The 72,089-nt window shown below is 30.4% G+C and overlaps 2 protein-coding genes and 1 pseudogene across 9 annotated transcripts; 1 reads left to right on the plus strand and 2 right to left on the minus strand.

The window, feature by feature from the left end:
- Window positions 1-25,741: 25,741 nt before the first annotated feature.
- LOC132936007 (uncharacterized) lies at window positions 25,742-47,935 on the plus strand. 8 transcript variants are annotated; one of them, XR_009663381.1, is made up of 6 exons: window positions 35,567-35,717; window positions 45,051-45,203; window positions 46,553-46,876; window positions 46,943-47,158; window positions 47,264-47,300; window positions 47,412-47,433. XR_009663381.1 is itself a non-coding variant. In XM_061002662.1 (4 exons), exons 2-4 carry the CDS (start codon window positions 45,193-45,195, stop codon window positions 47,034-47,036), a joined length of 429 nt encoding a protein of 142 aa, XP_060858645.1. In that variant the 5' UTR covers window positions 25,742-26,557; window positions 45,051-45,192; the 3' UTR covers window positions 47,037-47,935. The 8 variants fall into 8 exon arrangements, 2 of the variants coding, with proteins under 2 accessions (XP_060858645.1, XP_060858644.1); XR_009663378.1 differs by having other exon boundaries at window positions 46,943-47,300; window positions 47,412-47,935; XR_009663377.1 differs by having other exon boundaries at window positions 47,233-47,935.
- Window positions 37,312-38,001, minus strand: LOC132937352 (uncharacterized; annotated as a pseudogene).
- A 12,390-nt stretch (window positions 47,936-60,325) lies between the features above and the next one.
- Window positions 60,326-61,664, minus strand: LOC132937303 (probable cyclin-dependent serine/threonine-protein kinase DDB_G0292550). The gene has a single exon (XM_061004133.1). It carries the CDS (start codon window positions 61,532-61,534, stop codon window positions 60,326-60,328), a length of 1,209 nt encoding a protein of 402 aa, XP_060860116.1. The 5' UTR covers window positions 61,535-61,664.
- Between the last annotated feature and the right edge of the window lie 10,425 nt (window positions 61,665-72,089).

Raw genomic sequence — 72,089 nt, forward strand, 5'->3', positions numbered from 1 at the left:
ATTTTGATGAAAATTGGCTTTACGTAAAAATTTTCATTTTAGATTCTGAGTGAAGCGATTTACAATGATATGCGTTTTAATTTTTTTAAATTTTATAAATTTTGTTTTGTATCCGTCATCATCTTTTAGGACAGTAAAAATGCTTAGATTTTCTTCAACAGTATCTTTTCTGATAGGAAAATGAATACTTTAGGGGTCTAAAATATAAAATAGTTTTTGTGAGCGCAGGGAAAAAGAAAAGAAAAATTAAGAAAAAACTGGAATTTATCGGTTTTCGACAAAATCGATTTTGGTTTTTGATATAACTCATAAACAATTGACCGTAGATACATTCAAATTTCACTAGTTGTTTATATTAGTATTTAATATACACAATACAATTTTCAAAAAATATTGATTTGTTTTGAACTGTTTACGGACATTTTCAGTTTCCAATTTTTTAAATTTTTTTCTATGAATGTCAATAAAATTTTATTTCTTGATAAAAAAACTTGAAAATTCAATACAAAGCTCTTAATATATTGTGACTGTGGCGTTTGTAAAATATTAAAAATCCATATTCACAATTTTTTTTCATAAGCATTTAAAGTTCAAATTTTGAAAAAAAATCATACAACTCACGAAAATGTGCAAATTATTTTGAGTTAAAAATTCCTAAAAATTTTTCTTTTCAAGTCTAAGATTTTCAAATGTAATACAAGACTCTATATAAAGCTCTCTACTTTTATAAAAAATGTGTATAACAAAGTCAAATTAAATTTTGATGAGCGTTTGAAGTTCAAATATTTACAATATTGGATATTCACTCGACTTGTCATGTAGCGTTTTTCTTATTTTGTTGTAATTCAAAAACGAATAACCATAGATTCTTGAAATTTTTATCATATATTTATTTAATCAATTCCTATACTTGATAAATTTTTCAAAATATTTTGACTTGTTTTGAGCTATTTATGTGCAATTTAAAGTTTCAACTTTTTTCTATACATTTCAACAACATTTTTTTGTTAGGCCAAAAATTATCAAAGTTTACTATAAAGCTCCTGGTATATTGCCTAAATAGTAGTGTAAAAATATATAAGCACAATTTTTTTTATAAACATTTAAAGTTCAATTTTTGACAACATTATTATCAAATTTAAAATTTAAAAATGATTTTTTAGTTCAAAATTTATAAAATGTTCAACTTTTATAGCTAAGGATTGAAAACTTACACAAGGTTCCACGTAAGTAGGTTATTCTGTAACCAAAAATCACAAAAATATAAAATGTTCAAATTTGGAGGAAATTACATATAAAGTAACCAATAGTAACGATTTTAGTTATTTTGTTGTAATTTTATAATATTAATTCAACTAATCGGCTACCATATTAATAATAAGTAATAACAATAAAATATAATTTAAAATATCCTCACTGACAAACCATCAACGCTCAGAATCATTTTCCGTACACAATGATATTATATCATTTAAGGTGATTCGATACCGTGGTTTTCTGTTTTTGTCTAACACACGCGTGACATACATATACAATACTATAGTATTTTAAACGTGTTTTTTGCCAAACATTCCAATTGATCTCATGAAGCGATAAGAATTCTATATTCTAATTTCTATCATAATTTAATTTAACTAAATTTTTTTATATGCCTCATAAAATATTGGATGGGTGGGTGGGTAGAATAAAATCTTTGCTCCTTGTGTGAATATCGCCACGCCACATATACGGTCTGTGATTAGACCTGACAGAGCGTCGCAGTTGACTGCCTCCGTCGAACACTACACGCACGGAAACAAATTACTAGTAGGTACATATGGTACCAAAGCTCCGCGAACGGTAACAAGGACTGACGGGTCACAGTTACGTCGACATCAAACGACAGTCGTACGGCGCATATAAACCACAATGCGGTCACAATTACAAGTGCGCGTAAACAATTTGTCGCGCGATCCACAAAAACAAACATTTGGGGAGGTCACACCGGGATACCGATGGAAGCGAGTCGTCCCATTCCGACAGGTTTTTCTTTGATCCATGTGTACCACATAAGTATAATATAACGAATCGATATGAAACAATCGGCATTAAGTCGCGCGACGACTTATTTGCGTTATTCGATGATTTACCGTACTGCCAAAAACAGTCGGTTATTAACAATATGTGGATATGATTGCCGCGACTAAACACATATTTTTTTAACGATTCGTAAGGGCCAGTTACCCCAAAACACGATGATAGTCACGATCTGCCCACGAATGACTGCGGCGACCACCCGTATCGAAGACGGTGGCGCGCTGGTACATGTACCGTAAACGACGGACACTCAACACGTTTAAATATTGCGGGCTAATATATATGTATTGCAACATAACCAACAAACCATAATCGGACATGAACACGAGTCAACGATTGTATAACTGTTGAGTGTTACTAATAATATTCCGCTCCGCTACCGTAGGACGAATTTGCGCCAAAACAGTTTTGGATGCATCGACAAGGTCATGCATAGTGAAATGTAAAGCACGCGAATACTCATCCGCGCTGTTAAGCTTAAACAAACAATTTAAGACGGCCGGATCAAAAGACTTAAATTTATGCCATAGCGAGTCTAGGTCAGCAGCGGAAAAGGAAGACAGGAAAGCTAGGCTATTGTCGGTACAATATTTAATAAACCATGTATATTGTCTATCATTTTTTAGTTCATAATTGAACATGGAAATTTTAAAGATTTTGATCTTATGTATTTTTTATACTCCGGTATAAATAGGAGAGATTATAATAAATTAGTATTCAAGTTTATGGCAGCACTAGTACTTGTTAGTACCATATAATATTAACTGTACTGTACGGTTTTTGCCAGGAGTCAAAAGACACTATAGGGATAAAAAAATCTGTGAATGTTTAAAAACGGTTACCCACAGTTTAATTAAATATTATAACTGCATTTACATATGTTATATTTTAGGTACTAATACTGATACCAAAATGTGTAAATAAATATAATTATTATACTTTCAAGAATAATGGTACCAAAATCTGCTACAGTCAAAATGTAGGTACTTGAGCATTGACGAATCGTATAAAATGACAACAATGTTAATTTTGTAAAAATCTGAATAAACATTAATAGACAATTTTATATCATGATACTCTAAAAAATTTCAATCATAAATTGTAGGATGAGTTATTTCACTGAATTATTAATCAATCTATTAAATTAATTATTAATTTAATAGATTACTAAATAATATATTTTTTGAATTCTTATATTATACTTACATAAGCGTGTCGAATTGAGATGAGTTCATAAATAACTACTCGAATTTAAATAAACTGGTGATCAGTATCTGTGGGTAGGCTGATATTACCTGGCAGATACATGCTGATATATATTTTTTTTATTTATTTAATTTAATTTCATACATACATATGAATACAGGGCTTCTTTGAGAGAACTCGTGTTGGTGCCCAGGAGTTCAAAAATATTGTGACAATAAGATTACAGGTAATTAAATAAAAATATATATAATATACCTATGTTAATAACACTCATTTTAAAAAAAAAATGCCTATGTATCTTTAATATTTTTATCGGCGTTGCAATTAAAACAACTTATGAGAAACCTTGTATTAAATTTTTCAAGCTTTTTGCCACAACTTAAAAAGTTTTTTAAACATTAATAGAAATAAATTAAAAAATTGATAATTTCAACTGTCTATAGGTATCTAATATAGTTCTAAAGGTGACAAAATATTTTGAAAATTTTATCATATTTATCGAAAATCGATTTATTAGAAATTAATAACCAATATCGAAAAAATGTCCACTTATAACGCTTATAAAAAATGAAAGTGAATTTTCGGTAAACTTATTTTTATTATAGGTGGAATATCTTAACTAGGAATTTTGTATTACTTTTCAAATCTTAGAGATAAAAGAACAATTTATTACGAATTTATAAATCAAAATATTATGCAAATTTTCATGACTTACAAATTTCGTCAAAATTCTAACTTTAAATGGTTTTTTAAAATTATATCTTGACAATGAATTTTCGATAATTTTTGAATTGTATAATCACGTGATCAAATTATGAGTTATGAGCAATCTTGTATAAAATGTTTTCAACTATTTGACCAAGCAAAAATATTGACATAACAAGTATAAAAAACTACCTACATAAAATCGAAAACGTCATATTATGACTGAGGTAGCTTTCAAACTACACAAAAAAGAAAACAATGTCAGTTTTGTTTAAAACCAGTGGAAGGTACCTATTAAAATTTATAAAAATGCCCGTTTTTCCTTAATTTATATTTCTTTTTCACGATTATAATTAAAATGTCCTGGGAATTTTCGGATTTTACCTCTCAAAAGTACTAACTCCATAGTCGGAAATTCATTAACATTTCAGGGAGGTTAACATTATTAACATAAATGTGAGTAGGGGGGCTTCAATCCTACACAGCTAATAAAAGAGGGGGCTTGACAGACTTTGGTAGGGGGGATGCTAAACCCCCGGAAGCCCTCCCCACCGGTCACCGCCTATTACTAACTCGGTCTGCTCAGAATTGAAAATTAATTTATTTGTTATAATTGGATGTGAAACACTATTTATTATACTAGCGAGGTATAACATACTTACACACAATAACTACCTCCCAAAACCACCCAACTATGAGGAGCAATATCTCATCAACGGATTAACGAAAAATGAAAATTTGAACGTCATAATTAATAAAAAGAATAGTGAAAAATATTAAAAAATATTAAAAAATATTTAAAAAAAATACAATTCAAGTGTAAATCTACAGTTTTGAAAAAAAAGTCAATATTTTTTCAAATAATGAGTGTTGTTTGATAAAAGAATCACCCTGTATGAGTACAATAATATACTCTATAAACAATTACAACTTCTTATAGGTACATTAAAATATACTTTTTTTCAATACTTATTGTGCTAAAAAGGAGATATTATATAGCTACAATGTCTTTTTTTTAATATTATTTATAATTAATAATATATTATTATTTTTTCTATTTACAATTTAAAAAAGGGTATTAGCTACAATATTATGTTTTATTTTTATTTTAAAAATGTTTAACATTTAATATAATGGTATAAGTAGTATATCCTAAATATCTACCTATTATATACATATATATAAGTGAAATTATAAAATACTCTATAAACAATTAATAATATATTTGTTTTTTTATTAAACATCCTAAAAAAGTTATATTATTAGGTACAATTATATTTATTTTTTTTCAATGAATACAATTTTATATTACAACAAATATATTATATCATACTGCACATTTTTTTTATTATAGTATCAACCCTAATGGACAATATTGGGACATTTCAAAAGTACCAAATATTTGTAATAATATCAATTTAAATTTAAAACTCAAATGCTTATAAAAGGTTTGATCATGCTTGTTAATAGAACAATAGAAAAAAATGTTATATCAACAATCATTGAATAATACTTAAAAATCGTATTATTTAAAATTTTATATATTATACAGAAAAATATCATATAAACATTTTAAGTATACGATTTATAAAATAATACTTTGTTGGCCAACTGACAATATAAAAACTTAAAAGAAATAATATTTTAATCAAAAAATTGGGAAAATAAAACATTTATTTAATCATATCAATACAAACAGAATCTTAATAAATCTTGATTCTCAATTTTGATTCGGGCAGTACGCATTCAAGCAATTAGTGTAAAATATAAACATTAAACAATTAACAGTTGAGGTTCACGATCGGGATATAATTAATAATCCACCGTTTATCCCAAATGTTATTCGTGATTTATTATTCTATTTTTTAATATTAATATTTACTGACCTTGAAGATATGTTACCAGAAATCAAAATTGAGAATCACGCGCATCTGTGAACAAATAAAAAAAAATATAAATATTTTTTGGAAAAAATTTGTACCTTTCGTTTGTATTTCACGGCGATTCTCAATTATGTCGGAATGGGTTCTTATAAAACAGCTGTTGCTAGTTTAATACCCAATACGCGTAATCGTGTTCCCCTTTAGTAGTGTGTTACTGCCATATTTTTACGCACTGGATAATAAAGCTTGGATCTTAATTGAATGGAAATTATTGAATTCCTAACTTAATTTATTGACTAATTTTTATTTGGGTGATAAATAACAAAGAGTAATTTTATAATCCTTTGAGAAACATTTTACAAAAATTAATGAATATTTTTAAGTGATCCTTTAACGATCAAATTTTATTTGGGTAAACCAGAGTTAAACCATGGTTTAAAACATTTAATTGATAGGTACATACCCATATCAAATATCAATAAAAAAAATTTCATATACCTATTATTTCGCCTTTTATAATATATAAGATTAAAATTATAAAAAAAAAAATGCCTAACATATTTTATTAAGATTGAAACTTTTTGTTAATCATTTATAATACATATAAATCAATACTTATACTATAATAATATGTTAATCTTATACATGGGTTTCAAAACGGAAAAAAAAATCATCTTTATAAGAATTTGATCAATTAAAATATTAAATACCTAAATAGTTAATGCAAATTATAACAAATATTTTTATTTGGGTAAACCAGAGTTAAACCATGGTTTAAAACATTTATGAGAAATAGTTATATTCCTACCATAAATTATTAGTAATAAAATAACAAAAAACAATTGATTTATATAATATACTATATATAATATATTTAGTAAATTATGGTAGTAATATATGGTGTATTATATATGTTTAAAATAAATATTTCACATATATTAATAATAATAATAATATTTACACTTAAAAATTAACATTACAAGTTGATAAGTTGATTTATTGATTACAATATATAGCCTGTAAAATAGGGGAGGTAAATAAAGAAATAATAAATAAAATTATTTATAAAAATATAGTAAAATAGTATAAAATGAAAGATAAAAATGCATATGCTTGGAATTATATATACCTATTTAATATTGTATTTTGTAATAATTAGTAACAAAATAATATGAATACAATAGTTAATAGAATAATAAATATTATAATTATGTAGTAATCAATGTGATAATTTGTTGACAAAATAATAGTATAAAATGATAGAAAAAAATCATATGCTTATATTAATTACTAACAAAATAATATGAGAAAGTCAATGAAATAATAAATATTACAATTATGTGGCATTCAATGTTATAATTTGACAACAAAAAAATTGTGTTTTTGTTCGATAGCCGATTTTAAAAGCACCGTTTCATCTTCACTCACAAACAGCTTTGACGTACACGACTTTAATGTACATCGCCATTTCACACCCGCTTGTGTAATGCGATCTTTATAAAAAGTATAATTATTTAAAACTAACAAAACCTTGCCCTTTTCACTATGCACTCGCGTATAATATTTTCCATCGTGTTGACAACGTCAATGCTTTTCGTCTACTAAAATGTACATATTATCAAAGACGTATCATATAATAATTTGTAACATCCATAAAAATACTAATTAAGATAGATTTAATCAATTATAATAACTAGCGTATTCCGATAAAGCCTACTATAACTGTCGTTACTCGTTACCCACGTGATAAATCAGCTATGCACTTACGCGCGACTAAATTTGGTAAATCCTTGCTTTGCTATGAGGAGAACAAATATGTATGAATATACTGTATTACTAATGCCTAATATCTAGTAATAAAAATTACTTTAATCACAATAAACTTTTAAAATATACTTATAAAAAATTATAGACTGATAGATGATCTTAGAATTATTTTTCGTATGCCTACAATGTACAATTTTCGTAATCTTAGATCTATACTCGATAAAATACAATTAAGAATAATTTATATCTCACTCGTTCAATCAGTTATTACGTATGGTGTTGAGAGTTGGGGTTGTGCTTATGATACTCATTTAAATAAATTAAAAACAACTATGAATAAACTAATTAAATTTATATTAAAGTTGCCTAGCTACACAAGTACTGATACTATATATAAGGAATTAAAAGTATTTAATTTTGATGAGCTGTTTAAAAAAAGCGTATTATTACTCATATAATATAAGCATAGGAATTTTGTACCAATAAGCAACCATAATGTAAATACTAGATTTAAGAAAAATATAAATATTAATATTCCTAGATGTTATAAATCTTTTGGTATTATATTATTATACTGCTATTACTTTTTGTAAAGACTTAATGATTAATATTAATATCTTGAATAATTGTAATCAATTTAAATATACCATATTAACACTACTCTAAGTTCTAATGTATAATTATTAAATCCATGCATTGTTTTCATTTATTATTATTATAAAACTATTTTTTTTTCTCTCTTTCTCTCTCAAATTAACCTATTGTTTTCTGTTTTAGTCTATTTATAATTATGTTTAATATTTAAATTTCTATATTAAGAACTCATCACCATCTACACAAGCACAGCTTATAAATTATAGAAGGTGAGCAGACGATACCTATTATAATTATATTTTCAAGTGTATTAATTGTTTTGTTTGCAAATAAATTCTAATTCTAATTCTAACTACTTATCGTATACAGACACAAAAAAAAAATCAATAAATAAAAAATAAAAATAAAAGAAAAGAAACAACAAAAGAAAAATTAAAGAAAAACGGGATTTTTTACGCAAAATCTGTTTTTGCGAGAATCGATTTTCGTTTTTGGTGCAACTCTAAAACAAATGACCGTAGGTACATGAAATGTTGACTGAATGTTTATATTAGCATTTTCTATACACCATAACATTTTGAAAATATATTGACTCTTTTTGAGCTGTTTACGGAAATGTCAGTTTTTAATTTTTTAGTTATTTTTTCTATAAATAACAATTTAATTTTATTTACAGTGTAAAAAAGCGTGAAAATTTAATGCAAGGCTCCTAAAATAATGTTACAATAGCAGTTGAAAAATATTAAAAATATATAGGTACAAATTTTTTTTATAAGCATTTAAAGTTAAAATTTTGACAAAATTTATCAAATTTAATATTTAATAATTATTTTGTAGTTGAAAACTTATAAAATGTTCAACTTTTATAGCTAAATATTGAAAATTTAAAACAAGGTTCCACGTAAATTATATTAATTTTACTAGCTCAAAGTGAAACTCGGGGTCCGTTGGACTCGCTGAGAGTGGGTACCGATTTTGGAGAAAATGTAGTTAGAATTATAAAAGTCGCAAAGGTTGTAAGATGAAAGTTTAGGATTTGTGTTAAGGATTAATGATTAGGATTAGAGATTTGCCGCTTTGGCGGGAATGTTTAAGAGTTTGAGCGTCACGAACGTTGTAAATGGATAGGCTGGATACGATCTCCAGGATCACCTCCCGTTTGTCCGCTGCTTTTGGTTGTTAAAATTGTTAAAAAGTGTAGAGTTGATAGGTTTATTTGATTGTCTAGGTATCAGTCATAAAATCACATAGGTAGGCGGACAATATGCGAAGCGGATATCATCAGGTATGCAATACATTTTCAGTGGATTGCCGACAACGTTGGTAGCGTAGGTAACTGAAGAATGGAAAATATAGTTAATTAAAGATTTATGTCTATGGTTTAAATTTTGTTCAGTGATTATTTCGTCATCACCTACCGTTTTTAAAAATACTGTGCAAGTGTTAACTGTACATCACCACTTATCCTCACCCGGACTTAGAGGCCGATTAGTTTTCCGAAATTTAAATTTTTCAGTTATTTTCATGCTTTTTTCGCGCTGCGAAACGAATTGTTCGGCCATCGTGACTTCACTGATTAAACTGAATACGACATGTACTAAGTAGCCCCATGCCGGATGTAGTGATTGATAAGCCATCAGTAGATGCCGTATAACTGCAATAACTATTCAATAACGTGTTGGTATTTTTAGACAACAATATAATTTCTGTGATATAATTGCAAAAGTACACAATCATAGTGACATTAATAATTCAAAAGTTTTATATATTTTACAAACGGCGCACAGCTTAAGTTGTAAGTACCTTTTAACATGGATAAAAATTTGGGCGCAGTTTACATAATACCTTTTTAATATGGATAAAAAATTTGGGCGCAGTTAGACCCGACGTCAAGCGGCTTTAAGTGAAGAGAACACAACATTTGAAATAATTTACGAAAAATAAAACAAATATAATAAGTATTTATTGTATGGTATAATATAATAATGACAATTTAGAGAAAATAATATGTGTTAAATTCCTAATAATTTAAATAACATATAGGTATATAAATATAATATATAATATACAGCCATATAATGTAATATTAATCAATAAATATTAACATGCATATTATAATATTATGTATATGAAAAAAAACGTGAAAACAAAATCGAATAATAAATAAATAAATAGAAAAACATTGTACAAATGTATGAAAATAAATTATATTTAAGAGGACATCGCACCCGCACGTGTTCTATCCGCTTCTACACCTACGACATAACAAATGTTCGTTCGCTAGTTTCGAACCGTTACGGACCCGTTAGTCGATTTTTCGAGTTTCGGGTGCTGGAGTCCACTGACCCTGGCACCCGCAAACGGAAAATGGATTTTGGGCGGTTATACTTAAGTTACAAATTCCAAATTTGTGGTTACGAATTATTACGAACTGGTTACTAATTTGTGGAACCATTTTTGTAACAAAATGTTAAGTTTGCGGTGCCAGGGTCTAATATAAAATTTTAATGAAAATGTCATGTAAGATTTATTTTAGAGTTGCACCAAAAACCAAAATTAATTGTGTCGAAAATCGGTTTTATCAAAAACAGTTTTTACGAGAAATTCTCGTTTTTCCTTAATTTTAGATTCTGAGCGGAGCGATGAATATATTGATTAAACAATGATGTGGGTTTTTTATTTTGTGTGTCTGTCACCACCATTTGGGGCAGTAAAACTGCTTCGATTTTCTTCAACAGTATCTTGTTCGATGGGAATGTGAATCTAGTTGGTGCACTCGCGAGGTTAAAATTCAAAATTCCCAATAGTGTTCGGAAACTATAAATTGTAAATACATGAAAATATCACTGAATGTTTATATTTTCATTTTCTATACACTATACAATTTTGAAAATATTTAAACTCTTTTTGAGCTATAAATGGACAATTTCAATTTTCCATTTTTAGAGTTTTTTCATATAAATATCAATAAAAAATCTTTTAGTTTGGCCAAAAAGCGTGAAGATTTGATACAAGGATTCTGATATATTGTTACAATAGAAGTTGAAAAATATTAAAAATACATAGGCACAAATTTTTTTTATAAGCAATTAAACTTCAATTTTTGACGAAATGTATCAAATTGAAAATGTACAGTATGTTAAACTTTTATAGCTGTCCAAGCCAACGAATAAAATATTCATAATTATTATATTACCTCGTACCACCACTCCGCCACCGACCGGCATACCTACGACATATTAATTTTATTGTCTAATTGAATTATTATATTATTATATTTACCTGCTGTACTATATTATTGTTATCTATTACGTAAAACGGCACGGCCGCCGACGACGAGCCGGTCCATGTATAATTACCACAGCCGCCTAAGCTGGCAGTCCGTTAATTACCGTTAACGCAAAAGCAGCGCAAATCGTTATTTTTATTATATTATGCGTTGCAGGCGCGAATCACCTTGTAAGTTGTAATATCAAATGATATTGTTCATATATCGTGATCTGGCTCGAACAGCCGGTTATTTTATTATTGGTTTAGATAATATTAAATTAAATTGTTAGCGCCGGCTCTAATAGCCGTTTGCATATTATTATTACTATTTGTCTAGATACACCGCGTCGTTATTTCACATAATACTATTATATTATAATGTCACGAGTGCGATTTATTTAATTCATATTTTGTACTGTTATATTATTATTATTTAGCCACAAGCGCTGTATCTAGCTATTGCCATTTAAATATTATTGTCTGGCTCAAATAGCCAGTTATTTTATTACTGTTAACCCATTATTGTTGTGCACCTATCATAAAATTATTATACAGGCACAGGTGGTAGCGGCTGGCCAGCAAAGCACCGACAATCTGTGAGTTTTTACATATTATATATTATTATTATTCATTGTTTTTTATATTGTCGGTACAAGAGTGCCGTGTTGTTTATATTCTATATACATATGATTGTGTTGCTGTCCATATTATAATTTTGCTACCAATAATACAACAGGACTTATTTCTCAAAACCGTGTTATTTCTTATTATTATTTTAATTGTAGCACACACACCTATATACACACATTTACACACCTACCACACTCTAGCACTCACAGGATTTGCTCGGCGACCCTGTCCACTTTCTGTTGAGTGCTATACATAAATACACATCATAACACAGGTCGGTCGGTGTGTACAGAGTGCGTGCGAAGCATCTGGTGACCGGGCACCACGGACTATTTTTGTACGTACCCGGCCCAATCAGTCGAGAAAGAAATTGTTAAATTTTGTTTAACGTCATCTCGAAAATGGTCCACGGTTAGACGCCATTAAATAACGTCCGAAAACAACAATTCGGAATGACCATGTAATGTGTTTACAATGCCTTTGAACAGAAAAAATAATTCAATATCTTCAGGTCGCCCACCAATTATAAGCTTTGTATCGGAATCTGAACGAACCCAAAGACGGAAAATGCAGGCATTACTTAGTTCCTCGTGTGTGATTTCACCAGAAATTGTATGCGCCGTGAAAAATAAATTGATGCAGACGTTATACGATTTGCTCCTCTCCCAATTGGTATATATTTTTGTATGATACAAAATATTGTAGACGTATATTAATTTACTAAAATTTAACATATTATTCAAATTTCAAGGTAAACTATCAGAAGAAGCTCAAGAAAGTCGAAATAAAGAGTATAAGATGTACAGGGAGCATCATGCGAGAAAAAAATTCTATATTGAATACGAATGAAGATTTGATGCATACTTTGTTGTTTACGTCCGATCCATATATTATATCATCCTTGAGAAATGTTTCCAAAAAATATGTACAGGAATATTCAGAGGACGTTAAGAAATTATTAATAATATAATTGATTTAAATCAATTCCTATCGGATATTGACTTATCTGCTTGAAATACATTTTCTTAATAAGTTATTTATGTATAAATAACAAATAAAATTTGGGGCAAATTTTTTTTTTTTTATTTGTTGTTGACAACATGTACTAAAACATTTTTGCATTTAATATTACGTAAAACTGCGTAATTTTTAATTATGTTCTTAAATAACCAAAAAACCAATGGAAACCTTGTGTTTTTCGTGTTAAATTTCGTATTACTCTTGATTAAAAAAAATATATTATTTTTCGGACGGTATCATATTAAGAACAAAATAATAAGTGTGAACTGTAAAAGTATGGACTTTAAATAAATTATTTAGAGTGAAAAAAATTACTTAGAGCGTAAAAATTGGAAATAATCGATAAAAATATATATATATCTCTAATCAAACAATTCCATCACATTCAGTAATCAAATGAATCACTTCCTTTTTTTTTTAAATTACCATCAAAATACTATAACAAAAATAAATAAACTCCAAAATGTAGCATTTTTTAGTTTTTAGAAATAGTACTTTTGGCCAGCTAAAAATGGATTTCAGACCACTGTGCAGCGTAGAGATTTGTCTCCAATTATTAGACTGGACAAAACAAAAATAAAATTGTAACTAATTTTCAAGCCCCCCCCACCATTGAAAATCCTACGTACGCCACTGATGTATACTATTTGCTATTCACACTATATTATAATATAATACCAATAATATGTCAAGCAGTCGCCCAACTACCCACCCACCCCAAAATCATGTGTATCCATCGATACACATGAGGTATAGGATAGCCGCCACTGCTGGCCGGATCGCGCATGACATATGTGTTGGCGATCGTCGTTACTATTATTTTCATGTACATGGTGCTTGTGGTAATAGTGTCGAAATATCTTAACACTTTTCTTGTGTCGTGTTCACTGTTCAGATGAGTGATCGGACGATATTATTGTCCCGCGGGCGATTGACACTTATAAATAATTATAATACACGTATATTATAGTGGTGTGCGTGCGTTATACTCTGGCACTACCGTAGGTACATTATAATAAATTGTGTTACGATTATTGCGTAATCTGCTCCATAGCGGTCGGGTATCGTTATTAGTTATTATTATTGTAAATCCATGGTGTGCTAAAATTCTCATACTGTCAAATCTTTTTTATTATATTATTATTTAATGTGAATTATTATTACTGTCGACATTCACATAATATACGTATCTGAGACCGGTCCGTTAGGGAATTTATAATAAGAGGTCTGTAAAAACAGTATTGCCGTATGTATGTACCTATTATAATTTATATTTGATTGTCGTCATATGTAAAAATATATCTTATATTATCCTTATCCGAAGTGTGTGATCTATTATTCATATTATTAAATACACTTAACCTTAGAGACGAGTAAACGTTGTGGTGTATAGTAGGTATATCAAATCTAATATGTATCAGGATACAAAAATAAATATATGTAATATAATATGTAAACTTAAATTCATCAAACAATTTGAAAATGTTTTAATTAATAGTTATATAAAAAACTGTAATAAACACTAATAATATGAAATAAATATTTATTCTTATGAATGTGTAATTTTTTCTTACTTTTTGTTTGCTGTTTTAATTTTATAGTGGGCCATAGTATTATTAGTATTTATTACAGTTTTTTATATAACTATTAATTAAAACATTTTCAAATTGTTTGATGAATTTAAGTTTACATATTATATTACATATATTTATTTTTGTATCCTGATACATATTAGATTTGATATACCTACTATACACCACAACGTTTACTCGTCTCTAAGGTTAAGTGTATTTAATAATATGAATAATAGATCACACACTTCGGATAAGGATAATATAAGATATATTTTTACATATGACGACAATCAAATATAAATTATAATAGGTACATACATACGGCAATACTGTTTTTACAGACCTCTTATTATAAATTCCCTAACGGACCGGTCTCAGATACGTATATTATGTGAATGTCGACAGTAATAATAATTCACATTAAATAATAATATAATAAAAAAGATTTGACAGTATGAGAATTTTAGCACACCATGGATTTACAATAATAATAACTAATAACGATACCCGACCGCTATGGAGCAGATTACGCAATAATCGTAACACAATTTATTATAATGTACCTACGGTAGTGCCAGAGTATAACGCACGCACACCACTATAATATACGTGTATTATAATTATTTATAAGTGTCAATCGCCCGCGGGACAATAATATCGTCCGATCACTCATCTGAACAGTGAACACGACACAAGAAAAGTGTTAAGATATTTCGACACTATTACCACAAGCACCATGTACATGAAAATAATAGTAACGACGATCGCCAACACATATGTCATGCGCGATCCGGCCAGCAGTGGCGGCTATCCTATACCTCATGTGTATCGATGGATACACATGATTTTGGGGTGGGTGGGTAGTTGGGCGACTGCTTGACATATTATTGGTATTATATTATAATATAGTGTGAATAGCAAATAGTATACATCAGTGGCGTACGTAGGATTTTCAATGGTGGGGGGGGCTTGAAAATTAGTTACAATTTTATTTTTGTTTTGTCCAGTCTAATAATTGGAGACAAATCTCTACGCTGCACAGTGGTCTGAAATCCATTTTTAGCTGGCCAAAAGTACTATTTCTAAAAACTAAAAAATGCTACATTTTGGAGTTTATTTATTTTTGTTATAGTATTTTGATGGTAATTTAAAAAAAAAAGGAAGTGATTCATTTGATTACTGAATGTGATGGAATTGTTTGATTAGAGATATATATATATTTTTATCGATTATTTCCAATTTTTACGCTCTAAGTAATTTTTTTCACTCTAAATAATTTATTTAAAGTCCATACTTTTACAGTTCACACTTATTATTTTGTTCTTAATATGATACCGTCCGAAAAATAATATATTTTTTTTAATCAAGAGTAATACGAAATTTAACACGAAAAACACAAGGTTTCCATTGGTTTTTTGGTTATTTAAGAACATAATTAAAAATTACGCAGTTTTACGTAATATTAAATGCAAAAATGTTTTAGTACATGTTGTCAACAACAAATAAAAAAAAAAAAATTTGCCCCAAATTTTATTTGTTATTTATACATAAATAACTTATTAAGAAAATGTATTTCAAGCAGATAAGTCAATATCCGATAGGAATTGATTTAAATCAATTATATTATTAATAATTTCTTAACGTCCTCTGAATATTCCTGTACATATTTTTTGGAAACATTTCTCAAGGATGATATAATATATGGATCGGACGTAAACAACAAAGTATGCATCAAATCTTCATTCGTATTCAATATAGAATTTTTTTCTCGCATGATGCTCCCTGTACATCTTATACTCTTTATTTCGACTTTCTTGAGCTTCTTCTGATAGTTTACCTTGAAATTTGAATAATATGTTAAATTTTAGTAAATTAATATACGTCTACAATATTTTGTATCATACAAAAATATATACCAATTGGGAGAGGAGCAAATCGTATAACGTCTGCATCAATTTATTTTTCACGGCGCATACAATTTCTGGTGAAATCACACACGAGGAACTAAGTAATGCCTGCATTTTCCGTCTTTGGGTTCGTTCAGATTCCGATACAAAGCTTATAATTGGTGGGCGACCTGAAGATATTGAATTATTTTTTCTGTTCAAAGGCATTGTAAACACATTACATGGTCATTCCGAATTGTTGTTTTCGGACGTTATTTAATGGCGTCTAACCGTGGACCATTTTCGAGATGACGTTAAACAAAATTTAACAATTTCTTTCTCGACTGATTGGGCCGGGTACGTACAAAAATAGTCCGTGGTGCCCGGTCACCAGATGCTTCGCACGCACTCTGTACACACCGACCGACCTGTGTTATGATGTGTATTTATGTATAGCACTCAACAGAAAGTGGACAGGGTCGCCGAGCAAATCCTGTGAGTGCTAGAGTGTGGTAGGTGTGTAAATGTGTGTATATAGGTGTGTGTGCTACAATTAAAATAATAATAAGAAATAACACGGTTTTGAGAAATAAGTCCTGTTGTATTATTGGTAGCAAAATTATAATATGGACAGCAACACAATCATATGTATATAGAATATAAACAACACGGCACTCTTGTACCGACAATATAAAAAACAATGAATAATAATAATATATAATATGTAAAAACTCACAGATTGTCGGTGCTTTGCTGGCCAGCCGCTACCACCTGTGCCTGTATAATAATTTTATGATAGGTGCACAACAATAATGGGTTAACAGTAATAAAATAACTGGCTATTTGAGCCAGACAATAATATTTAAATGGCAATAGCTAGATACAGCGCTTGTGGCTAAATAATAATAATATAACAGTACAAAATATGAATTAAATAAATCGCACTCGTGACATTATAATATAATAGTATTATGTGAAATAACGACGCGGTGTATCTAGACAAATAGTAATAATAATATGCAAACGGCTATTAGAGCCGGCGCTAACAATTTAATTTAATATTATCTAAACCAATAATAAAATAACCGGCTGTTCGAGCCAGATCACGATATATGAACAATATCATTTGATATTACAACTTACAAGGTGATTCGCGCCTGCAACGCATAATATAATAAAAATAACGATTTGCGCTGCTTTTGCGTTAACGGTAATTAACGGACTGCCAGCTTAGGCGGCTGTGGTAATTATACATGGACCGGCTCGTCGTCGGCGGCCGTGCCGTTTTACGTAATAGAAAACAATAATATAGTACAGCAGGTAAATATAATAATCAGGGCTTGCAAACGTTATAATAACGTTATGATTATAACGTTATATTTGACAAATAACGATTGAAATTTGTAAACGTAATTATAACGGAAAACGATAATCAAAAATAATTAAATACCGCAAAACAAAACATAACGATTAACAATATATATAATATATCATTAAACAAAAAATATCGCAAAACGTAATTTATAGAATATCATTACGAAAAATAACGCAAAACAAAATTATTTGAAAATTTAAAATCCATTTATTTAAAGGTATTTAAGGTATATTGGTTTCGTAGAAATATATTTTATTTCATGCTATTTATTTTTGTCTTAGAAAAAAATCTAAGAATTGATTATATTATATTCCGTATCTGGGACATTACCTACCCGCATTTTTTTGGAGTTATTGATAACTTTTAAACTGAATTGTCAATAGCTAATACCTAGTATAATAATAATAATAATTATTATTATTATTATTAATAATGATTAATAATGCCCCGATAATTGCGCTGTAGAAGTATAGAGTATAGACTTATTTTGTATTCACTATTCACTCTGTACTTTGTCTACTCTGTAGTCTGTACTACTGCGATCCTCTTAGTATACTGTTATTAAAACATCCGTTTTATTTATATTACCTAGCTAAATATTAAAACAAAAACGCTATCATGGGTAGTATCATATATATACTTGAATACATTACTATTTACTTACATATTGGTGTTAGTATTTATTCCATTATTTGTGTATATAGTAATAGGAATACTATAATATTATAGTCTATACTCAATATTTCTATAATTTATTAGGCAATTGTAGCAAGGTATAAATACATTTCAGGTAATGTATTTCATGTACATTTCAGGTATATGTCAAACTAATCAGTGCAAATGTGTAAAACATAAATTACTGTCTAATTTTAAATGATATTTACATAATTTGAAATGTTGTAAAAATGACTATATAATTCTAACACTTATAAAACTATAAATAAATAATAATGATTGATGATCAAATAGGTATAAATGTATAATACATTTAAAACATTAAAACAATAATAATTAATGGTTTTATTTTTGCTATTATAGGTAATATAATGTGTAGTGATTTTATATAATTCCTAGGTAATTTATTAAATTAAAATATTAAATAATAATTGGTATAGTATAGGTACCAACGTAATTATATAAAATACCTAGGTGTTTGGTACATAGAATACCATTTATACCAATATTGAATATTAATAAAATAATAAATTATAATTTTCTGGTAACGATGTTGAAAAAAATTAAGTTGTAAATTATTTACTGGATTGTTGGAAAATGTTGGGTAAAATAACGTTTTTATTCTTAATAATGATAAATTCAAAACTTGGATAACGTTTTAATTCTGAATAACAATAAACGCAAAAATTGTGTAACGTTTTAATTCTGAATAACGATAAACGCAAAAATTGTGTAACGTTTTAATTCTGAATAACGATAAACGAAAAAATTGTGTAACGTTTTAATTGTAAATAACGTAAAACGGAATTTTTTTTTCAAATGCAAGCCCTGATAATAATATAATAATTCAATTAGACAATAAAATTAATATGTCGTGTGTATGCCGGTCGGTGGCGGAGTGGTGGTACGAGGTGATATAATAATTAAGAATATTTTATTCGTTGGCTTGGACATCGACCATATTGATTTGATGTAATCAACACTCCAATCGAACCCACTGTATTTGTTTAGTAAAAAATGTAATAGTGCTTTCTTTGAAGCTACACTAATAATTAATTGCATTGATCTTTGTTAAGTTACGAATTTAAATTTGTGGACTGTATGGAATTTTATTAGTATAAGAATATAATATACTCGGTTTATTTTGAAGTAGGTAAAATATTTTTATTTAAGCGGTGATTGGCAGTTGAACGCATACTGACACTAGACTTCTTATACTATTATATTATTACATAGTGCTCGCTATCGCGAGCGAATCGTTTACAAATTATTGGAGATAAAATATACGCGTCAACAATCCTCTTTCTCGAATAACTTCGATTAGATCCCGATTGTAAGTTTCTCTTAGGGAAGTCACATTAACTAAACAAAGTACAGATATATATGTTACAAATGTTGGGAAAATATTACAATACAATTATTTAATTATTGATGTGCATAAAAAGATCAACATTTTTCTTAGAAAATTAAAATATGATAAAATACCTAACTTATTGGCATTGTAGGTATATCAGGTAATACAAGTTAAACAATATTAAATTTAAAAAATAACTTATCGATTTGATCATCCGTCATTTCAAATGCAAGTGTAGGGAAAAATAAATGTATAAAAATCAAACTAAAGCGAAAATTATGCTCGTGCATGCGAACGTTTATAAATGAAAAAACAAATAACACGTTCAGTTTAAAAGTATTATTTTATTAGTCTTATAATATAATCTTATCGAAATCGTACCTTAATACCATTATTTTCCGGTTGATAATGGATAAGACGATAAAGTATACAGTAACTTTTCTGTTAGGAAAGTGAATGTAGTTGGTACTTTGGGGGATAAAAAGTAAAAATTTTCCAGTAGTTTTCAAAAGCGACGTGAAAAACAAAAGAAAAATTAAAGAAAAACGGGATTTTTTACGCAAAATCTGTTTTTGAGAAAATCGATTTTGGTTTTTGGTACAACTCTAAAACAAATAATCGTAGGTACATGAAATTTTAACTGAATGTTTATATTAGCATTTTCTACACGCCATAACATTTTCCAAATATTTTGACTTAATTTGAGCTGTTTACGGACATTTTTTTTAGTTTTTTTTTCTATAAATATCAATAAAATTTTATCTGTTGAGTAAAAAAGCTTGAAAATTTAATAGAAGGCTCCTAGGTTATTGTTTCAAAGGCAGATGAAAAAAAATAAAAATCCTTAGTCACAGTTTTTATTTATAATCATTTAAAGTTCAAATATTAACAAAATACGTAAAAATGACGAACATTTCCAAATTATTTTGAGTTAGAAATTCATAAAAAATGTTCTTTTTAAATCGAAGATTTGAAAATGTAATACAAGATTCCTCATAAGTTTGTCTATAAAAAATGTCTACAAGAAAGTAAAATTAAATTTTTAAAAGCGTTCGAAATTGGTATTTTTACAACATTATATATTCAATCGATTTCTCATGTAACGATTTTCTTATTTTGTTGTAATTAAAAAATGAATGACTGTAGATAGTTGAAAATTTCTCTGAATGTTTATATTAGCATTTTCTATACACGATAAAATTTATAAAATAATTTGACTCTTTTTGAGCTGTTTACGGACATTGTCAGTTTTAAATTTTTTTAGTTTTTTTTTCTATAAATATCAATAACATTTTATTTGTTGGTTAAAAAAGCGTGAAAATGTAATGCAAGGCTCCTGATATAATGTTACAATAGCAGTTGAAAAATATTAAAAATACGTAGGGCCTATTTTTTTTATAAGCATTTAAAGTTCGAATTTTGACAAAATTTATCAAATTTAAAATTTAATAATTATTTTGTAGTTAAAAATGTATAAAATGTTAATTTTTTTATAGCTAAGGATTGAAAATTTAAAACAAGGCTCCACGTAAATAGGTTAATATATAAATTGCTTTATTCTCAATAATATAATCAAATAGTAATATCATAGGCTGACTGACAATTTTCGGTCAGAATCGTTTTTCTTATACAATAATATTATATTGTATGAAAAAAATTAATTAATATTTATATATATATATATATATATCTAATCAAACAGTTCTATAACGTTCAATAATCAAATGAATCACTTCATTTTCTTAAATTACCATCAAAATACTATAACAAAAATAAATAAACACTAAAATGTAGTTTTTTTTTGTTTTTAGAAATGTCCAGCTAAAATGGGTTTTAGACCACTGTGCGCTGGTTGCAGTAGCAGTAATAAGTGACATGCAGCATGCACTGACGCTGGGGGAATAGTCTATACTTTCATTTTTATTAAGTATGTCTATAAAATATATTAAATACCATTATAATTTTAAGTTTTCAAATAGATGAGTATAAATTATTTAGTGTCTATTCGTATTTTTTGTTTTTTGTAAACTTTAAACCTACTCTAACATTCGTATAAAACATTTTAGCTAAACGAATATGACGGTTGTATAACAATACATTTATATGCCATGTATACTATGTGTGTAAGGAAATGTTGGTGGGTGGGTGTCCACTGATTTTAGTAATTTGGATACACATGGTAAATTTAGTGTAGCCGCCACAAGCACAAGTGCAACGGCAGAACTAAAACTGCTTTTAATTGCATTGCATATTATTAATGCGATTGCGATGTACAGCGGTAGCGGATATAAATAACTGTCGAACATTCACCGATATCTGCATATTTGTGTACAATGTATATTGATATATCTAGGTCCAAACAATAATAGTATAATACTTATTGGCTATTATGTATTTATATATTTTATTTAAAAGTAATTTATTGTTACCTACGTAAATTGTAAATCTATATCTATATATATAAAAATAAGTGTACATTTTGAATACATTTTATAACTCAAGATCCACCAAACCGATAAAAATTCCAGGACATATTAAGATTGATATGTAGATGGTTTCTGTGAAGTGTGTACGCTGTGGGATAAGTGGTTCCGAAGTTAACTTTTATGGCTAAGGATTTAAAATTTAAAACAATGCTCCGCGTAAATAGGTTATATATAAATTACTTTATTCACAATAATATCATCAAATATACTTGGTAATATCATAGGCTGACTAACTGTTTTCGCTCAGAATCGTTTTTCTTATACAATGATATTATATCATGAATTCAAATTTAACACCATCCATTACAGTGACCCACTTGTAACCTACTGTACAGCAGAGCGACATCCACTTATCCACCTTTTTATCTTTATATATAACCCATAGCAACCATTAAAAACAAAAATTTCTATCGTAAATCTTTAAACTCCTGTTTGAGCACCTGCCGGGGGTGATCACTTCCCTTTTTAAATATTCGCCTATGACACTCACAAAGAATGTGGCTTTGTATTAGTGAAAGAATTTTCGAAATCGGTTCAGTAGTTTTGGAGTTTATCCCGAACATACAAACAAACGCTATCATTTTATATATTAGTATAGGTAAAAATGAATGTTTATGTGTGGATTAGACCTCTGGGAAGAAGATAGACTAAATTTAAAAAGTGTTAAATTTGTTTTTTTTTTATTCATCGGATTTTAGTACGGTTGCGTTAGGCTTTTGTATTAATTGATTATATTAATCCTCCGTAAGTGGAATTAAGTAAAAATTACAAACTTGGTACAATTTTGATACTTATTTAGAGTTAAATTATACACTTACGTATAAACATCTCGGGGTCCGCGATCTACCGCAGGTAGATTGCCAATACCTGATAATATACTGCTGAAAATCAGACTTTTTATTCCGGGCAACAGAAAAGTTAAGATAAATTTTGAATACCATACACCATACACCGAATATTAAATAACGAATTGAACAAAGTTTGAGTCATATAGAATTGGTACATTTAACGGGCAACGAAGTGCAAACGGGATCAGCTAGTATATAATAAAGTTTGAAAGTGCATTACATTATTTTTATCTTATATTATAGTATTATTTTGCTATTATTAACAAGGTTTGTTAAAGTTTTAAAATTTTAAATAATATGTTATTCTTATTAACAATAAGGTTTGTTAAAATAATTTTATATTAGTTATTTTCGAGACTTAAAAAATAATTACATATGAGTTTTGTTACATAAAGTTGTTTTATTAATATAAATAACTATATTCAAAAGTTATTCAATGTATTTATATATGTATATCATCTTACTCCGGGGAAATGTCAACTTACCCCAGCCCATGGGTAATATGACGAATTTCGTTTTTTTTTATTAAAAAAAAATTGGTTTAAAGACAAATGTTGACACTGTTGTTTTTTTTACAAAAGTTAAAAGTTATAAATTGGTATAGAATTTGAACTTGTATCATAAAAATTAGTCATCCGAGAATACTTCAAACCTTAGATTCGTCAATTTTCCCGGGTCTCCCCTACCTACCTAAATAGTCAATTATTAGGCTATATGACATAAGCGCCAATCTAATATTTTATGCCTGTTATACCCAACATATGACATAAGCGTCAAAGGTGCAAAAATGACATATCATTTTCGCCAAAATAAATATTTTATATAAGTAGTTTTTTCAAAATTGATATATCTTATAAAAATTATATTATATTATAAAATTAATAAATCATAAATTATGATATACATGCAATTCAATATACATTTAATACATCGGTTGAGATTTTATAGCAGAACATTTTTTTTTTTGGTACACCTCAATGACACATTACCACTGGCCATTCCTCGTAAAAATCTATATTTTTGCTCTTCAAACAAAATACACACTACACCTTTATTCGTAACAGTTTTTGTAAAATCCATTTTAACGAATTCTTACGAAATAGGTACTAACAATATGTTATAAAACTAGGGCTCGGAAGTTGAGGCATTTTGCATTTTTTTTTGGAAATTTTTAGACGATACTCTCCTTGCTACAAATGTGTTTCATTAGCATGTGAATCTGAAAAACTAAATTTTATTTTGCATTTTTATGCATTTTTTGGCTTTTTTTCCTTTTAAGTCATTTTTTGACATTTTCAGGTCATTTTTCAACATTTTTATTGATTTCACACTAGTTCACTTCTGATCGTTTCTTGTCTATGCCGATAACTTAAAACTTGGAAATTACCACGGACAAGATTAGTACCTATTCGATTTTATCTTGCCGATTACATTTTGTCGTTATCGTGTTTCCTAATAAATTCGATTACAGTCGTAATTTCAGATATGCCCCAATCACTTCAGTGGACGTGGAGAGAAGTTTTTCAAAGTATAAATATTTATTAACAGATAATCGTCGTTCATTTACTTTTGATAACATCAAAAACGCTCTAATTATACAATGCAATGATTTTTGAGTAATTTGTACGGTTTGATAAATTTATAGGACAAATATTTTTTATTTCATTTTTAAAGACATTATTTGTCATTTTTATGTCATATTTTGAGCAATTTGTAAGCTTTGATAAATGTATATAGAATTTTATAGTAAAATAGAGTAAAATATTTAAAAAAATCTTTTGATGTTTTTAAGGTCATCAACTTCTAACCCCTAGTTATAACACAAAACTGCTCACACACGACTGTCTATGTGACAATCTATCGTAATCAGATTATACATTTGTCGATTAAGATTAAACGTTTGGAGGTAACGATAGAGTTCTAAATTTAATATCTGTTATTTAATATCTATTAACCGTGACACACAGGTACCTAGGATTTTGGCGCTTGTCTTCCACCGAATTATTAGTAGATATCCGTCTAGATATCAATGAACAAAAATAATAATAATAATAAGGGGCAAAGGTAAGCCACCAATAGTGAAACTGAAGGCATTAGTTTTCGCCACATTATCATTGACTTTCTCGTATTATCGAGAATTATTTATAGTATTTACATGATTTCTTCCCGGCCGACGATGGCACTAACGATGTGGCTTGATGTTGGTCACCCCCTTCCGAATCGACGAACGGCTTCGCCAGCGGTTACGGCTTAACCGCCGCCCGGACCGACTCTCTCGTCTCTCCTCTCATCACGCGACTACGCTATAGTAGGTACACTTGTGCACTGCACCGCTTTTCCTCATAATATACATTCGTCGTTCACAACAACCTCGTGACCAACGCTTTTGTCGTATCGCCAATAAAGCCAACGAGCACCACTAATAACTTGTACTATTTTCCACCGTTCTCTCTTGTATATTTCGAATAAACGTTCAATTGTAATCAACAAGCCGCGTTGTTCAATTATTTCATTTTCTCGTCACGCCCCACGTGACTTGGTTGGAGGTATAATAGTCAATACGCTTACTAAACCGCAACCTCCACTATAGTATTAATAATTGTTAAAACCGACGCGCCGTACACACGCACAGATATACGCATATACATAGAGTGGATAAGACGCGTCGCACAAATTTTCATTTGGTGCGGAATACAAAGACCGACAATATTATGTCGGCAAGAGACGCACCAATCAGACGGCGAGTCAACTTTACTGTACCGCGCTACACCGCTCGAATTTCAAGATTCAACGCGATGCGCAGTGTGATCCCGGCTAGACGACGTGTTCCAGACAATACTTCGCTCGTCTTTGGCCTTTGTTTGCTGCCCTAAAACCGACTGTCGGACTAAGCTCGCGTACCTATCGTATTTTTGCCAAATAGTCGTGTGGTTAAGTCGTCGCGCTGGTGATTAGCATAAGACGCGTTGCGTTTATACGCCTTGTTGCTCGCCCGTGATGGTCATCAATGTTGACGTTACAGCCGCCGAAGTGAATCGATGCGATCGTCATTCGGCTCTAACGAAACCACTACCAATCCCGCTGTTCACTTTCCAGCATGGAGTTTGTGTGTGCTCTGCAAGTTGCGGAAGTCAATCGGTCAGCTTCACGTCCTGTCCAGGGCGACCAGAGTGATTCCGCGCCGGAATCAACCCAAGCTATATACTAGGTAAGTGTTGTTATATCGTTTTTGTCGTCACTCGTCTTTGGTAACTCTTAACCGTCAGTAATATTGTTACTCTATTACTACATTTAAATGATGGCGTTAAAACTATACCATTTTGAAAGCAAAAACGCTCGTACCTACTAGTTAAAACCGTTTTATTTGCTTAAACGTGTATATGTACATTTGATAAACCGGTTAATGCAAATAAAACAGTTTTAAGTTCTTAAACTACATAGCGCGAGCGTTTTAGCTTTCAAAACTGTTTAGTTTTAAACTGTTTTAGCGCCATAATATAAACGTAGTATATATGGTTTAATTTGTCATGATCACATCTGTATTACCTATTCATCGGTTGACTATCATGGATCTCTGTAATTTATTATATATTATAGTACAGCGCCCAACCATAGGTACCCTTAATTTGTTATTGTATTATTATAATATTATATAACTCTATATATATATAGAGAGAGGTAAACAGTGAGGTAACCATATCCCAGCCCCCCTCCGCCTACAGCATATCTTGATCGTTTCCGCTAAACACAAATTTAAACACAGAAGCGGTATCAGCGCAACATGCAGTATGCATAGCAACGACCGTACACTTTTCGGCCACTAAACATTAAATACAATTTGCTTCTTTTACGAACAAAATAAAAGCTGAAACGAAAATATCGAAATGTAAACAACATACCCACATGAATATTATACTTCTCGCACAATAATATAAATTATAATAATATTATCTATATTCTTTTCAAACTTAATGAATACTTTAGAGAATTGATAGGTATATTTTCTATGTATATTAAACAATATGCTAAATAAATTAATAGAATATAATAATTATATCACTATGTCTTGCTTGAGAAGTAGTATGCTTATTGCATAAGATCATATATTTTATTAGCATATTCTTTAGGTAAATCCTTAGATATCTAAGGAATGTTTTGAAAATATTTATGGAATATGGTATTGGTATCCACACACGACATTAATTTGATATGCAAGAAAAGAAAGTAATCTTCATGGAATATCTGTCAAGATATTCGTTAGATATCTAAGGAATACATAACTAGACCATCAAAGTATATAACTTTCATTGATCAATACAATTGATCTAACAATACATTTGTATACAAAGTTATATAGGTGTATAAGTGTATATACATACATCAATAAATAATTTATATAGTACTTACCTAATATAAATAAGTTATATAATATAAAAATAAAATAACATTAGGTACCTAACTTTATTAAATTACCAATTGATACATACCCATATCAAATATCAATAAAAAAAATTTCATATACCTACCTATTATCTCGCCTTTTATAATATATAAGCTTAAAATTATAAAAAAAAAAATGCCTTACATATTTTATTAAGATTGAAACTTTTTGCTAATCATTTATAATACATATAAATCAATACTTATACTATAATAATATGTTAATCTTATACATGGGTTTCAAAACGGAAAAAAAAATCATCTTTATAAGAATTTGATCAATTAAAATATTAAATACCTAAATAGTTAATGCAAATTATACCAAATATAAAAAAAAAATAATTTTATATAGGTAGGTATTATAGTTCAAATTTTAAAAAGAAAATAATCACATAATAAATTAACATTGAAACATTAAGTTAACCAGTTTCATTTTGTAGTTATAATATTATTAAAAATGTGACTAACTATAGTTCAGTGTTTTAAATATAATATAGGTATCGTTTAACTTAAAATATACACACCTTGCATTTAAATTATGTGATTTAAAATTTATTTATATGCAGATAATCATTAATAAAAAAAAATATATAATTTTAATTTTTAGCAAATAAAATACATTGAAAAATCAATAACTAGTCCAGATTAACATTTTAAATATAAGTCAAGTAACAATATAAATGTATATTACTTATTTAATTTATATAACAGGTATAAAATAAGTATATTTTTTTAACTAAATACTTGCACACCTCGCATTTCAATTATGTGATTTAAAATGTATTTGTATAACAGGTAATAATTTCTAAAAAAAAAACTATAACCTACTATAAACTTAATTTTTAGTAAAAAAAATACATAAAAAAACTTAACTACAATATCTAGTATATGTACAGATTAACATTGCTTCATGTTAATTAATTATTTAGTTAAAAAAAAAGTAAATTCATATAAATAAAAAAACATTTACTAAACTTAGGAATCAGCTGGTGTTGTTGTTTTTAGATTTTCACTTGCTTTTGTGAGCCAAATAATAGCAACAATTTCCATATCTTTGATTCTTGTGGTGTTCAAAGAAGAATGTAGGTACTGCTTCTAAAAATTTTTAGTAAAAAAAAATACATTAAAAAAACTTAATTACAATAACTAGTATATGTACAGATTAACATTGCTTCATGTTAATAAATTATTTAGTTAAAAAAAAATGTAAATTAATATAAATAAAAAAACATTTACTAAATTAAAAGAAGAAGAATGTACGTAGGTACTGCTTCTAAAATTAATTTCTTAAATAAAATAAATAATTTCAATACCTGCCAACTGGCCAATAACTTATTAAGAAGTAGAGAACATAATTACTATTTTACTAAATGCCTCGCTAAATGCATTTTTATTGTCCTTATGGCCGGTATAGTTATTAGTCAACAGTTTAGTTGAGTTTAGAACTATATTTGTAGATCAATCTAGACAAAAATGACTACACTGCTTTTAGTAATAAGTAACATAATAACTAATGCATGATGTACACATAAGTAATATCATAATTTAGTGCTTACAGTAGGTATGCTAAAATACGGCTATATTTATTTATTTGTATAATTTAAACGAGCGAACCCAGTTACATTTACTATAGACATACGTCTACAATTATATAATATAGTAATAATAATAATAATAATAATAATATTTGTTATCACATGAACACTAATTTTAAAATAATAATAAGACAATTATACAGATAGTATCCATTTGGTAAATATACAGGTTTAAGTAATGTATGTGATGAGACAATTATGAAAATAATTCACTGAAAACAAAAAGGTTAAGAATACAGAGTAAAGTAGTATAACATTGGAAATCAACTTATGAGTAATTGACATAGATTATAATATTTAAACAGCTAAAATATTATTTAGGTAAAAATCAAAATCCTTTAAGGAGACGCAGGAAAATAGATCAACATTTAAATAATTAACAAGTTGCATTGATCTATTTATAGGAGCACTTAGACCATAGTTTGAACGTTGGAGTTGCACATAAAAAGTATTCAATTGCCTAGTTCTACGATTTGGGATATTAAAATTCAATAAAGAAAGTAGTTCAGGACAGTTAATATACCCATTCGTTAATTTAAAAATAAAACATAGATCAAGTCTTTTCCTTCTTTTGACAAGGGTTTCTAGCTTTAAATAGGACAATAATGGTTGATACGATGAGTGAGGCGCTCGTTCGATACAACATCTGAATTGAATGATACGTAGAAACGGTTTTGAATTGATTCCATGCTTTTTGTAGCACCGATTGATTGTGAGGACCATACTATAGATCCATAATCAAGTAATGATCTAACGAAGGAACAGTAGAGTGACTTTAACGCTAAAGGATTTACGAAGTCTTTACAGCTACGTTTTATGAAACCTAACATTGAAGAGGCTTTATTTTGAATATAAATATAGTGATAATTAAATGAAAGAGATGGGTCGAAATAAATTCCCAGATCCTTGTACAGATAGACTCGATCTAATTTAATGTTGTTTATATAATAATTATATAAAGTAGGTGTACGGTTTTTAGAGAAGGTAATAATTTTACATTTGTCTATGTTGAGGGATAAATTATTTTGAGTACACTAGGTGCTGAGACGATTTAAGTCATCCTGTAGCAATAAATTATCAGCTGGGGATGTAATTATACGGTAAATTTTCATATCATCTGCATATAATAACGTATTAGAGTTTAAAAATTCGATGTCATTGATAAATAAATTAAATAGAAGTGGAGCTAAATGTGATCCCTGTGGAACACCAGTGTTAATTTTAAATAATGAAGAATTAAAACTCGTGCATTTTACATATTGCTGCCTTCCAGTTATGAATGAAACTAACCAAGAGTGGAAAGGATTACGTATACCTAGATTAAATAACTTTGAGCTAAGAACACAATGATCTACTTTATCAAACGCCTTGGAGAAATCAGTATAAATAACGTCGACTTGGAGTCCAGTTCTGAAAGCTTGTAGGATGTAATTTTGGAGTACTAGTAAGTTCGTGGTTGTTGATTTACCCGGCATGAAGCCATGTTGAACATCAGAGATAATATTTTTAAATAACGGAAAAATTTTTTTGTGTACAATACTTTCAAACAATTTAGGGATAATCGAAGTTATAGAAATTGGGCGATAATTAGTGACCAAAGTAATGTCTCCCCCTTTAGGAATCGGTTTAATATAAGAAATTTTCCATTTATCCGGAAAAACACCAGATTTAAGTGACATATTAAATAAGTATAATAAAGGGATAGACAGAACACATTTACAGTTTGTGAAGAAAGCATACGGAATATTATCAGGACCAGGACAAGTAGTGGATTTTAAGTTGCTTAACTCATCATAAATATCGCTTAAAGTAATGACGCAGGTGTTCAAATCGACTTTCATCGATTTAATATCATCGGGTGGTTTTTGCATAAAATTTAATTGTTTGTAGATAGTAGAATAATAATTGACGAAACTTTCCGCGATTTTGTCACCACCAGTAACAGTTTGATTATTATATGAGATAACAGATGGAATATTAGAATTTGATCGTTTGCTATTAATATAATTCCAGAACCTTTGAGGGTTAGAGGCTATTGAACTTTGAGTTCTCTGTATAAAATTACCATAATCAGTCTTATTAACAACTTTACATTGAGCACGTAGATTAGAGAATATATTATAATTTACATTAGTTGGCGTTTGTTTATATACTTTATGGGCAACTTTTTTTGAGAATATTAACTGTTTTAGAGTTTTGGAAAACCATAAAGGATACTTTGAGGAGAACATACGTTTTTTTTGACAGTGTACATCAATTATATCGTGTAATCTGGAGTAGAATATATACAAGTGATCTATTGGCCTTGTAATTGAAACATTTATTTCGTGATTCGTACAACTATGTTGTTATTATTGAACAGTATGATGTTACTTTTTATACAATATTCAACACAACCCCGTAATTAATATTCTATACAATAAAGAATTAATGTAATTTCCAAAACTAACCAAAACGTTGACTGTTTTGTATGCCGAAATATATTCTGCTTCAGTTGAGCTGAACGTTACTATGGATTGCCTCTGCGCTTGCCATGACAGCCCTAGCATGAACAGATGACCTGAAATATTCCTTACTATTTAATAAATTAAATTTGCTAACTAGTGTATTAGTAAAATTTGTTTAATGTATACATAATGATCCGTCAAAACATCTAGTTCTTTCCATACCTAGAAAATAATCTAGATTACCTTGTGTTATTTCAAACTATCGTTCAAGACCTTGTAATAATATATTTATTTTTATTTTGTTGCTTGACAATAAAACCATCATCAACAAAAATAGCTAAAATTAATGTTTCATTATTATTGTGATTAAAATAAATACACGGATTCAATGTACCTACCTACTTTGTTCTATTTTCAACTCAAATAGAAATTGCCTAAATCTATTATTCCAACATCTTGGTGATTGTTTTATTTAGTAAAACTTCTATTTGGTTTGCATACTCATTCTGGTGAATCTTCGAATCCAATTGGTTTACAACTTGTCATGAGAAACCTATAATGGCATATAACAGTGTTTAATGTATTTATAGTTTAGTGGTCATTATCAGTTATTTCATCCTACAAAAAACTTCTCCACTCGCTTTTATTTTATTTGTTTCTGAATAACATATAGACATGACGTACACATAAGTAATATTATAATGTAGTACCTATAGTAAGGTAAAAGGCGGCCTTATATACAAATTACGTATTGACCTTGTTATTGTAACATTTATGGCGTGATTCACAATTTAGGAATAACAACTATGTTGATATTTATGTTCAATATGATGTTACTTTTTATCCATTATAAGTTATATATTCAACCAATTTTCTTAAAATTTTTCTCACAGTATCTTTATAACTGGAACCGCCAATTTTGGAAAGCATATTTACTTTTTTAACGTGTTAGAGAAATAGATATTACCTATAGTATATAAAAAAAAAAATATATGATAAATTTAAAATAAATATATCATTACCTAAGTAATAAAAAATGTATAACTAATAAGTATTACTGTATAGATAATACAATAATTATAAGTCTCTTTACCACTAAAAGATTTTACATTTATTCATTGCATATGATAATATAGTATGTTAGAACTTATAATTTAACATTTCCATTATTTTGATTTTTGGTTAAACTTTTAAAGATTTAAGTATGAATTTACTTAGGTACACATATATGTTTAGATCTAGACAATCTACCAATAAGTTAGATTTTAAATGAGAGATATAAATTTAGGTATGTATCTATTTATTGAGTTTAAATAAATCACAAATTTATGGAAAAAAAACCTGTTAAAACACAGATTGTGCTTTGCTCTATTAAGTATATTGTTAAATTGTTCAAATTTGTTGATTTCTATAATAAATAACAAATTATTTCATCATTTTTACAAGTAGCAAATTTCTAATTATTAATTACATTTCACAATTACTTACAGTTTGTTCATATAAGGCATCATTGCATAAAATGTCTTTTAAAGTATTCAATGCATCTTCATTTGGTATTGGAAGTATTTTATAAGCATTTTCAAACTCATGATTATTGCATAATGCTATGTTCGGTTGAATTGAAGGTTTTTGTTTTTTTTGCACATCATAGTTACTATCTTCATCATATATTTACACTTTCAAAATTATTGAACACAAATTTTAAATTAAATTATGTCTTATATTGTCGTATAAGCTGTTATATTATATCTGTTAAGAAACAATAACATTTTAAAATCTATTAATATCTATGAAACATACATATTATAGGAACCTATTTAAATAAATGTATTTATAAAATAAAATATAATAAACAGTAAGTATTTCATTAAAATCATTAGAATACCTGCTGGATTTACTTGAATCAATTTTAAGTTATTAATCCCCACTCTATCAGTGATTTCAAGTATAGCTACAGATAATTAAAAAAAAAAAATTATGCCTAACAGTTATATCTTGGTTATAATACATTTCTTTTTTTGTAAAAATGTATTATGTACGTACCTACCATTTTATTGAATTTGGCAGAATTTTATCTTCGTTAATATCATAATTATTCATAGGTAAATATATTAATTATTGAAACATTATTTATCCAATTATCGTTGGCCAGTTAATTCTCAAGTATAGAATTATGATTTTTATTACTTACCTATTTGAATATAAAAAAAAAATATTATTAAATCAACTTAATTTTTTTGTAAAAATATTGTATTTCATTAATTAATAAAGCTTAAGATGTTTGAATATGTCTTCCAACATGTGTTGTTGTCTCGCCCGATTTTATGTAACTTTGTTAGTTTTTACATTTAATGAACTAGTAACAATATTGTACAACCTGAATTTTTTTTTTCCCGGTAACTAAAATGTATAAAAATGTTCATTATAACCAAATAATATGTATAACGAGTTATTTTAATCAATTTGTATTGTGGTAAAGTCTTTGTACTATGTCCAGCTACTTGCCCAAAACATGTTAAACCTCGTATAGTTCTGTACCTAATATTATGGAAAAAATTATAAATTTTTGTACAAAAACTATGGTGTTATTATTGTCGTTGGCACAAAATTTACATAAACAGAATATAAAGAAAAAAAGGTGATATTCTATATTAGCTAATTAATTTAACAAGTGGGCAAATTGTACATGTATAGATGATCGATTATAATATGGTATCAAACCCAACGATATCACACTGCCATTTTAAATTTCTCGATGACTACTAGAACAATATTTTTTTTTATCAGATTTTTTTCAGTTCATATTAGAATGTCTACAATAGTTTACTTTAAATAAATATTAATTCGGAGGAAAAAATAAGTGTTGTAATTTAATTTTTAAAACGTGTTACTCGCAACCGACCACAGGAACCGACACATCGTCGAATTTTCACCAGTTTAACTCTATCAAGCCACCGTTCGTTAATCCGTATAAATATTCTGATCTTAATAACCAAATCCTTCCTGTTCGTGCCTCGCCGTCATGGAACTGCAGCGGCTGTAGTGTATACTAGTGAGTTGTATTATTACCTCGATAATTACACTATCAATTGTTTGATTCCACTCGCGCGTAAACGTTTACTCTAACGATTATCACACATAATAATTTATATATTATTTGTATTATGTTTGAATTACACGTAATAATATTCCCTTGCGAATTATTATCTTTTTTGTTAGTACATTTTCTTACTGTTTAAGAATCGCGCAAAAACCCGATGTTTTCGTGATTCTTCGATAAACGACGGTTTCCGATGACTGTCAACCAATCACAAAACGCAAGTCGGCGGCTCAGATTTCGTGCACGTATATTGTTAACGTGAATGCAGTTTTTTTTTTTATAGAAAACTAATAAAAATTATAACTTTTTCCATCAATTCTTCGGATCAAAGAACACGTAATTTACTATTAAATTTAAGAGTGGTCCGTTACCGTAGACGCGGCATGAAGTGAACAGTAGCCCGGCAAGTTTTTAGATACATAATATATTATCTATCTCAATGTAGGTATGATAATATCACAGAACTAAATATGATAAAAATATTGATAATAAACCTTATCATGTCTTCGCCCGCGAACCCTATTTTGTATGTTTTTCATCACAATTATAAAAGTGCGTTCACATTTGAGTTAACTTACATGATTTAATAAAAACCCTTGGGCCAACGGATTGTGCGTGTGTGGAAACTTTTATGCACAACGTAAATTTCTACTATATAGTGTTGAAGCTTTATATATTTTTTAGTTTTTAAAGATAATTGCTGTTGACGCAGTTGCCAGGAGTGGTGCTGGAAGTCAACTAGTTGAAATTATAGGTGCACCTTCCGAGTGCAATATTTTTAATACGGTGAGTACAGATTTATGTGATCACATTGGTTCAGGCCATTATGATTCTATTAACCAGTTGAATCCATAAAGCATCTTTGTTTTCAATATAATATTTGGTTTGGGATTTTCATTTATGATTCCAATAAATTGTTGATTCTATTGTGGTAAACTGACAATCGGGTCGAATGTGTGGTTTACCGGGTTGCAGGTAGCAAGACTGTTGTGATGAAGATTTTCTTCTTTTGGATTGAATAAAATATAACTCGTTGAATTGTTAAGATGTTTATTAAGATGTACTTCAATGAAATTATTCCAAGTCAAAATAATACAATTATTAGTCTGTGTGACATGAAGATGCTTGTGATGCCAATGGGTGAACACGTCTGAATACAGGCCGTTTTAGGTCGGCTTTTATAAGGCCCCATGCTCTCCTACCTTCCCCGTTGTCCATCGACTTATCCTTATTGCGTAAAGTCATTATCTATATCCTGCATGCTTAGTTGTACAAAAAGTCATATCGTCGTTTCCCCGAAACACTAACATTCATTAGATACTATGTCCTTGTTTCTAGTTTATGTATATATATATATGTATGATATATGTATCCATATCCTGCCACCATAAATGCGATTCGTGTTTTGTATGTGTGATGTGAATTTTTATATTAAAAGTTAAATAAATATGTACTGCGCTTTAAATACTACTCCCGTAGTTCATGATCACTCGGCTGACCTCCTCCCCTATCATGATCGTATATCTGTATTTGACAATTCGTGGGTTTGGATCCAAAAGGTTCTATGTAAATATTTTAATATTTTTTGATTACCAAATTTCTTCTCAATTAACTGTCGAAATAATACAAATTCTGATTTAATTTAAAAGGTTTTGATAACTTATACGTCCAAATCTGAAAAATATTTAAACATATTTAAATTGGCTTTTCTGAAAAATTTCAAATTTACACATAGAACCTTTTTGATCCAAACCCGCAAATTGCCAAATTGTTGTTGTGTTTGCTTTCCCATCTCCCACAGTAGTTATTCATTGTCTTTCAATTAACTACCTATTTTAATTATTTAATATACGTCGTAGTAAACAGATATCATCCGTTACACTATAAACCAGTGATCATTAGGCGGAACTCATTGTAACTTGAATTTTCTAATTTATTGTAGTATGTAGTTCCTTTTTTGTTAATTTCAATATTACGTACTATTCACTACTTCATGGTATAAGTATTGAGCAATACTCTTGCTCTGTACAGTGATGCAAAGAAGGAAATTCAATATGTGTCGAATATATATTTTACAAATTAATATTAGTAGTACCATCATTGTTTACGTTATCTGTCTACGTCAATATAACATTATAATATTATATATTAGCCATCGTAGGCTGTCGTAATAATTGTTATATTATGAGGATATTCACAAACTAAAGAATATATATAATAAAAAACATAACACAAATACACAATCACTATTATAAGAAAGATGATTAATGTAAATTATTGTTATTTATGTAGGTACTTATAGGGACGAACACTTAGACGATGGATGGTAGTTATTTTTTTACTAAATCAAATTACTATAGTGATACCAGTGAATTGGGTATCACTCATTAGTCATTAACATTCTTAATATAGTAGTGACAGTTTCTTATATACTATTTTGGCACCCACTTTGTCTTAAGTGATTTTTCTAAAATTATAAAAGCAATTATTTATAAATTAAGTTTGAGTTAATAATCATGAATAAAAAATTACCATTAAATGCTGTGATGCTGGATCGTTCAACTTATTTTCCATTTCAACAACATCTTCTAAGGAATTAAGTGGCAAACTGTGGAACTTGCTTCGAAATTTTTCTTGAATACTTAAACTAGCTGGTTGGACAGTTTGATTATTGGATTGTAGTAATTGTTCAAGTAAACAATTAGTGTATAGTGTTGCTTTGAACTGTTTTTACATGATGTTTGTAATGCCAATGGTTGATAAGTTTACTAAAATTTTTAATTTTAAGTTATTACATTTTATTTTACAATAACCAGATTTACTATAAAAATTAATTTACCTCCATCATTAGAAGTAATTTCGTCTTCCATCTTGAGATACTTCTCTTGCTGAAATATTCAGCTCAACCATATTTTTGTCACTATTATCTGTACAACCTAAGCAAATATAGAAATTTAAAAAAAAAATTATGTGACTTATCAAATAATAATTGTATTAACTAAAACTAATTGTGACCAATATGATTTGTTTTATTGCTTTTTTCCGTTGAGTGGTATGCTGGCTCAAACATATCATCCTCACTATCATCTGTACAACATTAGCAAAGATAGACGTTATTAAAAAACTATGTAACTTACCAAATAAGAACTATATTAACTGAGACTAATATTTTTACCAGGGGTTAAATGTATCCATAGTTTACTGGTCATTATCAGTTATTTCATTCGTACAAAAAACTTCTCCACTCACTTTTATTTTATTTGTTTCTGAATAACATATAGACATGACGTACACATAAGTAATTTTATAATGTAGTGCCTACAGTATGGTAAAAGGTGGCCTTATAAACAAATTACCAATTGACCTTGTTATTGTAACCTTTATGGCATGATTCACAATTTGCGAATAACAACTAGGTTGATATTTATGTTCAATATGATGTTACTTTTTATATAATATTAAATTATATATTCAAGAAGTTTTCTTAAAATTCTTCTTACAGTATTTTTATAACTAGAACCTCCAATTTTGGAAAACATATTTACTGTTTTAACATATTAAAGAAACAGATATTACCTATAACAATTAGTAACAATATTATTATTATAACAGCATAAAAAAAATATCTGATAAATTTAAAATGAAAATATTATTACCTAAATAATTAATAATTAATAACTAATAAGTATTACTACATAGATAATACAATAATTTTAAGTCTCTTTACCAATAAAATATATTTTTTTATTCATTATACGTGATAATATGATATGTTAGAACTTATAATTTAACATTTCCACTATTTTGATTTTTGGTTAAACTTCCAAAGATTTAAGTATGAATTTACCTAGGTAATCCAGACAATCTACCAATAAGTTAGATTTTAAATTAGAGATAATATTAAAATAGGTACACTATTTATTGAATTAAAATAAATTACTCATTTATGAATAAAAAAAACATGTTAATACATAGATTGTGCTTTACTCTATTAAGTATATTGTTAAATTGTTAAAATGTGTTAATTTCTATGATAAATGGTATTCATATTCAAATTATTTTATCATTTTTACAAGTAGCAAATGTATTTCTAATTATTAATTACGTTTTACAATTACTGAATTACTTACAATCTAACCACCGGTTGTTAATCCGTATAATTATTGTGATCATATACTTGGGTCACTTTAAGAATATACCACTCGGCCAACCAAAACTATTCTTCGCGCATCGCCGAGAACTGCAGCAGCTGTATACGCAGTGAGTTGTATTATCACACTATCACAATTTTGTTTGATTCCACTCGCGCGTATACGTTTTCTCTTGCGATTATCACGCATAATATCACAGAATAGATAGATATGAACAATATGATAATATGTTTTATTTACGTGTAATAATATTCCTTTGCGAATGATTATCTTATTGATTGTACATTTTGTTATTGTTTAAGGATCGCGCAAAACGCGATGTTTTCGTGATTCTCTGTATGCACGGCGGCGACACCGTCGCTTTCGATAAAGGACGGTTTCCTTCCTTCTGACTGTCAGCCAATCACAGAACGCAAGTCGGCGGCTCAGTCTTCGTGCGCGATAATATAATAATTATTGAAAACTAATAACAATTATAATTCTTTCCATCAATTCTTCGGATCAAAACACGTAATTTATTATTAAATTTGAGAGAGGCCCGTTACTGTCGGTAGTCGCGGTAAGAAGTAAACAGTAGCTGCTACCGCTCGGCATGTTCAGATGCCGATGTACCGGGCGGTGTAGCCAACCACGGAAAGGGAATATTGGGGCGGTGGTGTATCATGTATTAGATACATAATATATTACTCGATATTATATATCTCATGTGTAGAAGTCCCGGGGCGTCGGAGGTTGACCTAGTACGACTACACTTACACAAATACGCTAGTCGCTACTGACTTCTCGTCAGACGGAATACACGAATTTAAATAATTTGACAAAGTATTTCGGGTATGACGCGTGAGCGTCGGTAACTATTGTAACGGAATATAATATACCATGGTCTATCATCATAATTTCGTGGAGCGGCGGCTTGACGGCGTCGACTCGAATGAAAACATGACTGACTGGTTCAGATCGCTCGGGACGAACGTAGCGCGTCGGGTGCTGTAGAGTGTAGTTATAGTACCGCGCGTGAATCGCAGCTGCGCCATGAAGTCCCGGAGCGTCGCTACGTGCACGGGCGGTTGAGATTCTGCGAGGGCGGGGTGAAACAATTCGCCTGAAAGTCGAAGTGTCGCACCGTAAACCAACTCGGCTGGCGTGTGTTCGAAACCAGCTTTCACCGTGTTGCGAAGCGCGAACAGGACGGTCGTGATCAGCACACGATTCTGGATATTATTAAATAAAAATTGTTATATGATAATTTGCAACTATTCACGTGAAAAAAATTCGAATAAAATATTAATTTTAATCGTTGAATATAATAATATCATACTGGTAGATGACATACAGTACAATTTTTATTAAAATATAAATCAATGTTTAATAATATTTTAGAATTTGAGAAAATACATAATGTTAATATTTTTGTAATTATTTAAAAAAAAAGTAAAATAATTAATAATATAAAATCTAAATGACATTTCTAATTAGCTAGGTGACGTATTTATAATTTTGTAGCGAGCTGTGACTATATACCTATTAAATTACCTATATAAACACCTATTTAAGTAATATCATAGTGTATACGTAATCATTAGGGCTCGGAAGTTGAGGCATTTTGCATTTTTTTTTTGGAACTTTTTAGACGATACTCTCCTTGCTACAAATGTGTTTCATTAGCATGTGTAGTGATCCCTCACTGCTCGCTTATATTTTGAGTTCGTCGACGTTGATGGTTAATGTAGGAGAGAAGGTTGGAGAGAGACAAGTTGTATAAGTTATTTATAGTACTTTATTGTTAAGACAAAATAATAATAATTAAACATTTATAAAGAAATTAGATAAATTTGAGGACATAGCGAAAAGCATCTGCCCGAGAAGTTAGTGACTGCGTAGTGCAGACTCTGTACTAAATCCTAATTTGCTATAGACTCTATCTTATATTTATATAAAATCTATATGTATAAAAAAAATGTACACGGTAGAGCCCAGGAGGTGGATATCTGAAAGGGAACCGGAGCTGGACGTTGTTATTGCAAAACAACCCGAATGTACGATTGGCACTCTTCTTTATTGGCACTTAAATTATTATAGGTTTGTTTTGCAGATATTTGATGTCGAAGTTTTAATTACGTCGTAAAACTCTAGGTACGTACATGTACGCGATTCTTGGAATCGAATAGTTGAAAGTTAATCTCCTTGTTGTTGTTGTCCTACCGCGGAAAGGTACTTAATATATTCGTAGAAACGCAGGTTTACTACACATGTGAATCTGAAAAACTAAATTTTATTTTGCATTTTTATGCATTTTTTGGCTTTTTTTCCTTTTAAGTCATTTTTTGACATTTTCAGGTCATTTTTCAAAATTTTTATTGATTTCACACTAGTTCACTTCTTATCGTTTCTTGTGTATGCCGATGACTTAAAACTTGGAAATTACCATGGACTAAGATTAGTACCTATCCGATTTTATCTCGCCGATTACATTTTGTCGTTGTCGTGTTTCCTAATAATCGATTAGTATCCGATTTTATCTGACCGATTACAGTCGTCGCGTCGTTTTCGTGTTATAGTAAATAATATTGTACCTACATTTTATTATTTTTTCGTAATATTTTCGAAATGCCGAAAATTAAAACGTCGGTTAGTGCTCGTCTGCGTGCATTTGTGTCGGAATTCGGCGACGATATTTTTTCTTCCGATGGCACAGTTCTTAACTGTAAAGTATGTGAGGTAAAGGTGGCCTCAGAAAAAAAATTCACTATTGAACAACACATTTCCCGTATAAAACATAAAAATGGGATAGAGCGCAAAGATTTAAAACAAAGTCAAAGTTTTCTTACTACGTCGTCAAAAAAATCTACTTTTAATTACGATTTATGTCAAGCTTTTTTATCAGCCAATATTCCTCTACACAAAATATCAAATAAATTATTCCGTACATTTTTGAAAAAATACACGTACAAAAGTATTCCTGACGAATCAACGCTAAGGAAAACCTATGTTGCTGAATGTTACGAAGACTGTATTAACAAAATAAGAGGTTATTGCGAAAATCAAAAGCTATGGATTTCTATAGACGAAACCACAGATTCAGTAGGACGATATGTGGCAAACGTAATTATCGGTACTTGGTCGTGTCATATTTTGAGCAATTTGTAAGCTTTGATAAATGTGTATAGAATTTTATAGTAAAATAGAGTAAAATATTTAAAAAAAATGTATTTTTATAAATTTAAAACAAATATTTGTAAATTTTTTAGGTCATTTTTTAAAGACATTTTTCGTCATTTTTATGTCATTTGCATTTTTTTTAGGTAATTTTTTGATGTTTTTAAGGTCATCAACTTCCGAGCCCTAATCATACATAGTACGCGCCGCGTAAATATAAATATATAATATGCGAGCGAGCGCCGCGTAACATTAATCACACCAAAAACACTTCGTTATAACTCCGTGTAAAAAAAAAGCTAAGTTAATAAAAAAAAATTTAGTAATGATTAAATCTTTAAAAGACTTGATATAATATGGAAATTAAGTAAAATGCCATTTTATTATATTACAAATACCTATGATGACAAATAAGATCAATTGTAATGTTAAATACTTAGTCAACATATTATGTTTAACTATTTGGCAGGACGTAGAAGTATACTTAAATAAATACAATTAAATAACCACTACAGTATTTACAGTAATTAATAATGTATCAACAATATATGTTGACTAAGTATTTAACATTACAATTGATCTTATTTGTCATCATAGGTATTTGTAATATTATAAAATGGCATTTTACTTAATTTCCATATATATCACGTCTTTTAAAGATTTAATCATTAATAAATTTTTTTTTTTTTAACTTAGCTTTTTTTTTTTACACGGAGTTATAACGAAGTGTTTTTGGTGTGATATCAACTATTTTTAATGTTAATGTGTTAATTATCTGGTATTCTATAATAATAATAATAATAATAATAATCTTTAATAACCGCTGGCCTCCTAATAGTAATATAGAAGGAAATAATAATAAAAGTAAACACGTCGCGAACAATCGAATGCAAGTCACGAAATGTTGTTTTTGCAATTGTCAGTTGTCACCATAGAGTAAGAATATCGTCCGTGCGTCGTCGTAGTACATCGTCGCTGCCGCCGCCGCCGCCCCTATGAGAGTAGTGGGAATGAATAAGCGGTCTTAAAAGTACTTGAACATTGTTGCTCATAACTTACAAACTATCTGTAGCGAGCTGTGACTGTTTAACCATTTATCTAAAAATAACACCTGTTAGGCAGTAGATCAAAGTGTAGATCAAAGTAATCGTATATAGTACGCGCCGCGTAATAATTACATTAATAGTAATAATAATAGCAGATGCGCTGCGTGTGTATTAGTACAAACGAATATCGAGCGCGCGACCATGAACGGCGTGCGTCAATCAATATATGACTACTTATATAAATAACTCGCATAAAATGTCCATATAAATCGTGAGTGATATGGAATAAAGCACCGCACGTGTACAATAACAACATATATATGTGTTCAACTTCCTGCCGGGTGCAAGCGCGTGACGAGGCCGCGAGATGACCATATACGGTTATCCAGAATAAGTAGGAACAGGGACAGACCCATCGAGGAGAGCTCATGGACAAGCGTTCATCAGACGAGCAACCGACGAGCTTAGGAACAATCAGGAACTATATAGTCACATCTCGCTAGATTTTAGTCGTATAATTGGACTTAGAATAATTTTTATATATCAACAACAGTTAAATAAATTAAATAAACGTAACTATATTATACTTTAAACTCAAGATCTACATTTTTTCCATCATCCTTCAATTCTATTGACTGGGGCACGTTACATATCTAACCAATCTGCTAGCGAATTCCTCTATTCCCACCTGCACAATATTTCTGATCGATTGATACCTCATACTACTTTATATGTTCAGCCGTTTGCCCTGTAGAACTTGGCAAAGAATCGACATAAATTATGACGATTTTTCAATGTTAAAACTCGGTGTCCTGTTATTATACGTTAGTGGTTACTCCGCTATTTTTTTTTACTTAGCTTCGCGCCACTACCGTCGCGCTGGATAATAATAGTAATAGCGTATACGGTGCGTGTGTAGTAGTAACGCGACGATACCGCGTAAACAACGTATATGGATAATAATATCGAGCGCGTGACCATGGACGGCGTGCGTCAATGTATATATGACTACGTATATAAATAACTCTAATATGTCCGTATAGATCTTGTGTGGTTATATGGAATAACACCACAAATGCACAATAACTACAAATATATGTTAGACATCCGGCGTGTGCAAAAGCGTGTGACAATCCCACGCTAGGCCTAACCGCAGGACGACCATGTATGGTTGTGCAGAGTAAAGTAGGGACGACTGACCCAACGAGGAGAGCTGATGGACAAGCGTTCATCAGACGAGCAGCAGATCAACTCCAGAACAGTCACTAACTAAATACTTGTCACAACTCGCTAGCTTCAGTTTAATTATTTAGACTTAGAATATTTACCTAATTATTATATTTAAATAATAATAAAAACATACAAATTATACAATCATTTACGAGTGATTTAAAAAACCACCTTCTTCCATTCAACTTGTGACAGCGGCACGTTACAATTTCTTCAGATGTTATATCTACTTACGTCAAAACTACAACACTACCTATTTTTGTATTATTATATTATTTGTAAAATATTCATCCGGTGGTTAAATTCAATAAAAACTTTAAATAAAATTACATAACATTAACGAATTTAGAAAATAAACTGTGCGAGAGTGAAGTGGTTATATTTAATTTAACTTAAATTTTAAAATGGATTACATTTTAGTATTTGGTGGCACGCATACAACTGTTTTTTACTCGTCTGCAACACACTGACGTTATAGATATAGGTATTAGGTACCACCGATAACCTCAATTTAGTTTCTTCCATTTATGTTTTAGTTGCTACTTGTTTGATCACTGTACCGCCGAAGCAGCCACCGTTGTTTCAGAGGACACAAATTTCATTTTTCACGGATCCCGCTGAGTGGTTGATTTGTATATCCTGACGCTGGTCAGTGTCATACTGCAAATCTTCGATAACATGTCTTCAAGGTCAGTAAATATTAATATTAAAAAATAGAATAATAAATCACGAATAACATTTGTGATATACGATGGATAAATTATATTCCGATCGCAAACCTCAACTGTTAATTGTTAAATGTTTTTATTTTACACTTGCTTGAAATTTGAATGCGTTATGTCCGAATCAGAATTGAGAATATGTTACCACCAACCTGTTTGCGCGCATCCATGAACAAGTAAAAATATATATATATATATATTTTGGAAAACATTCGTTACTTTTGTTTGTATTTCAAACGGCGATTCTCAATTATGTCGGAATAGGTTCCTATAGATCAGCTCTTGTTAGTTTAATACCCAATATGCTTAAATATAATAATATGATTGTAAGTCGATATAATATAATATCAAATAGAAATATTAGTTCTAATATACAGGTTATCTAACTCATTTATAGTACCATTCATTATATAATTTTTACATGTAGGTACATAATTAAAACAGATAGAGACCTACCTATATTATTTTATTCAAATCATTTTCGTTGTAGATCCTCATAACTTTGGTATTTTCATCTTTCCTTACTAATATATCAATTTTGTCAGATGATCATTAATATATATTTTCGGTGTTGGCCAGTTGTCTCGATACCGATTAGCTGCCCATTTATTTTTTCGCTTCTGTGACCAACCGTTTTCTACCATTATTATCTGACAGCCAAGCAATTATTTTCATATCGGTTTTATGTTCAGTTGTTATAATCTATATGCTTTCAATACATCACATTCTATTTTAAATTTTTCAATTATTCCTTTAACTATACTTGCAATCTTCATTCCACATTATAGGTAATGTCCAATAATTTCAACTGCATTTTCAAATGACTTCTGGTCCAACTCTTCAATTTTTGCTTTCAATTGAAAGTTTTTCATAATTTTCAAATAATTTCAAGTTTTGATCTCTAAGTTCTTTCATCTTATTAAGTATTGTCCCCACTAGTATATTAAACTGGTCAAATTATTATATAACCCTATCTTGACATGTTCTACAATTCATTTTCATTTTCTAGTAATAAAAGCACTATAAAACAATTTTAGATAAGTGAGCGAAAACACTCAATTAGTATTAAATAAAAAGATGTCTGAAATTAGATAGATATTTTAAATATAAGTATAGTAATAATGCTTATTGGTTTAATTGGTTAAGTGTATAAAAACAAATAGTTTAGTTACTATGCAGACAAAGTTAAAAATAATGGCCTATGGATAACAGATTACTTAATGTTTTTTGGTGTCATCTGCAAGATACATTTTTAAATGAATGATACATCTATTTTGTTATATTATTATTAACATATTAATGTATTTTTATTCCAGTGTAAAAGAAATGCTTGAATGTGACCCTAAACGTAAAATATCTAATTCAAATGTCACAAGTTATGCATCAAAAGGAGCCAAAAAGTTTAAACTAGATAAACCTGATAAGGACAATAGTATCTTGTTTGATAGAACAGTTTGTGTTGTACCAGCTAATATACCTCTAGAAAGGAATTTCCAGTATCCTACTATTGAGAGTGGACAAACTGTATATGCAATGCAGTTAACTATAAAAGGTTCATGTTATGATCCTAATTCTAAATATGATGATGAATTTTATGCTGGTATAGCAGCTGAACCTCCAAATATGCTTAATAACTTTCGGTAAGGTTAATTATATAATGACAAGATAGCAATAGTTTTCAATACTAATAATTATTCTTTTTTTAGATACTTGATTTTTTTTTATGATAGTAAAGTTCAATATCGACAACACCAAGGTATTCGTTTAATTGCACGTTGGAGAAGTATACATGTTGTATAGATGAAGTAGAGAATTCCTGGTATTTTATAAAAAGTTATTTGGAAAATTATCCAAACCGTCAAATGGTTGAGTTGACCAATCAACATTCAGTACTAGCAGTCCAACTTCAACAATGTTATTAGGTAATGAATATTAAGAATATGAATATTATGAATATTCAGTACTGCTAACCCATTTTGTCTGTCTTCTGTCATAGAAGATCTCATATTATTTTTCAACCACCGTAGGGAAGAAAATGATCTTTCTGCTGTTGCTGATGTAATGGTAATTGTTGCAAAAATTTTAATATCTGGATAAAATAACTCACAATATACCAATATATCAATAGCAGTTTTGGGCTTTGGATTTTCTATATTGGTCCATTTCATCTTCCAGAGTACACGCGATACGAAAAAATAAAGCCTAAACCTTCAAAATCAGTGCGTGAATACTTTGGAAACAACGAGTGTGTATATATTATGGATGCCAAAATTAGAGGCAATATTGGATGTTATTTCAATCATTCGTGTTCTCCAAATATATTTGTCCAAAATGTATTCGTTGATATGCATGACTTACAGTTCCCATGGGTATCGTTATTTGCACACAAAAACATACTGGTGGGAACAGAACAGACGGGTTCCACAAAAATAATATGCAATTGTCAGTCTCGAAAATGTAGAGGGAGATTACTTTAAATATGTATACGTAATAATAAATTGAATAAATCAACAAGTTAATTATATTTTATTTATTATTCTCATGAAATTATTATAATTTCTACTAATTTAATTTTAATGAGACAAAGATTTAAGAGGACACTAACCTAACTTAAAAGTTTGATAACAGGTCAATTCACTCTTAATATCAAAACTAACAGCACACTAACTAGTGAATGAAAATTTGATATATCGTACGTGTGTAAGACAGGGACAACAAATGCATGGGTAGCATCCTCTTAAATTAAAGTATCAAATATACAACAACAAGCATCAAGAGGACCAAAGCGATTATAAGTTTTTATCAAAATTCTTTAAGAAATTATCAAAATAATTAAATAATTTGCCATCAATATTTGGACGCAATATAATATTCAATGCATTCAAAACCATAAAATGATCATACACTTAACATTAAGTACAATTTTCAAAGCAAGTGGTCTGGTATAAAGTAAGAACTGACGAAGCTCGGTAGCCTTCAATGACCAACAACTTTACTTAGTCTTGGTTTTCGTACAAAATCACTAGTTATTGAAGATTTGAGAAACATTAAATTTGTACTAATTTTTTAGATTATCCTACTTGGTATAGTAGGATACAGTCAAAGAACCTTATGATCTCCGTGTGTTATTTCTCTAGAATTACTATATTAAAATGGGAAACAAGTACTTCCGACATGTTTACCCTCTGCAAGATACCTGGTGCAAGAAAATTAACCAGTATGACTTGATTTTCACAGTAAATGACTTCGGAGCATCAGCACAAATTGCATGTATAGAAACTGTTCTTATTATAATATCGGAATAAATACAATTTCTAACTAAATCTTCTGCTTTGTCTATAATTTTTTTTTAAAAATCATTGATATGCTGGTTTAGAGTAGAAGTAGAAGATGGAACATATGAGCATTATTCGTAACAAGATCCGATTCATTTAATGGTTTAATTGATTTTAAAATAGTTGCTCGATTATTAAGAAATGTTAGTTCTTCTTGAATTTCTTTGTACCACTAAATTTATTAATATTGTAATGTTCTCGACAGCTTGGTACCTACTATCGTAGTTCTAATAGCAGATAAGTGGCTGCCGAGATATTAACGTTGCGGGTCGCAGACAATTTGTCTGATGTTGTAGTCGTGGTTGATAATAAATAAAAGACAATTGTTGTTTTATTGTGAATTTTATTATATTGTTGATAATTTTTCTAAGTCCAAAATATGCTCGTACAGAGTGGCGTGAAGGTGCTTGCACTAATGGGTGGTAGTACACGTCTGAAAACAGGCCGATTCGGGCTCCCTTATATATGAAGTTCCCCGTACCCCTTGCCTATAGCTACTGTATCTCGACTCACGGATGTGATGTGTGTGACCATCGTTCCGGCCCACGCATTTTATGACTTCCAGTATAATTCTGTGTATTCGATTTGATATAATCATTTTTAATATAATATTAATATTTTTTTATAATGACTATCGTTGCGTACAGTGTTGTAATCAAAATAATCATTCTACTGTTTCATATTTTTATATATTGAACATTGTGGTATACAGAGCAATTATATGGTTCAATGAGTTCCTAATATCCGTTTCCCAACAAGACATTAAAATGTAATATTATTTAATAAACAGAAGGAACCCTTATTTCCGTTTCTATTATCCGATATATGCCGAATTACAGTATAGCTAATCTATAGTATAGTATAATAACTATTATATTACAATGGTGTTGTTAAGTAGTAACTGGCTTACTACATCTCCCCCTTTAAAAGTTGATTTTTATCGTTTAAAATGAGAAAAATTAACTCAAACTTCCTCCATTAGTTCAAGCACTTTCCTATGATTACAAATTTTACATATATCAATTATTACATTACATTCAATTATTACATGTTTACATTTTATGTTCTAAATTAAATACATCATTATAATTATATGGTACATTTCACCATATTAATTATTATTGACAGAATACAGATTATGATTCACAATATTACAGTATATATTTTGCTTATTATCTAGGTTAGTATCTTATGTGATTAACAATATATTCTTTTTTTGTGTTTTTTGTTTACATCAATAATCTTATCTTAGTGTTAATATAATATGTGTAATAATATTTTAATATAACATGAATTCTTAAAATCTATTACAATATATTTTTTTTTCGTGCAATATATATATATATGATAAAATAGTGGTGTTTACTATATTTTATTTTCCATTACCGGTTAATTATATTTTAAATAAATTAGATTAATATATTTATTATTCCATCACCATGTTATTTACGCCAATATATGCTATTATGTTCCTAACTTTCTTTTTTTTCATTCTACGTTTACGTTTGCTTCTATATATATATTTTCCATTAATCGCTATATCATTATATCTTATGCCTAGTTAATATTACTAACCCTATACTGTAATTAGATTGTATCTTTTTACTACAAGTCCAGACCAACAATAAACTATTGTATTCAAGTTTTATTACATGATCAAGACTAGTATTAAATCGATTCTATACTATTCTGTTTTCGTAATGATCTTATCTTGCTAATTGAACCCGTGTCGCCAGAGTGTGCTGCAATTCAAAGCATCCTCCCGCGACACTGGCTAAACTAATAAGATTTTGTAATTTCTTATTGTGAGTTATTATGGCCATTTGGTCCCTTGGTGATCCCGTTAAAAAAATCTACTATTCACACGATTTTCCCAACCAATCACCAAACGATCAAACTCCAACATTTCCCTTAAGTGGTCAAACCGTTCGGTGCATAATAGTGCACCATTTGTCAGTCTCCAATAAAATAGACAAAATATGCCCCTATTATTTACCGCCCGATTCCTAATGCTATTTCTTTCTCTTTTGTTTTTCTGAAATTAATGAAATTAAAATTACTATTTGTGGTATTCTGTTAGTTAATTATTAATATCTAGCGTTATTTTTTTTTTTTTTTTTTTTTATATATATTTACTTTAGTGTGTTAATTAAGCTACTTTGTTATTTGCTATAATAAAATTTATAAATTCGCAAAAAAATTATATTTCTACAACGTGGTGCTAGGTGCGTGGTATTGTCTTTATAGGTTGGAATTGTTTCACCAAATTTTGGTACCCATATTCATTAACCATTCTGTTAAATATACATTTTGTAAATCTCACATCAGTCTTTGGGTCGTGAGCGTATGTTATTTTATGTTTTTGTGTACATACGCCGCTATGCGCTTCCGTTAAGTTCAATAGCCTACCCCTTTTCTGGATTCTACCTACATTAAATTCGAAAATTCTTTCAGTTATTTTTCCCCTCAATTTTTCTAGTATCATGTAGAAGTCCCCATCGAAATTCAAATCATAGCATCTGATGTTTAGTACCTCTATATGTCCTAACCCTAATCTACTTAAAATATTCTTATCGTATGATCCCCCAAACAATACCACTACATTTATTTTATCTCCACGCAAAATATAATTTTTTATGAATTCTGGTGTTAGATTATTTAATTTCGAATTCAGACTTTTGTTAAGTTGCGCTAAACAGGTCGTCTCCACTTCCTTTTTGTTGTGAAAAATCCGCCTTATCGATTTCTCTGCCAACTGTGTTTCACGAACAGTCATAATTCTCATCTGTTCGTGGAGTGGCAGGAGAAGCGGTTTCCCCTCGAGCTTACGAATTTTACATTTGTTTAGGCTGTTTGAGATTGCTCCTGATATTAGTACAATGTCTGTTCTCCTCATATTGGTAAATTCGAAATCCATGACAACGAACTTGACTTCCCTTCTAATTCAAAGTCGATAATAGGTTTAATGTCATTATTAACTTATAATTAGTGTATTTTATTCTAATTTACTATTTCTAACTACTTGTGTAAATATTTTCTATAAAGTTTCTAATACTTTCTACATATATATTCTAATCATATAACAACCTAACCTAACCTAATCATATATATTCTATCAAAATATTACTTCTTAGGTTATTTTATTTGAGGTGGTACATCCTCCCCTCCGAGTGTATTTTGCTCGTCTACCTTATTAAACTTTTGTTCAACTTTGACATCATCCGTACAGAGTTTACTTCTACCTAATCGTACCATTTCATATTGCGGACGTCGCAACGAAGTAAGCCTACATTTATACGTTATGTATATAAAAATGATTAACATGACCGAGAATACTATCAAGCCCAATGTTAAATAAAATAAATAGTTACGCGTATCGCTTACTTCTAACTGTCCTGATTGTGTTAATATTTCATTGTCGATTTGTTGTTGCACCTTATCTAACGATTGTGCTATTTCGTGTATTTTTTCGAGTTTATGTGAATCTTGGTTAACCATTATCTTAGGTAGGTTCATACTCTTTATTCTATCGGATACTTTAAATGATATTTTTCCCTGTCCTACTTCGGGTATAAAGTTAACATAGTGTTTTGATTTTATTTCTTGTGTCGGATTTAAAATGATATCGTTTCCGTACGCTCTGCATTTTGAGCTTAACCAAATTAATCCTTGCTTCCGTATTTTTGTAATATATGGTTCCGAGTTTTCCCTACACGCAATAGTCAATGTTTCACCCTTTGTTGTGTATATCCAGGTGTTTGCATGTTTTAATTTATAAAATATGTCTTTCGATAATACTAGGACTCCCGTCTCGCATGTTTCTGGCAAGACATCCGGATTTTTGAATAAAGCTATCTCACATGGATTTTTGTTGTTCGAATGAACGACTGGTGAAAACTCTGGACATATTGTGAATATTTCTGTTTCCGTACAATGTAAAAGCTGAGTTTCTGTGAACGTGGTATATTGTTCCCTATTCTTTGTAATCGCTACATATTGGAATTCTGGTTTTAAAACAATACTATGATTTTTATTCTTCATTCCGTTTATCATTGTTTCGACCGGCTGTGGTATTGGAAGTATTCTGAACAACGTGAGCTCCAATTCGGTAACCAGCGGAAGTTTTATTACGAATACTATTTGACTATCCTTATAGAACACTGCCATTTTTGTAATTTTACTTAACTCGTAAATTTCATTAGGATTTGTGCCCATAGGCAAATTTAAATTAATAGGTAAAGTTAACTTAATTTGCGTTAAATGGTCTGCCATTTCTCGCGGTGTCATTAAACTTGGGTGTATTACCCCTGTCCTAGCCGCAGTTATAATAGCACCTATCGATTGCGTTTCCATTGAATATTGCGATAATAGTGCTGTGAATATACCATGTATTTTATTTGATAAAACTAATGCTTCTAACGTGTTTGTTTTGTTAATTACTTCGTTCATTATATCTTTTTTATTAACTAACTCATTGTATAATTTATTTATTTCATCCGATGTGGTACTAATCCCCTTTACAGTAGATTTAACTACCGTAGTTTGGTCTTTAAGTATGTGTAACATGCGTTCGTTAGTTCGTTCTATTTTACCTATTTCCTCCACCGATTCTTTTGCACATTCTTCATCACATACCCCGAATAATGTTTTCATGGCCGATCCTACGAAATTTATTAGACCCCGCCTTTTCCTACTTGTGTACGTGGTTGTTTCCGATTGTTCGGTGTACCTACCTATCGATTCGTACATTTTTTCTCGTTGTAAGGAAATTTCTTGAAACATTACTTTAAAGATATTGTCTAGCCTAGAACACATTTCAAGTGTTGTTGCGCTGTTTTTACAAAGATTAGTTATTATACCTATTTCCAATTGTAATTTGTCATGCCTAAGGTCATAATTTTTTAATGGTAAATACGTGATCAGTTGCCAGGTCGCTCCTGTCAATCGTACTGTACCGTAATTTTCATAATACATCAGTGTTTGATTTCTAAATTCTTCCACCCTATATGGAATTTGACCATGTCCTGCCGTAATCAGAGATAACCTAAAACAATATATATATACACATTAGTTTCAAACTTGTTTTATCTTGTTGAAATAATCTCTAATATATATATTATTGTCGTTTCATCTCATCGGCCTGGACAAAATACGCGTACTTATTGCGTTTGAAATTGAACTAATTAATTTATAACCTGTTGTCAGTGAGTTCCGGTGGTTGCTTGTTCGTTCAGAATATGGTGGCAACTCCCACCGTTCCTATACCGCCAACCGTCAAAATTAATTAGTTCCATCCCATTTTTTTTCATTTTTTTTTTCATTACTGACTATCATTATTATTCCTAACTATGTACCTATCTTCTACTTCATTAAAAATACTTTCTATAGCTACATTACTAACATTAAGTAAATTCGTAACATTGTTTTCATAATCACTACTATTTATATTCCTATAAATGTCAATATTACTGTCGTTATCGCTAAATCCGTCTAACTCGTCCATATTACTAATTGTATTATTCGGTGTTATATTTCCTAAACTATCATTATCACTGTCACTATCCGACCACCACAGTCCTGCTGCTTCAGTCATGTTAATATTTCTAATGACAGGCTCCCGTGTCCTATTGTTAGCCATTCCCCTACTAATACTACTATTAATGCTTATATTGTTATTACTAACATTATTTTCAGTATTGTCGCTATTTTTTAGTATATACAACCTATCATTGTTAACATTCAAATACTGTGCCCATGTTACCCTGTTTATTCCCTTATTCAATTCCCAAAATTCGTTGATGACCCTTCTTGCCAGTGCTATATTGTCATTTAATTGTTGTTCATCTTCATTGCCCGTGGTTACAGGTGGTTCCGTGCGGTTATATATTATGCTCGCTACGCCTATTGGTTTAGCTCCGCCTCGGTCGGTCATTCGATTGATGTTCAGGTGGTAACAAAATGGTATTGTCGATACGTTACACGCGTACGGGTTCCGGAACCAATCCCATAACGTTTGACATAATTCAACGATTTCCGCTTCCGGAAACCTGCCAGGAGGGATGTTATTTCTATTTCCGTAGTAATTGTCAACTAACGTCCTAAGATTATGTGTCGTCTGTCTCATAGGCTCCTCCCCCGCATATCGGTATATCTTCATTTCACCCACGTACATATCATTTTTTTTTAATACTATTACCACCAGGCGACCTCCCGCCTGAACGCTCAAAATCATTTCGAATTCCGGTTCTTCATTTGCACTGTTACTGAGTTGCACTAGTAGCTTGGTCCCATCTGAATCAATGATCACCAGTGCTGTTATCTCCTCTTCCCTACAAGTTTTCCTTTTATTATTTTTTTTTTTTTATTTTTTTTTTATTTAATGTTAATCTAACTACTATTGTGTTTACTATTTCTACTTCTATATTAAAATAATTTCTATCTACGTAATTTTCTTAAAATAAAGCTTGTGTCATGCTCGCATGTACTAATTTACTAGGAATCCGTTACCATGTATTCTTATCCTATAATAATTCTATTTTTTTTTTTTCCTTTTTTTTTTCTCTTTTTTTTTTTTTATACATTTATTATACATGTTCCAATAATAATTCTGGTTCCGGTATACACTCCAGGTGTTTGATTAATTCCCAACAATATCTATTTCTGATTCTGCTTCTTGACATGTCGTAAAGATATGTTGCGATGCTTTGTTCCATTCTTCTTATTTTGTCCTCTGAGAAAGGTTTAGTCAATTGGTTGTTTGCTATCTGTATATGTTTCGTAAAACATGGTGGCATATTACTTCCGTCACCTATCGTATATTTGTCATGTTCCCCGTTCGTAATGGCGAGTTCCAGTTTGGTACAGAATAATTTGTATGTTTCCCTATAATTAGATTTTCTATTAGTTAATTATATACTACCTAACTTTGTTTGAATTCGATTAATCCTAATTTAATTTAATCTTTATATTACATATATATATATATTTTTTTTTTTAAAGTTGCGAATTTACTATATCGTCGCGGGCTCGTATTGTATCCATTTCCGTACATTCTAACGTTCGTACTAGGTATCGATATCTCTCCTTCCTGACTAATCTATAGTGCCTCACTACAGTTGTCATTATTAACAGCATTATTATTACTATTATTCCTAGTATTCCGCATAATATATATAGGTAATTAATTACACGTTCCTCTGGAATGCACACAACTGCTTTCTCATTATTTTCCATATAATAACTGTCCTTCGTTGTTTCGTAATTTATATTTTCACTTTCTGTGGTCCTCCAGTGTTGCATTGATGTTTCGTCCGTAATATTATTTAATTCGTCATTCGATATTGTACGTCCGGCTCTTGCTGCCCGTGTAGTGTGACCTACTGTGCTAGTTACGCTCTTATAATCATTGTTTACTTCCGTGGCGTTGAACTCGATTGACCCAGTTGTCGTTGCTGTTATGTTTATTTGCATTACACTGTTTTTGTCTACTCCTTCCATATCTCTTATTTTAATAAAATTTAAAAAATAGTCTGATTCCATTTTGAATTGTTCATAATATGTTCCATTTTTATTTTTTATTTGTACTACACATGATTTTTCCATGAGGTACTCATTTTCAAAGGAATATGGTTGAGGTGCACTTCCGTGATATGGCGTGCTACATATAATTTGTAACGATTCCATATTACATTCATTGTATTGAAATTGTGGCATGATTATTGTGTCAGATTGATAGTAGTCTATTCCTACTAGATTTCTTCTATAATTGTCTTCGTTTTTATAATAGATCTTGATTTCTGACCCCTTGCCGGAATTTGCATTTTCCTGGTTTTTTACTGTTCCAATTGCTATCGCTATTAATGAAATCCACCTATAATATCCATATATTTTATTCTTCATATTAAAATGCTATCGTGAGCACATCCCACGCCGACTTATCGTTTAATGTTTACTTAATTTGTGTACTATAAATATTCCGTATCCTACGCTATATCTATACTATATATATGTATATATTTTACTGTGTTGTATGACTACTTTTATCTTATCCTATTATTACTTAATTATTTATAATTAAAATTTTGTTATGTGTTTATTCGATTTCTTCGTTATTCACATTATTGTCTTCGTAATATAGTTTCACATCGTTTTTGTGTACTGTCACCTTTTTTCGATTTCGCGATATAACTACATTTTCTGAATCTAACACGTCCAGTACTTCGTATGGTCCCTTCCAAAGTGGACTTAACTTATTTCTTTGAGTATGATCTTTAAGTAAAACCATATCATTGATTTTTAATTCTTCCGTATTTGTTTTCCTATCATAATATCGTTTATTTACTTCTTTATTCTTTATTATCCTGTTCCGTGCAATTTGATGAGCTTCCTGGAACTTTTGTTTAAGATCGTATACGTAATCGTCATAATTGTACCTAGGTTCCGGGTTTGCCTTTAGTTTAACTGGTATGTTAATATTCTTGCCATATAATAACGCGTATGGCTGGTACCTTGTGGACGTATGTTCCGTAGAATTGTATACAAACATTGCGTAAGGTAAAAGCTCATCCCAATTGTCTAAACTTTTACTTACATAGTGTCTTAAATACTCTGCCATCGTTTTATGAGAACGTTCCAACGCGCCGTTGCTAGCCGGGTGATAGCCAGAAGTCTTAATCTTATTTATTTTTAACAATCTACATACGTCTTTGAAACAATTTGACATAAATTCGGTGCCCTGGTCGCTTAAAATTTCATCCGGTATCCCATGTATACAGACAAAATTTATTACGAACGCTTTTGCCACCACGTTAGCGGTGTGACAAGGTATTGCTACCCCTATGCTGAACTTTGTTAAGTCGCATTGCATCGTGAGTATATAATTGTTACCTAACCCGGTTGTAACCAACGGTCCCACAATGTCTAAAAATACCTTTTCAAATGGTTTCGTACTAGTGGTAGTAATTACCATTGGATATTGAATATGTTTGTTAGTATTTTTATTCATCTGACATGCTGTACAATTCTTTATATATTCTTTTACGTCCTGCTTCAAATTCGGCCAGTTAAATTGTTTCTTTATTTTCTTTACGGTTTTGTTGATCCCTAGGTGTCCACCCAATACTGAATTATGTAATTGTTTGAAAATTACTAATTTTTCTTCCCCACTAAACTCTAATTTGGTACAAATTATTATCTCTATGTTTGTATTACGAAAAATGTATCTTATCATTGATCTAACTTTTGCCCACTCTAGTCCGTCTTGTCGTCCTAATTGGTTCATTGCTAATTTGGTTAATTTATGTTTTTCGCAAAAATACTTAAGATTTAGTAAAGCAACGTGTACATTTTGGTACGTGGCTAATTGTTTCTTTTTCGTTTTTGTTATTAAAAATATTATGTACCTATCTCCGCTTTTGAATTTTACGACGTCGCCTAAATCTTTATGAGATTTTAATTGCTTGTCTCTACCAAATCTCATTTTTAATTCGTAATTAATACCTGATCGAAAATTATAATATTTTTCGATTTCAGATACTATGTGGTACTCCGACGGACTATTTATTAGTTCGCCGTGTACTTCTTTAACGTCTTTATTAGATATTACTGTTGTTTCGAATTTTTGCATAAAATTATCATAACTTTCGTCCTTAATTTCTGTAATATTATACATACGCGATAATGCGTCGACATTGGTGTTCAACTTGCCCATTTTGTATACTATCTCATATTCGTACTCCTCCAATTGTAGTCTCCACCTTGCCAATCGGGATAATGGGTCTTTCAAATTAAATAGCCATGACAAAGGCCTATGGTCCGTAAGAATTGTAAATTTTCTACCATATAAATACGGTCGAAATGTTTTTACGCCGAATATAATCGCCAAACATTCTAGTTCCGTTGCCGAATAATTACATTCCGCCCTGTTTAAAGTTCTAGAACTGTAAGCTATTGGTAAATCCGATCCTATTTTACCTTGAGATAATATTGCACCTAGCGCCCTGCCGCTAGCGTCTGTCGTTAGTATAAATTGTTTTGTAAAATCCGGATATTGTAGAATTGGTTCTGAACATAATATTTCTTTTAATTTATCGAAAGCTTTTTGACAGTCTTCGTCCCAATTGAACTTTACGTCTTTTCTTAATAATTTCACTATTGGATTAGCAATAGCACTATAGTTTTCTATGAATTTTCTATAATACCCACTAAGTCCTAAAAAACTTTTTATTTGTTTAACGTTTTTAGGAACCGGAAAATCTTTTACAGATTTAACTTTCGCTTGGTCCGGTTTGATTCCTTCGTCACTTATTACATGACCTAAAAATAAACATTCCCGTTGTAAAAAACTACATTTGTCCGGTTCTATTTTTAGATTGTGTATACGTAATCTCTCGAATACGTTTATTAATTTTTCATTGTGGTCTTGTAAGTTTTTAGCATACACTATTATGTCATCCAGGTATACTAAACACTTCATTCCTATTAACCCTGATAACACGTTTGTCATCATTTTTTGAAATGTCGCCGGAGCTGAACTTAGACCCATAACTAATCGTTTAAATTGATAATGCCCTTGTCCCGTTGAAAATGCCGTAAGTTCTTTTGATTCTTTAGCCAAAGGTACCTGAAAATACCCCGATTTCAAATCTATCAAACTGAACAGTTGACATTGTCCTAATTGGTCTAATATTTCCGTTATATTTGGTAATGGGTGAAACTCATTTAAAGTTACTTCATTAAGTGCCCTAAAATCGATAACTATTCTGAATTTTTGTTTTCCCGAGGCGTCCTCCTTCTTTTTGACTAATATTAATGGTGCGTTAAACGGACTCATTGATCTTTCTATGATTTCATCTTTCATCATTTGTCCTATTTGTTTTTCTATCTCCGGTTGTTGTGAAAACGGTAAACGATATGGTTTTTTATAAATCGGTTTCAAATCCTTAGGAACTTTTATTACGTGTTCTGCTGCCGTAGTACACGTAAGATTATCCCCTTCTAAATAGAAAATGTCCGCGTAATGTTCACATATTTTTATTATCGAATTATATTCGTGAACTTGAAGATGATCAGTACGTATCAACGCCCTGACCCGACGCGAGCGTTCAGTGTCAATTGTGTTTATACACCGTACGCTATCTGTCAAAACATCCGTGTCGTATGAAATATTACGCACTTGACCTACATTTATTTCCTGTGTCTTTTCAGATATATTTAATATGCTTATTGTAGTTTTGTTGTTTTTGACTGTATTGTAAATATTCGCGCAATATACGCCCGGTATTAATTCTTGTTTATTAATTAAAATATTTTTATTATTCATTTCTGTATCCGGTATATCGATTTGTACTATTGTCTCTGAGCGCGGTTTTAATGTAAAACAGATGTCACTATCGCTTCCGGTTTTATTATTATTTATTGTTAGCGTGTTATTAGCAACGTCTATTACTGCATGATTATCTATTAGAAATTTATTACCAATAATTCCGTCTGCCAGAATCGGAAAAATATTGTTTACAACATAAAATTGTGTTTCGAATGCTTCATTATTAATTATTAATTCTATTTCTGTTTTTCCTATTGTAGAAACTATTTTTTCATTGATGCCTTTCAAATAAATTTTTTCGTTTTCGTTAATTTCAGTGTTTCCTTTTAATGCATTAATTTTAATTATATTTAGATCCGCCCCAGTATCGACTAATAATTTAATTTGATTCTTATTAAAACTGGGTGATTCTAAAGTAATGTGGTTGTCTATTAATTTTGCGGTGATGTGGAAAATCCTGTGTGTGGGTCTTGAACTATTTCTTGGACCAATCTGACTCCCACTGGTGATGGTCCGTTGGCGTTTCCCGACGTGCTTCTTTCGTTTTTCTGTTTTGTATAACAGCTTGAAATTTCATGACCTATCTTATTGCAGTAACTGCAAAGTACGCCCTGAGTATTGTTATTGTCCCTACGAACATTATTGTTGTTGTTCGCATGGCGCGTGCCGTTTACACGATTATTGTTATACGTATTTTGTTGCGCATTAGGTCGATTGCTCCAGCAATCTCGCGCTATGTGATTTGATCTACCACAAGTGTAGCATCCGGTGCCTCGGTTAATATTATTTTGTTGTACATTATTGCCATTGAAATTCCGTCCATAGCCGTTTCCGCCTCGTTGACCGCCGCGATTAACCATGTGTGAGCCATATCCGCTCTGATTATTATTCCCATAATTATTGCGGTTGTTGTGATTAACATATCGATTGTTATACCCGCTGAAATTGTTATTTCTATTGCTTTGATTTGAATTACCGTTTCCTCCGCGATTAACTGCGTTATTTGTATTACCACCATTTTGTCGTTTTTCCTCGTTATTGACGTCTGCCTGTTTTCCATTACCGATTTGTCTCTGTAATTTATCCATTTCTACTTTTGACTCATATTCGAGCATCTCATCGATCGCCGTTTTGAAACATTGTTCCAATGTACTGGGATTTCGACTTTTCAATACTGTATATAGGTGATGAGGTAACCCTGTCATAAATATGATCATTGCCTGTTTCTTAGTTTGTTTTTTCACTATATCTGCCTCGGCCTGAGCTAGACCTATCGTACTTGCCGCGCAGAGTTTATAATACAACTCTTCGATTCTACTAGCGAATTTTGCTACACTTTCTCCCTCGGCCATACGTGCCGTGTTTAAAGCTATTGATAGGGCCCTCTCCGATACTTTTTGTTCGAATGCCCCTTCTAATATTGTTTTTATTGCTCCCCATGTTTCTAAATTTCGATATTTTGTTACTTCTAACGCATTTCCCGTTAACTTAGAAGTAATTATTTTTAATAATATCGGTGTATCTGCTTCCGTTGTTTCTTTAATTGCGATTTCACAAATATTTATAAATTCGGCTACGTCCTTTTTGCCCGTGCAAATAGGTATCATAGCAATTGCTTTATCTAAATCCATTTTACTCATTTTTTTCTTAACCACTGACTCTAACTGCACGTGAATTACGCTTGAGTCTGACCTAGTACCTAACCGACCTACGGTTTGTTTCCGTGGCGCGGTACCTATCTGTTCTGTTAAACTATGTGTTCTTACTAAATTTTTCCCAACAGTTTTAACTATGTTTTTCCTAGTTTGTTCTAAAAATTCTTTCTTTACAGCGTCTTTTAAAACTGCCTCTTTTAATTCTTTCCTAGATTTATAATTTTCAACTTTTATTGAACTGTCCGCAGAACTAGTATCAATATCTGAACTATCGGATTCTGACATATATTTATCTAAACATTACATATATATAATTTTTAATAATTTATATCTACTAGGTACTTATAAATTATATCTACTAAATTTATTAATATCCTATCCGCGTGAGTAATTACCAAAAAGTATTTACTCTACATGTATATACTATTATTGATTTGTAAACTAATAATACGTAACTACCGTCACCAAAATTAATAATACATAAAAATTATTACTTATAAAATAAATATCATGCACAAATATTAAAATGAAATATACGTAAACGCTCGTCGTACGTTGGACATGGATGAGTACCTATCTAATAACACGTAAAACGTTCGACCGCCTATGTTACGCGTGTTAAATTTCGATACGGTATCCCCTCACCCGTTTCCCTCGCCCTGTTCCGCGATGTTTTTTTTTTTATGCGTACGCGCTCGTACTACGCTCGAATATTATAACGAAAAAAATTCCCCGGTTAGCTACTCCGTAAATCCCTCTAATAATATTCGACTTCCTATCCCCTGTTTTTATAGACTATAGACTATAAAAGTATTATTACTAATTTTTCCTAAATGATTTAATTTCCTAAAATACGCGCTTTACCATTTAATCTTTTAAACACTAACAATTTTTTTTTCTAATAATTATTTCTATCAACTTATTCTTATTAATGTTATACTATTTCTTATCCTAGGGCCCCTATAATAAATCTCTCTCTTTTTCTTTCAAAACTTTTCAAAATTTGACGTCAATTACTTTAATAAGGTCATCTACTGCCTTTTAATTCAAAATCTCTTTTTTTTTTTTTTCAATATATATCACTTAAATTCTCTCAACAATTATATTTCAATTCAATATTCAATATTTCACTTTAATCAATTATTCTCATATATACTTCAAAAATGCTACGCGCGTGCATCAATTTCCTAGATCAGCCTATCGCTGTCTACTTTAATTTATTAGATCAGTCTCCGCTGTCTATCACAAAATATCATAAAATTCTTAGGTCAGTCCCTGCTGCCTATCACAAAATACCATAAAATTCTTAGGTCAGTCCCTGCTGCCTACCACAAAAAATCTCAGATCGGTCCTTGCCGTCTATAAAAATCCTAGATCAGTCTACAGCTGTCTATCATAAAAAAATCTTAGATCGGTCCTTGCCGTCTATTTACCATAAAAACCCTAGATCAGTCTACAGCTGTCTATCATAAAATACGTATATAGTTCTTCCCAAGCTTGTTTCCTATTTTTTTTTTTTTTATTTAATTTTATTCGAATATTTTTCCCTAATATTTTACACCACCACCAAGTATAAAATAAACGCTGATATATATGTATCAACGTGAGACGTGCACTTCAAGCTATACAATTTTAATTTTAATTATCTATCTTCACTTAATTAATATACTCACAACAACGTTGTTGCCACTGCTGTGTTCATTTTCTTGATTGACTGCTGGCCCGTCTTGAATTTGTTCGTTGATCCCGGAGTCGCCTTGGTTGATCAGACCTCAACTGTTACCTCCGTGGAGCTGCTTGACGTGGTGTAGCCGCTGCGTCGGTACTGGATCTCCGAAGTTGAATGTAGCCGCCTTGACTGCTAGACTCGCCTTTGGAAATTTAAATCCGCCGCTTTGACTGCTCGCCTCGTCTTGAAACTCCTTGAACCTCCTTTTTCGACTGCGCCAGTGTAATGTTCTCGACAGCTTGGTACCTACTATCGTAGTTCTAATAGCAGATAAGTGGCTGCCGAGATATTAACGTTGCGGGTCGCAGACAATTTGTCTGATGTTGTAGTCGTGGTTGATAATAAATAAAAGACAATTGTTGTTTTATTGTGAATTTTATTATATTGTTGATAATTTTTCTAAGTCCAAAATATGCTCGTACAGAGTGGCGTGAAGGTGCTTGCACTAATGGGTGGTAGTACACGTCTGAAAACAGGCCGATTCGGGCTCCCTTATATATGAAGTTCCCCGTACCCCTTGCCTATAGCTACTGTATCTCGACTCACGGATGTGATGTGTGTGACCATCGTTCCGGCCCACGCATTTTATGACTTCCAGTATAATTCTGTGTATTCGATTTGATATAATCATTTTTAATATAATATTAATATTTTTTTATAATGACTATCGTTGCGTACAGTGTTGTAATCAAAATAATCATTCTACTGTTTCATATTTTTATATATTGAACATTGTGGTATACAGAGCAATTATATGGTTCAATGAGTTCCTAATATCCGTTTCCCAACAAGACATTAAAATGTAATATTATTTAATAAACAGAAGGAACCCTTATTTCCGTTTCTATTATCCGATATATGCCGAATTACAGTATAGCTAATCTATAGTATAGTATAATAACTATTATATTACAATGGTGTTGTTAAGTAGTAACTGGCTTACTACAATATCATGATATAATAATAGGTATAATGCACACATTGTGATACGCATTCTCCTCGCCCGCTGACCATCACTCAGACAAAAAATGGCGCTGGTCTTTCGCCGTTTTTAAATTTCTCATTATGATAATAATATTATTAATATCTAAACCAATAAAAAGTATATTTTAAATGAAAATTAATATCAAATTGTAAAAAAAAAAAAATGGTTTAATTAATATTTTATTTTTGTAACAAATAAATGTAACTAGATACCACATGGAAGACTACCATGTTAGTATACTACTACCTATATTAATATTTTAATAATAAGTTTAATTTCAAATTTTAGAAGTTTTACTAAGTATTTATATTATCTACATGGCAGAATTTAAAATTGTAATAGTTTAAAACACTAAAAATATATAACTACATATTTGTGTTTACAATATGGTTTAATGCAGTCAACTAGTAAATTTCATATTATAGGTAAGATACTTTAGTAATTACTAATTACTATGACATACCTTATTTTAATATGGTATGAATAATATAAGAAATTATATTATATAGAAAAATTAATTATTTAAAACATGACAATAATAAATGATTGCATTTACCTATGTACCTATTGTAGGTAATAACAATTTAAATAAATAAAATATGAGATTACTAGCAGTAATGCCCCCTTGTACAATTTACCATGAAGGAAAAGCAAAATATTTTAAAACTCTTGTAAAGAAGACAAGGAAAGATAAATAAAGATAATAACACGAAGACCTAACAGAAAAAAAATCATACTATTTAAACGTTTGATAAAATTAGTTAAAAATGTATGATTAGTAAATAATTTAATCAAAAAATATTGATACATAAAAAATTCTAAATACTTGCCTTAGATAAATGTTTTTTCCATGAAAATTATTCTTACAATCATTACACAAATTGGCTATTTTAATTCATCCAAACAATTTAAATTTTTTATTTTCAGTATTAAAAATAAAAATATTTTTTTATATATTATAAGTGTAACGCAAGTGAATATAAATTATATGTATAAAAAAAAAATGTAAAATATTAATTAGAATAAAAGTTATTTTATCTGTCAGATCTTCCTATTACACTCTGTATAACAATACAGCTATATTTTTTTTTTTTTTTTTTATTCATGGTACAGCATCAACTATTAGGTTATTAGCTTGCAACAAAATTGGTAGTTAGTACATAATAGAGTATAGTTTTACAATAAATTCTTAAATTAAATTATACATGTTAATTTGTTTTAAAAATATGATTATTTTGTTGGTGTTGTCATGTGTAGGGCTGAGGGCTTCAAAGAGGTTGTCGGGCATTTTTAGATTTTTTCTGGTATCTATATGGATGCGGCAGTGGATGAGGAGGTGTTTGACTGTGAGAAGTTCTCCACAGGTTAGGCACATTGCTGGTTCTTCTCTGCGCATAAGATGACCATGGGACATCTTTGAGTGACCTATACGTAATCTATTGATAACTACTTCATCTTTACGATTTGATGTATGGGGTTTAGGCCAGTATTCGGTAGTATTTTTTATTTCTCTCAGTTTGTTATTGGGTGTACGACGCCATTCAGATTCCCATAGATTGGTACAATAGGTGTTGACATTTCTATGGATGTCGATGAGTGAGGAGTACGTGCGTATTTCAGTCAGAGGGTTATTTACTGCTTCACGAGCTGCTTTGTCAGCTTTCTCGTTGCCATCAATTCCGCTGTGGCCAGGTGTCCATATGAACCGTATGTTTTTGTTGGCATTTTCAATGATGTTGCTTATTTTGATTGCTAGGATGCTTGAGTGTAAATTGTATTTCAGATTGTTTAGAGCGCTGAGCGAATCTGTACAAATGTTAATGGTGGAATCGGGTAGTTGAATGGCTAGGTGGACTCCTTCCAGGAGTGCAAAGTATTCCGCCGTATATATACTGTTATGGTCTGGTAATTTGTACGATATGGATTGCTCTCCGTTTATGATAGCGATCGTAACACCTGAGTTTGTTTTTGAGGCATCTGTATAGATTTGTGGTTCAGATGGAAAAGAGTCCATGATTTCATTGAATAAATTTTTATATATAACATTTAACGTTTCTTTTTTACTATGATCCGCTAGGCTGGTGTCCACAAGAAATGTTGGAACCCTCCAAGGGGGCACCACACTGCATTCTCGTTTGATAATTAAATTTGGATCAATATTGGTGTGTGACATTTCATATAACATCCTTTGACCCAGTGGTTTTTTTAGATTGGGATTGGAGCAAAATGTATTTGCAAAACGATTATGTGTTAAGAATGGTAATGTTGAATTTTCTGGGGAGGATAGGATGCGAGCAATATAATTTAGAGCTAATTTGATTCTACGAATGTGAAGGGGTGGTTCTCCAGAGATAGATAATATACTTGGAATGGGGCTGCTTCGAAAAGCTCCAGTTGCAACTCTTAGACCACTGTTGTGAATTATATCAATTGTTTTAAGAACATTGGGGTTTGCATTGGTATAGCAGATGGACCCATAGTCTAATTTGGACCTAACGAGAGATCTGTATAAGTTGATTAATATATTACTTTCAGCTCCCCATTCAGCATGGCTCAACGTTTTTAAGATATTGATACTTTTGGTCGTGGTTGTTTTGGTCTTACTTATATGAGGTTTCCAAGTAAGCTTGCTATCAAACATCAAACCTAGAATTTTTATGTTGTTTACAAAGGGTAAGGGTGTGTTTCCCAAAAATAACTTTGGTTTTGAACTTTGTTTCTTTTTGGTAAACATTATACATTTGGTTTTTTCTGGTGAGAAAATAAAACCTGAGTGGAAGCACCACTTGGACAGATCGTTTAGGCAATCTTGGAGTTGACGTGTCATTGATTTAATGTTTTTCCCTTTGAGATAAATATGTGTGTCATCGGCAAACATAATTGATTTGACAGGATGTGAAATTTCATCAGGTAGATTGTTGATTGCAGCTTGAAAAAGTAGAATGCTCAGGGGGGAACCTTGTGGTACTCCGTTCTCAAGATCAAATTTATCTGACATGTGTTCGTTAATTCTTACTTGGAAAGAACGTTCTTTAAGAAAACTTATTATAAATTGTAACATTAGCCCATTAATGTGCCATTTCCTCAGTATATTTAAGACTCTATGTCGCCAGACTGTGTCATAAGCTTTCTGAAGGTCTAGACTAATGAGAATCATGGTTTGTTTGTTGGCATAAGATTCTAGTATTTCTGTTTCAATTTTAACATGACAATCTGAAGTGGAGTGTGATTTCCTGAATCCGTGCTGGTTTGGAGATAACAGATTGAATCTTTGTACATACCAATTAAGCCTGTTAGAAATTATTTTTTCAAGTGTTTTGCTCAGGTTACATAAGACAGAAATAGGGCGATATCCTGAAGGTTTGTGTTTGTCTTGCTCTTTCTTAGGAATAGGGGTAATGCTAGCATTTTTCCATAACGATGGTATAATACCGGATGACCAAACATTGTTATACAACTCGAGGAGTAGAATTTTACCTTTAATGGAGAGGTTCTGGAGAAATAAGAACGGTATGTTGTCTGGTCCGCAACTGTTACTTTTTTTTCCTTCAAGACTAGAGTTAAGTTCTGACATTGTGATAGGATCGTTGAGAATTGAACCTTGACTTGTTGTTGTTGTGGGGCTCGGTAAGGTAATCAATTCCTGCGTTTCTTTAAATTTCAAAAAGTCTGGATTCAAACTAGAGTTACTACTGTTAGAGTAAAAATACTGTCCTGTTTGGTTGGTTATCTCTTTAGGATCTGTAAAAACGGTTTGCCCTACCAACAGTGTTTTTATTTGTGTAAAAGGGACTCCTTTTAATGTTTTAATTTTATTCCACATTATGGTTGGGGAAATATGACTGTTTAAACTGGATGTAAAATTTATCCATGACTTTTTTTTTTCACTTTTAATAAGGTATCTGACTAGCGCTTTGTTTTTTTTAAATTGTATAAAATCTTGTAGGTCTAAAGTTCGTTTGTATCTGTTAAAGGCAGACTTTTTTTTCCGTATAGCTTGTTTAATTGTTTTATTCCACCAAGGGACTGGAGGTCTCTTTCCAGAGTAACTGGTTGATTCGAAAACGTCAGAGGCTGTATTTATAATGAGGTCGGTGAATAGTTTTATCTTATCTTCTACATTATTAGTATAAGTCCAAGGAGTTGAATCAATATTTTTATCAATTTCCGTTTGATATATATTCCAGTCGACATTTTGTAATTTCCATTTTTTTTTCCTAGTATAATGATTATAGGAGTTTGTGTGATTTAGCGTCATAATGATAGGAAAGTGATCACTGCTTGATAATTCTGGTATGACATCCCAATCTATGTAGGGAGTGATTGTAGCTGATGAGAATGAAAGGTCGATGGCTGAAAAGTGTCCCGTGCTTGCGCTAACTCTTGTCGCTTGGCCACTGTTTAGTATATTGAGGTCATTATTGCTGTATAGTGTTTGCTCGATTTTTGTTCCTCGTGAGTCAAGAGTGGAGCAGCCCCACAAAGGACTGTGGCTGTTGAAGTCTCCTAAGAGAATATATGGGGAGGGGAGTTGATTAATAATGTTTTGAATATCGGATTGCTCAAAATGTTGAGAGTTTGGTAGATATAAATTGCAGATTGTTATTGAATTTTTGATTAAAACATTTACTGCGACCACTTCTAGATTGGTATTAATGATAATTTCTTCGGAGTGATAATTTGAATTTACATAGATTGCCACACCACCACTGGCTCTGCCAGCATTGGTTCTACTTTTGTAGTATGTTGTGTAGTTTTTTAGGGAGCAGACCTTGTCGTTGATAAAATTAGTTTCTTGTAGACATATTGAGATTGGACAGTATTTGTTTAATAGTAAATTGATTTCGTCTAATTTGGAGTAGAATCCATTTGGATTCCATTGAAGTATTTTAAGACCGTTATTGATTGTCATGATAGGTTTGATATTTAGTTTATTTGGTATGTAGTAGATGAATGGATATCGTACAAGTTAGTAGGTTTCGTCATCATTGCTGTCAGAATAGAAAGTCTGACTAGGATTTATGTTTCGAACTTTTTCGAGTGCTTTTGACAATCTGGTTAGACGGTTTTTAATACTTTTGATTGTTACGACAGGGTAGATGTTTGAAATGATTTGGATTATATTATCTGGAGTACTATTGTGCTCCATACATAAACTCTCGAGATCGGTGCAACCTTGCGAGTTTTCGAAGAAATCTTTGAATTGATTGAGTGATAGGGACATATTTTGAGGGTTGGAGTTGAACAGATCTTTGGTTGGATTTAACCCTACATCGATATTTGAATAGAAGCTATCATTAGAACTGGTGCTGGTTCTAACTTTCGGTTTTTTGTGTACATTTCCATTTGGGTTTTTTGATGGCTGGGTTTTTCCTTCAGATGCGTTGGGAGGCTTCATTGTTAAAGGCGGGTTGGATGAGTGCGGAGATTTTGGAGATAGTGGTTGAGACGTGGTTGACGGGGCAGGACGTTTAACTTGGTTTGGAGAAGATACGTTGACAATTTTGTTGGATGATGATTTGAGTTTTTCGGCTAGCGAGTTTTTTTTGGGTTGATCGATAGTGATTAGATCAACATAATCATTTGTTTGGTTTGGTGTTAAAGGAACGTTATTTTGAGTGGAATAAATATTTTGAGCATTAACATTAGCAGGTGGTGAGTGAGATACATTTTTTCCTACATTTGGGGTTGGTGGTAGGTCATTTGTTTCTTCCATGTTGGTTTCGGTCATGTCGGAGATATTGATTTGTTCCGGTATATTTTTACATTGGCTTGAAAAATGACCGGTTTTATGACATTGAAAACAAGTTACGGTGTCATCGGTAATAAATATTCTAAAGGTAGTGTTTTCTAATGTTACTGTGATTGAACTGGGTAGTTTGGATGCACTGTCTTGATTAATGTATACTTGTCTTCTGAAACTTAGTATATGCGCGAATTGTTCTGTTGCAAAACCAGCTTTCATATGAGAGATTTGGGAAGTGGTTTTAATTCCTATTTCATGGAGAGCGTTCAGTATAAGGTGATTTGGGATAGTTGGGTAAACATTGGATAGAATGATTCTTTTGGACGCATTTATAAGTCTACGAATTGGGATTTCTATTTCATTGACATAAATTAAAGAGTGGGTTTTGAGTAGATTTTCCATGACGGCTTGACTATTGAAAAATATGCAGAATCTATTGTTTGAAATACGTGATACAAATTGTATATTTTCTGCAGGTATAATTTTACTGATAGCGGTGACGTACTCAATTTGTTTGATATTGTTAATGGAGTTAAATACAATTGCTTGGTTCATTTTTGGTAAAGTAACCTTGGAGGTTATCTCTGCGAATGTTGTAGTATTACGTATATGTTGGGAACCACTGTCAGTGATATTCATATCGTCAGATATGGTGACGGGCTTATCGTCCATCGTTATAGATTTGGGTATTTATTTAATTGGAGTAATTAGGGCGATAATTATAATCGTAATCATATTACCTGCAACGCTGTAGTTTGAACAAACTGGTGTGTTACTGCTATCGATAGCTATAAATGCGATACTATAAGAAACACACGTGTGTCACGGTCGGGCGTTGAACACGAACTGAATACAGCTATATTATAAACTATAAAGTAAAATAACGGTTTATTGCGTTTAGCTAATATAAGCCAGTGGCCAGGTTAGTTATGAGTTTATGACTATAGATAAAATGGATACGATACTTTACTACCAACTAATTTATTAGTAATTAGTTATCTATGTAACAAAACAAAACATTTCAGTTTGTCTTAGGTATGACAAATGGCAATAATTAATAATGACCAACAAATTTTCAAAGTACACCTAGGCATTAGAAATTAAATAAAACTACAAGAGCAACTCTTATAAAATATAAATTATTACCTACTTATTCTTATTTAATTTATTAGGTACCTACTATTTGGGTAAGTAATTTTAATGTTGATAGGTAAATACTTTTGCATGACTAAAGAAATAAAGTTAAACATAATAACCACTGATGGCGATAACTGGGGGCCATAGACAGTAACAGAAAGTAGACACAAATTCAAAAAATAAAAACATGCAAATGCAACAACTTCCAAGCCCTAATTATCAGTATTTGTATGAGGTTTTTTTATAATAATTTAGTTATCAAGTGAGATATTATGAGCACTTTGAATTTACGCTATTATATACCGTGTGTCCGCGGAAACAGTTAAAGGTAGGTATAATTTAAAAAAAATTTACTTAATTAGATTTTTTTTAACTGTATGTACGTATATTTTCCTTCTAAACACCATGATTGCACATAATGAATAATAATAATATAAAATATTAATTCATAAAAAGTAATTAATTAATAACTTCAATCATAACAATTTTGATTGTATCATGGTGTTTAGAAGGCAAAAGTACGTACAATTAGAAATATTTACAATTTACAGGAATAGTGTATGGTACACAGATCCGTGGGAGGATATGCCCCTCGCATCCCTTTGTACTATGGTAAACTGTTTTGCAATAATTTTTAATTTGTATAGGTTTTTGTATAGTTTCTATGATTGTTAACATGACGCTACATCCGCATGTGTTGTCTCCATCTTACAAGTGTAAAACATAGCAAAAACTGTTTTGCTATGAATCAGCACCACTCAGGATGTAGTCCAAGATAAGCAACCAAATTTCCTCACTATAAATTAGAGAACATTTACTTTGCAGTGTTATTTTTATTTCTTCGATAGGGATAAGGTTTTCGACAAAATCGATTTTGGTTTTTGGTGTAACTCTAAAACAAATGAACGTATATAAATGGCATTTTCACTAGTTGTTTATATTC

The sequence above is a fragment of the Metopolophium dirhodum genome, chromosome 1 (assembly GCF_019925205.1).
Source record: "Metopolophium dirhodum isolate CAU chromosome 1, ASM1992520v1, whole genome shotgun sequence".
Classification (NCBI taxonomy): Eukaryota; Metazoa; Arthropoda; class Insecta; order Hemiptera; family Aphididae; genus Metopolophium; species Metopolophium dirhodum.

Excerpts from the sequence above, each read along its gene's own strand:
- LOC132936007 (XM_061002662.1), top strand. Across the intron at positions 46,877-46,942 it reads AATATGCTTAATAACTTTCG|ATACTTGATTTTTTTTTATG; the intron begins GTAAGGTTAATT and ends TTCTTTTTTTAG.
- LOC132937303 (XM_061004133.1), bottom strand. The coding sequence starts at position 61,534 with ATGAGTAAAATGGATTTAGATAAAGCAATTGCTATGATACCTATTTGC.